Source organism: Argopecten irradians, chromosome 3, assembly GCF_041381155.1.
Source record: "Argopecten irradians isolate NY chromosome 3, Ai_NY, whole genome shotgun sequence".
Lineage (NCBI taxonomy): Eukaryota > Metazoa > Mollusca > Bivalvia > Pectinida > Pectinidae > Argopecten > Argopecten irradians.
In genome coordinates, this window is record NC_091136.1 from 660,771 (window position 1) to 732,859 (window position 72,089).

Below are 72,089 nucleotides of genomic sequence, written 5' to 3' on the forward strand. Positions count from 1 at the left end.
ACGCTCGTACTGTTGATGCACTGCGCTATCTAGAAGATGAAACAGATGAAATGTTCTTTGAAGCGACAGCTGTTGCAGCAGACCACGAAATGCATGAGTCTTTTCCTGGGTAAAAATTCTTAGAAAATGTTAAATACTGCCATTTTGTTAACAGTATTTTGATAAGTACTTCCAATCTATCAACAGTATTTAAATATATTTCTTGATATATTTTATATAGGTGAATGCCCAAAACATTTACTTTTTTCGCGAAATTTGACGTAATAGTATCTAAAACAGTCAGGTCATCTGTTGATTCAACTATGGTTAGAGGAAATTTACAATATTGTAATAAAATGTTTCTTTGCATAATCAGGCACCATGATCATAAAACAATCTTAAGTTTAAAACATTCGTAAATTTAGGCTTAGCCAATCTCTTGTGACGTTACAAAACGTTACGTCATTTTTGATTGGCTGAGCAAAAACGTAAGTCAAAGACTGTTTCATGATCCTGGGGCATGGCTTCAGAGAATAATCATAGTATAATAACAATTTTATCGTTGTGAAACCACACTTTACTTCAGAGAATCGACAACTGATGGGAACGAATAATAGTCAGGACAATCCCAAGCTTCACCACGTCCAGAACCAACTTACCACCCAGTTCCGTAACGACCCTGATTCTCGAGCCATTGTTTACGTGAAGACCATAGACCTGGCCACCTGTCTTGAGATGTGGATGAATGAGAGTGACGAACTTAAGCACCTGAACGCCGTACGCTTCGTAGGAGCACACGCTAAAGTGGGGTGTGGTGGTAAGGATGTTTTCTTCATTTATCATCTTATCTGGTATCTTATCTGGATTTTTAGAGTTATAACATAAATTTTCTACTATATACCGTAAATTGGGATATTTTGGCATCGGGAAATTTTGGCGTTTTTATAAAGATAACCCTTCGAAATATTGGCTTTCAATTGAAGTGATTAATAATCACACATTATATATACATGTACTATGTCATGTACATATTTCCACAAAAAGAAAGACACGCATGTGTAACGGTGATGTTACGGTTGACAGAACACACATGTGCATTTACCTCAAATGATGATATGTTTAAGTAACGTGAGAAATTTACCTGCGAGTATGTGTTCACATAAGTAATAATTAGTGTGTTGATGTGCAAAGTTAATGAAGTTAAATTTTGGTGTATTTAATTCTGGCGCTTTCATACCAAACGCCAAAAAGCCATAATATGACCACCACCAAAATATCTCAATGTACGGTTATTCAATTTTGCTTGTAACGAGCATTTCCATTGGCTTCAGAATTTACTTTATCAGCCCATAAAAGAAACAATGGCACTGTTTCTAACTTCGCTTCAGATTGGCTGAGAGAACGATGTAATGATTTCATAGAAAAAAGAGTCCAACAATGAATTTTGAATTGTGGAAAAAAATCTTTAACAAATTCACATTTTTGCTATTAAGTTATATATTTGTTTGTTTAATGATGACAGAATGTCTTTTGAGAGTTTCTTTTTTTCTTTGTGTTTACTTGATACTTCCGGACTTTTGCAGCCTTCTACCGACCTTCTACCGTTTGAAGCATTTGAAGCGTTTGAAGTGTTGTCGAAATGCTATTCTTACCACGCTATGACACTCATTTGAAAATGAAAGCTAATCTGTGTTTTAGACTTCGGTTTGCCACAGTTCAAAAAGGTTTGCGTTTTCTGTTCGAATTATTGAATTCATATTTGTTTGTTCATTTTGTGGTTTTCATTTGACAACAGGTATAACCAAAATAGAACAGGACACCATCTTGAAAGCATTCAGAAACGGCGACCATAAGGTGGTAATCGGTACGTCCGTCTTGGAGGAAGGATTGGATATCCCCAGATGTAATCTCGTCATCTTATACGATCACGTGACCAACGAGATTCAGAGAGTTCAAACGAGAGGTACGCACTCCATTTAAAAATATGATTTAGAAACTCTATTATCCCTCTGGAATATACAATTCTTCACGTTATGTTAAAGTGGCCCTGCAGGTTGAATGTTGGATTTGTGCCTGCTGCCCCTATTATTTCATGATCATAAAATGCAACTAACTTTATTATCTTTTCTTTTCTCATTTTCCTAACTGACTGACTTTCTTATTCCTTACTCTAGACTTGCCTCACCTCACTTTTGTACTCATTGTATATTTGTTCAAGATATATCTAGGCCTTATTGATGTTGAAAGTATTCGAAATAAACGATTAAATTGATATAGCGCCTGATTGGCTTTATGAAGAGATAAAATGGGAGTCTCTGGCTGTCTTGTCGAAGGTCAAATGTGTACCTCGTTATGCCAACCGACACCATACATCGGATATACATATCCGTGTTACTATATATAACATGTAATATTATAACGTTATTGGTTTTTTTTTTATTATTATTTACAAACATTCATAGAAATTTCGTGTTGGTTTTCGAATTCACGCATAATGTCTTCAGTTTTACACGCAGATTAAAAATGAATCATGTTTTCAGGACGTATAAGAAGAGATGACAGCCATTTCGTTCTCATAGCATCTGTAACCGGAAAAGCTGCCCAGAAAGAGCAGGTCAACGAGGAAAGAGAGGGCATGGCGACTAAAGCTGTTGAGAGGATTCAACAGGAAATGGAAAGGGACCCTCACGGTTTCCGCCAGAGACAACGCCTGGAGCAAGAGAAAGACAAACAAATGCGCGACACGGCTAAGGCAACTGAACGAGAGAAGCTGGCGAATAACCCAATCTACGAAGTGAAATGTAACCATTGTAGAAATCTGATATGTCTGTCATCGGACTTTCGCAAAATTAAAGTTCACCACACGATTGTTGCCAGTGGTCTAAGGAATACATTAAGTTCCGGTCCGCGCGGACGTCCCGCGTTTGAGGACAGAGACATGGAACACGGCGTAGCAGAGCTTCTTTGTAAAAACTGTATGAATCCCATCGGATCTGTAAATAAGTCGATGTGTCTGTATTTCCCGATGCCTAAAATAGACCAAATCGTATTTTGCAGAGGAGATATCATAAAAGCATACAGGAAATGGAAGAAAGTTCAGGGTCTATTTGCTATTAAGCAATTATGTCCCTTAGAAGATATGAGGTTCATCATGAACCTCTCTATTGAAGATAAAGAATTCTATACAATCTAAATGTTGTCTGTGGACGCTTTGTGTCGCGCTATGTCTTAAGTTTGATTTTAAATGATATGGAATGGTTTAGATGAAAAAAAATGTACATGTATAGAAATGTTTATATGAATACTGTATAGCCATTTTTCATGGGAATGATATTTTCTTGATTTCTCGTGACAGTGCAATTATCGCGGAAACTTAATCGTCGGACAATTAAAAAACGGTTGAATCATATAGATAATATTCCTTTAAAGCCAGATAGAGAACATGTTTTTAGGTAAACCACGAAAATTTTGACTCGCGAAAACAACCAGTTACACGGTATATACAGACATATATGTGTATGGATGTATGTATATAGAGCCATTGACGTTTTTATTTTTTGCAAAACATGTTAAAACAAAAATTGTCGTTAAAACAAATCACTTGAGAAAACAAATGATAAATCAAATAATTATTCAATTTATTATAATGAATGAAATTTAAAGTTATTTAAAATTTAAAGTTGTAATGAAGAAGTGAAATTAAAGATATTGTCAAATAAATAAATAAATGATGGATAAAAGATATTTTACTTAATGTTATTTATAATTTATACTTGTAATGAAGAAGTGAAATTAAAAGCTATTATCAAATAAATAAATAAATAAATGATAGATTGAAGATATTTTACTTAATGTTATTTATGATTTATAGTTGTAATGAAGAAGTGAAATTAAAATTTATTGTCAAATAGATAAATAAATAAATGGTGGATTAAAGATATTTTACTTAATGTTATTTATGATTTATACTTGTAATGAATTAAGTGAAATTAAAAGTTAATGTCAAATATATTTTATTTAATGTTGATAATGTACAGTACTGTTGTAATGAAGAAGTGAAATGAAAAGTTATTGTCAAATTCTGCCATTTTTCCTTGAGATATGTATTGAGAACATATCTGGTTTGCTGTGAAACTCTATCACAAGGAATTATGAATATTTCTTAAGATATGTTTTTCATATTTTCGGTAAATATCCACTGTAAGACTGTATATCCGATGTTGACTATTTTGTTATGTTCTGCTGACATTATTCATTGTCACATTTTTTTTTGTTTTGCTGTGATTAACAATTGACTTTATTTTATTTTTGCCACGTAAAGCCATCGTTATACTTTATAAAGTTACTGGAAATATCAATTATGTCATTTGTCGTTAATACCCATTGTCAGATTCTCTAGACAACGCACATTGTACCGCAAAATCGTTTCAAATTGTTATGTTTCATATTTTGCTGAATTCAATTTTTTGTTAACGTTTCACATTTAAAAGGATGATGTATTAAACAGATAACAAATGCATGTATGTACATAATTTTGCACCCTTCAATCCAGTCTATATAAGACTTCACTAGCATACCCATTCTGATCACATAGAGTTACCTCCCCTCCATTAACGAAGGGACGCAACTCTGATAGACCAATAGTATCAACAAATCTGTCAAACGATAGTCGTAATCGTTTGAAAAATTAGACTCGCTATGTATCGTTTTAAGATACTCATGATTTAGGTCCGTGGTGATAGATGGACAAGAGTAGTTGGGGCGATGCATACCCCTCCTACCAAACTCCAACCCCGAGGCCACTCGACCGAATTCAAAACTGTTTACAAATGATCAATCCATACATATGAATCGCAAAACAAAACTTAGAACATTTTAAAATTGCTATCTGATTATCAAAAAGTGTCATTTAATGTTCCAATAAATATCTAGGATCTGGAATGGTAAATGGGCATTAGTGGTTGGAGCGCTCCCTACGGACAATTCACCCACTTCCATCTCGGGGCAAGTCGACAGAGCTCATATCAATATAAATACAAATGGCAGTATGAATCTCAAGCTTTAAAACCTATTATAATTGCACTAGAGGATTTAAAAAAGGTATATGAAATTAAATGTAAATAAAATATACATGTTGTTAAGTATGCTACGATTTTTTTAACTTACAATCTGATGATGATGGGGTATTCAATTCGCCTTTCGTCTGTCCGTCCGTCCGTCCGTTAATAGTTCTCAATTTTCATAAAATATCCCCTTTGGACCCTAGTTGTGCTTTTTTGGATTAATCGGCAATCAACATGGACTACAGGTTTCTTCAAAGGCTGAAGGATTTTTTTAATCTGAAATTGTGATGTTAATAATAGATATCAGGATTTCTTAAAATTTGACAATCAAAGATTATTTACATAATTATGAAGATTTTTATAGGAAAAAGGAGGATTTTTTTTGTTTTCAATTGAAATATATAAAATGTTCAATGTGAAGCGTCAATATTTCTCTGTAATATCTTGTTTAGACCATTATATATATGATAATAAGTCTACATACTCCATTTTGGGATAATCAATATTTCAAACCAGGCGCCATTTCGACAACTTAAGTTTGTTTCTGCTATTTCTCAGAAAATTCCTTTTGGTATTTATTTCTCATTATTGCGTATATAGATTCCCCTGGCTTTGTCCTTATTTATTAACGCTCGATTTTGTGATAGAAAAGCAGAAATTCAGATATATATCCATCTTGAATTTTTTGGCAAAAGTCTTCATTAGTATTTATATCATGTTACTTTAGAAATTACTGCAACATGTTCAGTATATTGTCTATTGTTTTGTTTTTATTTTACCTGAAAATGTGTAATAAGATTTTATGTATTTTTAAATCTTTCTAAGATTAGTGTGAATGGTCGCAAATTGATATGTTATATGATTATATGATTAAACATGGGACCAAGGAAATTATATACAAAATAGATTGTCGAATTTTCGAAACGCTTTGTCCCTTTATCAACACACATATGAAACAAACACGGTCACGTGATATTAAATTAACAATAGAAAATACAGGAAGACAAAGGAAACGAATATTATAATAAAGTTGAACGCAATAAACCCTTCGGCAAGCGGAGGACGAATGCGGAATCTATTGGTGTTTAACTATAAACATCTCACATACAGGCAGATCGCTTCGAAAATTTGATGATGTTTTGTCCATATTGTTTGAATTGCTTCTTTGTTCCATATTAACAAGATATTGATAAGTGTATTAATTTATCGCCATGTACTATTAAAACTTAATATCGCCATAACGATTTAATGGCCCGATTTATAGATATATTTTTTGCTGTGATTATTTATTTACAAATTAATATATTCTCATAAATCTATTTCCAAATGTAGATAAATATTGTTGTTGATATATATACATTGTATTTCAAGATTTTGAATACAGCTTTTCGTGTTTTTCTTTTTGATGTTTTGTTTTACTATTAAAGGCCCACTACCTTTCTAAAAGTCTATAAAAATGTCAGCTTCTGCTCTTACTTAGCGCGCAGCATAACGGGAGTGGGACGACTGGTTTGCCCGTTGTCAGTATAATGTGAACGGGTGGGGTGTGTTGCTTGATGTCTTCGGCGACATGCTGCAGTGATATATCAGTATAAAATGGGCAAGAGTTCTACTGTACAAGAACACATAACATGAATATACCACAGTCTCCCAAAACACGCACCTCGCAGTACACACCACATACATGGGAGGCCGCCCTTACATGACCATAGCTGTTAATAGGACGTTAATTAATCAATCAAACAAACAAACAAACAAACAAATTTCAGAAACGGCTTTTGATTTTTATATTGGGAATGTGAGATTTTTAATTTTGTAGAGTCGCAAAAGTCACGTATAATCACCTTATAAACAATTTATTGAGATAAATAAATAGTAATTTTCAAAACGCAAGTCGTGTAATGTTTTATGCCGTCGTCCTAATATTATATATAGGTGATTATCATTGCGCCAGACGGTAAAACAGCGAAATGAGTCTTCACAGATTACTCAAGACAGCTTTCATTAGTTTGGTGTTGTAACCTTATCTTAATTAGGCCATCGTTAAAAAAAATCTTATGCCATTATTGTTTTTAGAAAGCTTTTATTTTTTTGTTTCGGAAAGGTAGTGATCCTTTAATAAATCTTACATGCAAATCACACACTTTCAAATTCCAGTGTCTATTAACTCAACTACGCTCCATTTATCAGACTTCAGCCTAGTCCGAAATACTCTGGCCCTGATACCAGACTTAGACATTATTACAGATATACAACACGTATGTCTCGGTGGTTATGTATAGATGACTTGACCTGATACCAAACGGTGTCGGCGAATTCCACTTTTTCACATAGCAGTGAGTTCTGGCCCTACACCAGAAAAGTATCTCAGGGCCAGAGTTTCTCAAGCTAACCGCAACTTGAGTAACCATCCTAAGTCTATAGGAGTTACTTCCCTTACTTCTGTGTTTGGTAAGAAATGAATGTTAAAAGTAACGAGTGGGCAAAGGGAGACAACCTTAATTATATGAAATGTGAATCTTATTCCAAGACATCCCATAAAATCGTGAATAAAATTTAATTTTTACGTTAACTATGTAATATTTGATAAAAAATAACTTTAAAAGAGTAATCGAAAAACCACAAAAGTGCATAAAACATATAGTTAAAATATCATGAAAAGAGGAATTGCAATATAACACTAATAATAATAATAATAAATAATAAAATCTTTTATTTAACCAGGGTTACATATTTAGACAAGTCTAATTTACAATATGGCCCTGCATCAATATATACAGTTATCACAGACAACAGTTTAATACAGACAACACCTTAATTAAAAAGGCATATACATTCATATCAACATATAAATATGGTTGCTTTCTAAAAATATTGGTAGAAAGTATAAAACTAAAATTGTGAAAATACATCCTTTAAATATTTTTGTTTAAAAACAGCAACACTGGGAGCATTTCTAATATCATTGTTCAATCCATTTAGTACATTGGAACAAGTGTAAACAAATGAACGCTTAAAATAACTTGTTCTAGCATTAGGAATATAAAACTTATTTGAAATTGAAGATCTTGTATTTCTCATACTAACATCCTTAATATAGGTAAACATGTTACTGAAGACACTAGGAGTATCCCCATGTAAAATTTTGTAAGTAAGAACAGCTTTCCTAAAAATAAAATAGTTTTCTATTGGCAGCCACTTCAACTGAGTAAAAAGTACTTTGGATGGTGTTAAAATATCTCTAACATTTAGTAAAACTCTTGCTGCTCTTTTTTGTAGCTTGCACAATTTATGAATATAAGATTTGTTACTGGCCTCACTCCAAACAACAGAGCAATATATAAATTGTGGAAAAACTATACTTTGGTAGACTTTTTTCAGAACATCATTTGACATAAATGGCCTTAGCCTTTTCAGAACACCAATCTTTTTTGAGACTTTCTTTGATACATAGTCAATATGGTCTTTCCATGAAAGACAACGGTCAACAAAAACTCCAAGGAGTTTTGCACAATGTACAGATTCAATATGAAAATCATTTATATTTAAATTCAACTCTCGGCATTTGGATAACCTCTGTGCTGATCCAATCATCATGCACTGGGTTTTGTTCAAATTCAGACTAAGTTTGTTTTCTCTCATCCACTTGATTGTACAATGTAAATCATCTTTCATTTGTGCCTCTAAAAGATCTACTGACTTATTTCTCACACTTTTATCTATTCATATAATTAGAATGCCCTTCTGGCTTCTTGAGCTTAAACGTATTTTATTGCAAATGATATTGGAACAGGATTGGGCACAAGTTATCACAACTTATAAAAGCCTTCTGGAGGCGTATCTTTCAATCTGATTAATCAAAATACAGATTGCGTATCCTTGTATAGCGATCTATTAATAGATCAGATACATGTAACACAATAACAAAATAACACGATGTCTCGATATCAGTGAAACGGTACATAACATGCTAATTTATTGAAAATCAACGAGAGGAAAATTATACGTTAATTAACCTAGACAAAACATTAAACTGTGAAATGAAAAATAATTTCTGCATTTATCAGAAGCCACGGGGGAATCGAGTTATATAAGGTTATGTGAGTTTGATTGTGAAGATAGATGGAAACTTCAGGAGAAACCTGTGTGTGGGAATTTTATTCCGATCGCACAGGGACAACCTATCGCTTTCAGTTCCGTGGATTACAGATACAGATTACTACTGTCATCAGATTTTGGAACATTGAACACCGATTTTAACAGGTCCTAGCACCTTTTAGGCTCTCAATGAGACACGTGAGAATTTATGACACGCTTGGGTTGGATTTTTGCTTTGATGTTTGACTTGTCTATTTAACACTGGCATGCATATTGCTAGCATTGACGTCTGCGATCTTGATGTATATCCACGGGATATTCTTAATAGTCAGTCGTGGCGCTTGATTCATTTATCGTAATAATTTAACGTACGGGAGCCGGCTGTAAAAAGGGGAAATAAATAATTTGCCATAGCACCGCACATTTTTTACTGTAAAATCGTCGAAAGGTTGTGCATAATGGAAGGGTTGTGCATGATGAATACACTTATGTTGTATTGATAGGCTTTAGTTGCAAATGCGCGGGCGATTTTAAATAACTTTTATCCGCTAAGGATCGAAATCAAGGCCTCTACTGATATAATGTAATTCAACATGATAAACTCATTAATATTGGTTAGACGGTTAAGACATATTTCCACATCAAGTATTATGACGTTTTACAAGAAGAACGTTTTCGCGGTAAATTTTAGGAGCGTCACAATCATTGTTCAAACTCAAATATTGTTGTGCCATATGTAAAGGACTAGGTATGGTAAGGGTTTTTGTGGCCCCCAAATCAGCTATTTTTCAAAGTCTGTTATTTTAAGATTTTAATCTTGCATTTCAAATATTGCTGACATATTAGATAGTGCTATTAGGTTATATAGCAGTTCTAGTTGCCATGACAACCATTTTTATTATACATGAATTATGCAAAATGTGAAAATTTCATCAAAAATGGCCTTTTTTATGCAGTTTTTCATCTAGTTAACATAGAGCGCATTCTAGAACAAACATTATATTTCTCTAAATGATGTATTCTTTGTGTCTGCTAATTCCCTTAAAAAAGAGTTTGTTCTAGGTTGTTGCTCTATTGCTTTTAATAGAAAAACTATCAAAAAATATGCCAAAATTGACCAAATTTTCAAATTTGCATAATTTAAGTTTTTACCAGGGGCGTATTCAATATTTCAAACGCAGCAATGTAATTTCTAAATACTTAATTTGAAATTTAGTAGATTTAGGGGCCAAAAAGAGCCATTACCATATCTGGTCCTTTGTTTTATAGTTAAAATAAATAAAAGCAAGAAAATGAGGATCTCACTGAGGTATTGAAATCATATTAAAGCGAGCGTCTATGAAGAATTTTGATTGTCCATATGACTCCATATGACTTCATAAACCCAAACGATTATGAGAATAATGCTTAAACAGTTTTATTTCTTGTAATTTTTACTGAAACGATATGTCGTTTTAACATTTGATTTTTGAACATGGACATGTATCCCAAAACCATATGTCAGTCTATAAGCAGTGGCGTAGGAAGATGAAATGTAATGGGGGGGGGGGGGGGGGGGGGGGGGGGGGGGGGGGTAGGGGGGTGGCAAAGGTCCTCAATATTTCGTAACCCCCCCCCCCCCCTTCGCGCGCCCACACCCACACCCAGAGGAGATACTTGATCTTGGTATACTTTTTTCATACATATAATCCTTGTACACATATTTAGACAGTGGCGTCGCTAACAGGAAATTAATCAATACGCGAATTAGCGTGCGAGTTTTGGGGGTCCGGGGTATCCCGTTATCCCCGGGAAAAATTGTACGATTTAGACTGGCAGCAATGAGTTTTACGATGCATTTTTGTTGAATTTGATTGCGCCGAAGGCGTGAAATTTTGGTGTTCGGGGGTGCGGTGGTCTCCCCCGGGAAAAAATTTACCTTTTGAATGGCTGTGATGAGTTTTACGGTGCATTTTGTTGAATTCGCGAGCGCCGTAGGCGCGATTTTTTTTTTTTTTTTTGGGGGGGGGGGGGGTCCAGGGGTCTCTCCCCAGAGAAAAAATAATACGATTTTGTATTTTGATGATTTTTTTAAGCGTTCTTAACACGATAATTTTTCGATTTAAAGTTACCTGCATTTAGAAATGATAATTAATAATGAGTGTCGTCTCACCATTATACAACCCAGCTCGTTCTGAACATACCGGATTCACACCATCGGCACATTTGTTGTGTAACTCAAAATAATAATGAATTGATTGTCTTGCTAAGACATATAAACAAAAATTATTTTTAAGAAGCATTTTTTGAATAGTATATATCTCCCTTGATGGACATTTTAAGTCTAGTTCGTGTGTATTGAATTTTCATTATTAAAGGTTTAAACATTACGTGCGTGAACGTTTTAGGAAACGCGTCGCGCAGTGGAAAATTTTCTACAATGAAGTACAAAAATGTGCAGGAGGACCCTTTTTTCTTTTCAAATGTGCAATTTTAGAACATTTCAATCAACGAAAATGGGGGGGGGGGGGCAAAAAAGACATGCAATTGGTCCCCCCTCCCCCCCCCTGCTCCCTACGCCCCTGATAAGAGAGCCGAAATCTAGGGATCAAATTCCTGGTATTGAATAAAATCGCCTTCAATCACCGCCATGTTCAGTACCTTTTTGTTTTGTCGGAGCTCCGAATTGTATCACGTGACTGACGTCACCACACGTTTTACACGTAGTGATCCAGGTGTTTGTTTACGTTTTCCTTCTGGCTAATATGAGCAAACGTGCATGGTATATGTCCACAGATGCGAGTATTTAAACATCTAATTCACAACATTGCCGTAATTCAATATTGTGTGTATCAAAAATATTGTAATGTGCGCGACCACATGTTTTGTTTTACGAAAAATTGTTGACATTTCTCTTGGTTTCACAAACTCATCGTGTGTCTTCGAGATTGTCGCGACGATGTTCGGAAGAGATTGGAATACTTCGGGCCCCCCCTCTCTTCGAGCCTATTATTTCACGTGTACACGTTAAAAGAAACTTTTTTACTTTTATAATTAAAAATACTTCTAAGTAGCTGCAACTTTATAAAAAGTGATGGTGAAATTAGAACAAGTTCAAAACAAAACCCAGCTCCTACTGAACATACCGGATTCCCACATCCATACGCGAGCGCACATTGTATGTGTAACTCAGAAATAATAATGATTGATTTGTCTTCTAAGACATATAAACAAAAATTATTTTTAAAGAAGCATTTTTTTTTGAATAGTTATAATCCCTTTGATGAGGACATTTTAAGTCTAGTTCGTGTGTCATACTGAATTTTCATTATTAAAGGTTATAAATACATTACGTGCGTAGAAACGTATTTAGGAACAGACCGTCCGTCGTGGCAAGTGAAAATATTTTCTACAATGAAGAACAAAAAAGATGCAGGAGGACCCGTAATTTCTTTTCAAAATGAGCAATTTTCTAGAACATTTTACTAATCATACGAAAATGGGGGGCGGGGGGCGCAAAAAAAGGACCATGCAATGGCCCCCTTACACCACCCCCATGTCCCCCCAGCTCCCATACGACCCCCTGAATAAAAGAGAGCCGAAATACTAGGGAAACCAAGATATCCCTGGAATTGAAATAAAAACGCCATTCAATGACCGCCATGTTCCCCCCACCCCACAAAAATGTGTGGTGTGGTAAAAAACAACCAAACAAATTAGTATAATTTTTGTTTGTCGAGCTACGAATTCGTATCCACGTGTCTGACGTCCAACACTAGTTTTATACACGTTAGTGCACCAGGTGTTTGTGTTTATCAGTTTTCCGTCCTGGTCTAATAATAGCAAAACGTGCTGGTATAAGTCCACAGAGCGAGTATTTAAAACATCCAAATTCACTCCCCACCACATAGCCCGTAAGTTCAATATTTTGAGGTATCAAATTATAGTAAATGTGCGCGCGACCCACAAGTTTTTGTTTACGATAAAAACTTGGTGACAATTCCTCTTGGAGTTTTCAAAATTCTGCCTCTCGCTGTGTCTTCGAGAATGCGTCGCGCTACATGAGGATAGTTCGGAAAGAAAGTTTCTCTTAGGAATGATTCTGAGGGAGGACATTTCTTCGAACCTATTATTTTCACGTGTACACGTTTTATAGGTAATTGTGACGTCCAGTATTTTTACTACACTTTTATTAATTTAAAAAAATACAATCCGAACAGTGGCTGCAACACTTTATGGCAAATTTAAAGAATGTGTAAGGGCGCCAATCGGAACACCTCGCCCACTTCTTCGAACATAGGCTCGGACCTAACTGTATGAATACACATGAAAATGATGTATTTTGTGATCCGCCGGACAATGGCCAAATTACCACTACCTGTAGGACTATATCATAGAGGGTTACCTCCCTTGTGAAACATACAGCGTTATTTTTGTCTGCTTCAAAGCTCTATATGTACATGTACCACAAAGAAGAACTTAAAACAAACTCCCTGATTTTTACTATCTAGAGTTGTATTTTACAAGACGTATGAGATATATTTATTGGAATGAACATGAATGCTCGAACAAGAAACTATGAAATGTTTTAGAAAATTTATCCAACGGTAACCTTTTATGAATGGAATATATGACTTAATACATTATTCTTCTTTGAAGAATGTTCACAAATTGTACCTCAGTTCGTGCGTTATTTAAACCATCAAAACCGCTGACCAATGGTATTTTTTTCTATAGTATTAAAAAAACAGGAGCAGACGAATCAGGCCTTTTTTCAGTTTCAAAAGTTACTTACTTTACACCATTACCGTCATTGAAAAGTTTGAGCTTCTTATTTTACTTCAAAATAAAACATGTCAAAAATAATTAATTACTTTCCAAAAAAGTCCATAGCACTATGTCCTATATGAAATAAAGTACTGATCGCGCATGCACCATTTAGCAAAATATACTATTTTACATATATTTGTGTTAATAAGACATACATTTACATGAGTAAACACCATTTTTTTTCAAATGATGAGTATCGTTTATTCTCTCTCGGCGATGGAGCATCTTAAAACACATTTGTACCAAAATATCCATTTATTTGTGTGGTGACTGTTCCAACTTGAAGACCAGATAAGATACATTTTTTTTCATATGAAAACGATATAGACGATCGATCTAATTTGTTTACATGCTTCATCTGTGATTCCGGTAGCGTGGCATTATCAGTCCAATTAATATATCATTAAAAAAATATTTCTCCATAGTTAAAACTTTTATTCCTCGAATAAGAGATACAGAAAATGAGATATAAATACAATGTTTATATATACACACGTGAAATATATATACAATCAAGGATACATTACCGTAATTATTACAAACTCCTCTTCTGATTTTACTTATCAGCTACATGTATTATAATCATACATGTACAAACAAATTTACTTATACTGCAGCTATTAATATACCGCTAATTTCATTAGTTTGTAATCATGGTTTTAAAGAAGTTCATAGAATATGCATAACCTTTTGAATGATATCCTTAATCATCATTTTAAGAATACGTAAAGATAAAACAATTACATGTTACAAGACATTCACTTTTAACAAAATTGATGATGTCCATTAAAAACACATTTTGAGTCCGATATCGCTGTTTGAAGTAGCCATATGTACCGCATTCCTAGCATTAAAGTATCATAAAGACGCTAATTGATTACCACTTCGTGTTTAGTTTTAACTTTGTGTGACTAAGTCATATTAAATCTAGAAATATACCTGTCTCTCATATCCCTACGGCCCAATAGTCCGAAGGCCAGTTAGTCCTAAGGCCCATTAGTCCAAAGGTCCGATAGTCCGAGAACAGATCATGTATCTGGAATTTATGCGTACACGGTACTCAAAATAAGACAAAATACTTTGTAGTAAACTTGCTAATATATAAGAGACACGGAAAATGATATTGAAAAACGAAATGTAGCGAATTTTAAAAATTGCGAAAAAGAGCATAATCTTGAAATACGTAAACGTTTATGATGTTAAAGAGTATATACATGTACATATGTACATTGCAATCACGTTTAACATTTTCCCAGAAATTAACATTATGGAACCATTTTCATCATTTAAATAAGTCAAAGAAAGGGGGAATGAGACGAAAATAAAAGTCGTTAGTCGTTAAATTGAACAATATAGCGACGTACAGTAACTTTCAAGAGCGGGACGCGTGGCAGAACGGACTTGTGTAAGAAAAAACACACACACAAAAAAACACAAAAAAAAACCAAAAAAACATACCGGCCTCTCCTTAAATCAAAAAGGTTATCTATATATGTTGCAATTGATGGTTCAGAAGATCAATTGCATTTAGGATTTAACATTTTTTTTTTCTTATTTTACAATAATTCATCTTCGTTAAATTACCACAAGGAATTTTAAGACATTACAACTATCGGACACTATTTTCAAAGTAGGGATACGTAATGAAAAAACGTTTTATAGCATATTTTCTCTACCATTACTCCTAGGGTAAATTCTTTAAGAGACTGTGATTAATTTGATTAACTTGTTCACTGGATCCCCTCCAATATGCTTAATTATCATTCTACCGCTAGATAAAACTCAATTCTAGACATTTAGTATAACTTTGAAATATTGAACGTAAACTGTTGAAAAATGAATAAACAACAAAGTCGTAATATGTTTCTTGAATTTTAATAAAAGTAGTACCATTGTGTGTAATTATTTTACATTGATGACTCCAAATAACGGAACTTTTTTCACTGGGACTTTTGAATCAAGGCCTGCTGTTTGACCGTACACCGCCCAAAAGCGAGCGACTGAATCATTATCAAAAATGAGGCAATTAATCAAAATCCTAGTTGTAATTTATATACAAAATCGAAGAAACCAACATCTATAACCCATGTACAGTAGATATAGATGCAGTCGAGGAATAAATACCTCTCATAGCCAACTGATTACGTTGAAGCGTGTTACCATGGGCGCCGCCATTTTTTTACCGAAAGTAGTTCAAAATGGTTACTAGAGTACATGGGTAATATTTCGGACACCTTATTCCTTGCGACGATCTCTGTCTATATTTATCTACAATATGCTTCCGGCAAGAACTATCACTGAAACGGCCTCTGTCGGTGATTGTTTAAACTCGTTCAAAATGCTGTTTCATGGGAGATAACTCTCGTAATTGTCGTTATAAAGTGATTAATCTTCATACGTGTAATTTCGGTCAACTTGTGTGTTATTTCGGTCAAATTGAGTAATATTTCGGTCAATCATTTTTAATCGGTTTTCTTTGTATGTATAATGGCTAATAAATTTACGCTAAGTCATTAGTTTAAGCCCATCTATGATTTTTCTTAGATATATAACCAATGCGTGTGAAATATTGGATACAAGTTTGTTAGGTAGGCCTACAAATGTAAGGCCGATTTGTGCAACCAACGATAGCAGGTGATGGCGACGGCTGCGAAATGCGCATGGAATTCATTTAACATGAAGTCCTACGAGCGCGTTGATATTTATCTACATGTTTTTATTTATTTGTGCTACAGGATGATCAGGATGATAATAAGGTAAATTATCGTAACTAAGTATTCACTTACAGGTCGGGGATGTGAGGTAGTGTTTAATGTTCTTAATTTTTCCAAAGTAATCTATAGAATAATATTATAATTAGCCGATACAGAACGGTTCAACATAGTATCGTCTAGTCCGCTAAATCTGCTAAATTCGCGAAAGAAAATCGCACGCGAATAAAAGTTGGTTTACAGTATAGTATTAGGCTTTTTTTTTTTTTGTCGAATATAGAATATAAAGCCTAATGGCATAGGCAGCTTTAGCGGACTAAGTATCGCCATATTCCCTAATGTCTGTAATTTCTTTGTGTTTCAAATTTTAAAGATAAGATACACCTGTAAGATAAGATATCTTTTATTAAAGTGATTCATAACTCAAAGTATATTCATATGCTATAGGCCTACATAGACCAGCATCAACTGGGAACAAACCTTATGCCATCAGTATCATGTCATAATAATGGGTAAGTATTAAATATATATAGAAAAAATATCTATAAGTGTTGTAATTCAGAAAAAGGAAAACTTATCACGAATTACGAAATAAGAAACATCGTCTATCACTCTAATTAAAATTACATAATTATTGTAATTGATCGTCTATGCAATCACTCGGTCTGAGCTAGTTTTAAGATAAGTTTCTGCAGAATCTCTGCCTGTTGCTTTGCTTCTCGCTTCCGTTTCCTTTCCTCTGTTTGTTGTTTTTTCTTCATCTTTAGTTCCTCTTTCCTTTCCTTTTCCCGAATAACTTCATCGCTGGTCAGTATACGACTTTGTGTCACCGTTTGTTTCACTTATTATATTTCTACAGGTTTCAGAGTTATATTTCTGACTTCCCGACAAAGATGCAGTGCCGTTTGATACATTCACGTTCACACAAGCTCCCTCTGGCAATTCAGGAAAAAGAGGAAGATCAATAACAGATATTCCCTTCGAAGGCGATTCAGATGATATGAGATCACCCAAAGAGAGAGGCATCGGCTAACGTCAAAAGGGGGTTGTCATCAAATGGGGTCTCGAGTGATAAAGAAGGCTCTAGAGGTAAAACACCTGACCCAGAAAAAGGAGAATCATCAACGAGAGACGTTGATGCCATGGCAGACAGATTGTCGTGCGATGTTGTTGCTGATTGACATGGAATCGTCGAGGTGGCAGATTGACATGGAATCATTGAGGTGGCGGACGGAGACGGAATCGTTGAGGTGGCGGACGGAGATGGAATCGTGGAGGTGGCGGACGGAGACAGAACCGTTGAGGTGGCGGACGGAGACAGAATGGTTGAGGTGGCGGACGGAGACAGAATGGTTGAGGTGGCGGACGGAGACGGAATCGTGGAGGTGGCGGTTGCGGATGGAAGAGAGCATGAGGTATTAACAGAGAGCACGTTCACAGACTGATCAGACGACGGTGCAAATGCAGTTACAGGTATGGCTTCCCTGCAGAAAGGCCATATCCCTGTTGTTCTGAAGCCACTGAGGATGTTTTCCCGAACAAGGCTCTTCTCCCACGCACATTTAAACAATTTTGGCCATACACATTTAGTAACAACATGGCCAGACTCGCTAGTGTATTCCGTACAAACAGTATTGTACTGCCTTTCCAGGGGGCCAAATACACCTTTATCTAACGGTTGCAACACATGGCTGCTGTGTGATGGTAAGGTTAAGATAATGATATTGTTATCCTTAGCCTTTTTCAAAAGGCCAACTGGCTCGTGGCTTTTGTGTTGGTCCATGATAAGGACTTGGGGACGTTGTTCTCCGCAGTTGGGAAGGAAGACGTTCTCGAACCATAAAACACCTAGAACGTCCTCCATCCAGGCATTGCTTTGAAATGTATAAGCCGCTCCATCTGGACCTTCATCCGTTCCATATGCAAGTAGAGACCTACTTGTTTTGCCTTTCACAATTATAAGAGGAGGTATTCTACCTCCAGCTGCGTTGACAGCCGCTACAATAGTTATATTTTCTCTGTTTGTGCTGACTTTCCCATGTACCTGACGCGTGCCTTTACGTGCGATAACGGAACTTGGTTTATGTTCAAGTGAAACGCCCTTTTCGTCCATGTTCCACACGGTACACGGGTCAGTGATATTGTGTTTGCCATATAGTTCTCCAAGTTTACTAAAATATCCATCGACCGAAGGAGCGTCTAACTTTCGTCGCGAAGAGGATAGTTTTGCCGGTTTTCGCAATCCTATTTCTGGATGTCGATTCTTCAACCCGCGAAACCACTCGCGGCCCGGAACACCGTTCTTGAACGGCGTAGTAATCTTATATCTCTTGCAAACTTGGGCAGCTCTAACCATTAATTGGTGTTTGCTTAGCCCTAGACCCCTCTCTGATGCCAACAAGGCATCATTAACCAGCCCTTTCTCCAATTCTGCAGGAATCACCGCTGGTTTTCCAGCTTTGCCAATGTGCCGTCCAAGAGCTCTATCCGACAATGTGGATCGGGGGACGCCATACTTTTCAGCCGCCTTTCTTAATGTTAATGAACTACTTGTATATTCCTCCAGTGCCTTGTTAATAGCATCTTGGGAATAGGCATTATACACGTTTTTCTTTTTCCGGGGCATGCTTCTAAAGTAAAAATAAAAGCGCTTATCAAATACAGTATATTATCATTGTTTATTATGGTTTGTACGAGTTGATCAGAAGACGTTTCTTTCTATTTAGCGACGATAGCTTGCCTGACGCCATTTTTAAAAGTAGACTTAGATGCAATACCAAAATGGTCAAACTGCGACTGTACGAGTTCCGGAAATAGCGATCGTTGAAGCCAGAGATAAAGATGTTTTCAGGCACTAATATCTGAGGCTACTTTTAAAGATTATAAAGACTTACAAAATTGTGAAATTAGTCAAAATAGATTCAGTGGGTTTGTCTTTGATATTTGTTATAGGTATAATATGATAAATATTTGTATCCTGCTCTTTCTGTTTCACATGGGATGCAGAACAATTATTAAACATAACGTTTATTATTAAATAAGAAATAGAGTGTATCGGAAGAATGTTGGTAGGTGTAAGTATTTCCAGTATTCATACTATATGTGTGTAATGATTAAGGTTTATTTACATCTGATTAAAATACATATCCTTATTATCACCACGTTTGATAAGAGGATCTGAGAAAATCCCATTAGGGGTCATGTCCAGGTGACCTTTAGAAATGGCCAATCAAATTGCTGCCTGCAGAATCTTGACAGTGAATTTCAAGGGACGAAATAGTTTGAAAAAACTGTCAGAATTGTTTTCGTGTACGTATAGTCATCTCGTCCAAAAAGCACAACAAAGCTAATTGTATATGTATACTGGATCGAAATAGCGTTTTTAATTTATGTAGCAATGTGTAGAAAATGATTTGATCTGAAGTACACGTGGTATACTGGTCATCCGAACATGCCCCTTATGGGATGTGATTTTTATCAGATTGGGTTTATATAGATTTAAGAATCTCGCTTTAATTACAGGTATGTTTGTCGATATAATGGTGAATACATCGCCTCTTTTAGAGGGATTAATGACAAAACGAGGCCACACATCTATGGAAAGTGAAGCCGTAAATAATAGTTTTCTTAGTTTCGTTTGATAGTCGTCAGTACAATTAGTTTTAAACCTCTAATATGCAGGAATAGTTTAGCGGATATAAGTGTGAATGCGACAGGATGATACACGTGAGTTAACAACTGAATTTGGAACAATTTGCAGTGTGCTATAAACTACGCTGATTTTGGATTATAAATGTTTGAACATTATCCAGTTGTGTCATAGTTGTTTATCGTTTATCGGAATTAGTTTTCTGGGAATTCCCGCGTTTGAAAGTGATACACGTTGTCAAAAAGGCGGCACCCTTGTATACCTAAGGCCTAATAGTCTTTGAAGACTCGTTAGCCCGAAAGTGAGTAAATATTGCAAGTTATAGAATTGTTATAATTCACGTCATTTTGATAGTTTGGTATTATGCTTTTGATAGATTTTGACCAAGAAATGTTTCGGCGCTGCTCTTAATTGCCAATTTCTATGGACGACAAATCATCATTTCTTCGTGGAGCATTGCACTATCAAAATTACAACCAAATGACAAAAGAAATCATAAAGATAAAGAAAATATCTTACATTTCACAAGATATCCTATAAACATATACGTTCTATGAATTATCTTACAAACATAAAATCTTTATGATGTCCTATGTAAACCTTATGTACACTGTGATTTGATTGCATTAGGAATATTTTGCTCCATGAATGGATAATTTATATCATCAGATCTTACAGACAAAACGCAAATATATATGTACGTGTAAACGTAGGGGCCGCGGTGGCCGAGTAGTTAAGATGTCTCGACATATTACCACAAGCCTCTGGGTCGCGAGTTCGAACCCATGTGGGGCAGTTGCCAGGTACTGACAGCTGGTTGGTGGTTTTTCTCCGGGTACTCTGGCTTTCCTCCACCAACGAATTTGGCACGTCCTTACATGACCCTGGCTGTTAATAGGACGTTAAAACTAATAAAACCCTTCGGACTAACATGTTTCAGTTATAAGACTTACGGACCTTTCGGACTCTTGGGCCATAGGGATATAAGGCGGTCACCACCAAAGAGAATATAAATAGGAACTGTACATTTCAAAAGTTAGGAGTGCGGGTGTATCTTTATTTTTCAAATAACAGAGGACGCGTATTATATTGTATATCGGTTAATGAAGACAAAAACTCCAAGCTCTAAGCATTATCTTTGTCTTTATCTAAACTTGCTTTATTTCGTACACAAAACTGTGCAAATCTAAAATGTTTGTGAGTGGTTTTAAATCCACCGTGTCGGGAGCTTTACAACCTATACCACATTGCTGCTGAGGTCCAATACGTCTGGATTTAACCTCTGGTTCCTCTTTTGGCTTCAGTAACCAAATATTAGTTACATGCAAATCTAAAAGTTTAGAGATAACGAGAGCATGGTCTCTTTTTAAGTATGCTGCTTTCCTCCCGTCCCGTGCAATTGCTACAGCACACGAATCATACTGGTTATTCGGTTCTCTTATCAACTTGTACCCCTCCCCAATTTCAAGGGATCGTCCTCCCCAATGGTGCATCCCAACACACAAAATGTTAGGTATTATTAGGTACTTCATCTGAAAAATAAAAACTGATGTGATATAGCGGTGTAAAATATACGATGTAAAAAGTGTTTGGTATACACAAAAGTGTTTGATATACCCAATCTCACCAATAGCGGAATGCTTATAAATGAATGTATACATACGTTATTGAACGTGTAAGTGGATTTCAATCTTGTTGTTATTACGATATTAATGGATAAATATTATTTACATGAATATTATTTGAGTAAGTATTTAATAACTTCTGATCAACTCGCACTCAAATCAACACATACTCTATCGGTTAGGAATTGATGTAAAATTAAATTTTTTGAGTGACCGAATTATTACGTACATGTAGTTAAATAGGGGTTGTAATTTCGGTCAAAACATATTTGTTTATTATCTAAATGATTTTAACAAAATAATCGCAAAACTTGCACTGCATTTATCAAATTGGTCCCTATTTTATACGCTTACAATTCATTCGTAACCTATAACTTGTCTTAGTACTTACGATCTGACTTGATGGAGAGGTGGGCGTAGGCGCTTGGTACTTCCTTTCAAGGTTAAATTTCCCGCTATGAAACTTAGAATCTGACGTCACGGTTTTAAGCGCTGTTGTGATTGAGATTTCTTTTATTTTAAAATGTTGTCAACTATCATACTTGTTATCTCATATGTAGTTAAATTAAAAAATAATGCATATGATGAAGGATTGAATTTGTTTATTGATTTATTTAAATAATAGTTATTTTGACCGAAATATCACACTGACCGAAATATTAACCTTGTACTCTACTTAGGTCCGAGTCTAGTTTCGGAGAAAATGACGAGGTGATCCGATTGATATCTGATATTGACTGAAATATCGACCCCAATTTATCGACTACATGTTCCTGATTACCGTGTCAAATCTAATAAACATTGAAACGTGCTCCTCGACTCAAAACCTCTACCTCACCTAGCGTTAGCGGCTAAAAAATCACATTTTCATCACTTCTTCATAAAATGGTTACTATCGTTGGAAAGAGCAATAATTTTCCTTTCAAAATCATCCTACACAAGATACCGTCACAAAACAAGAGGGCCTGTATCGCTCACCAAGTACTGTTCAGAATACAGGTTCACTGCTTCTTTTCTAAAGGAATTTAAATAGTTACCACTATTTCCCCTATTAGATCCTGCCCCTCTTGCCCCAGGGTGTCACCATTTGGTCACAATCCATGCAGAACTCTAATGACTAACAGCAATTTATAGGATTTACCTTTATTTCCCCTATTGGGCCCCGCCCCTCATGCCCCCGAGGGGTCAGAGACAAAAAGTTGCCTTTTGTAGGTTGAATATTTCTGTGACAGGAGTGAATTTATATGGGTATACTTACGTAATTGTGGGGTCATTGTTATTGCTATACATGTGTATTTATGTTGTTACATACGGGTATCAAGTCAATACTACTTCCGTTGAAGCAGTTACGTCTGGAGATGTAACCTGATTTGATGCCGTTAATCTTTTGTTACTATTACGGGTATATAAGGGCGTGCGCTGGCCATATCTGTCTCGTGCCCCGAAACGTTATATTTAGCGTCACGGCACGTAAAACTCTTCATTCATTCATTCTGGCTATCTCTCTCACTTTGGCATCTAGACAACATATTGTCAGCCGGGTCACCTCCTGAATGGAGTAGGTAACTCCTTATTTTTTAGGACATCGGGCCTCGTAGCCATATCATCATATATATTAAGTTAGAAAGATAAATATATATGGGAAAGGTATAAATTATAACTAGCGGGAATGGAGGGTGGAATTTAGATTAAATATATTGTAAATTAACGTTCTCCGGCATTTAAAAGCTGTTATTTGTTAACTGTGCCGATATTGTTTGTATCTTGAATAAATTATATTACGTTTATATCTTAGCGTTTTTGTCGTATTTGCAAGGTATGTAAACCAACACGGAACCTCAGATCCGGAAACTACTTAACGTGACGAGATAACTCTCCGTCCTATTACAAATTGGAGACGAGGATGGGATCTGAGTAATCCGTTTCGTTGTTTTACCTTTCTAATTCGACTACTGTACACAATTATAATGGCAACGCTTGATAATTGGTCTAATGATGGGTGGGAGAGTGAAGATGAGCCCTCAGTCAGAATTTAGGGATGTATTAACAAGTCTGGCAGATAACAGCATGTATGATACTAATCCTTCTGGTGACTTACTTGCTAATACGAATAATTCCCAAGCACATTACTCCGGTGAACAAAAACACAACACGAACCCTCTACTATTGATGCAAAATATATTTCACAGTGGTCAAAACACACACAATCTCCAAGTCAGCATTTCGGACAAGGATTTGTCAGTCAAACACATGCCCCGACAAATATGTCAGCTAAATCCAAACGACATGAGAGTGTACAGACAGATCCAAGCTACACCGGTTTTGAAAATACACACCGAGACGCGGGGTCTCGCGCACGTGCTGTACCGGAAGTGAACGAGGCGAGTCTAAGCGTAAGCGGCAGCCATCTAGACTGGTTCCCGCCTCAGTTACCTCCCTTGCGTACGCTTCACTGAGGACCGGTAGCGAGTAGCCATCTTGAGTGAGAATTCCAACTCCAGAGTAGTGCGCATCATTTCTGCGCATGATATGTCATCATGGAGACGGCTACTTCCGTTAAGAGAAAATAACGTCATTAAAGGTGATAAAAACAGATTTTAAATATGCTATTTTTGTGTTGATATTTGTTTATTGTTGTGCACTTTATGATTTCCAACAAAAAATACAGGTTGTATTTGACGTAATTTCCATAAAATGTGCTTGAAACGAAGTCCACAACGACCCTTGTCTAGAACGATCGCATCGCTTATCGCCCCTGATATCACCAGGTGGCCGTAGATTCGTGACGTCATCTGAGACCAACAGCTGTGACAAGAGCCGGGAAACTCAATGGGGCAGTGTTGCGGTATTGGCGATTATAGATATTTAAAACAGTCGCGCTACGTGTAGTTGCTATATTGAATAGTGGAAATGAATCCGTATATAATATATAATCTATAACATACAATGATATAATAAAAACGATAGCTTACTCATTCTTATCGTCATATTCTGGGCTATAAATGCTCCGCCGCTGACAAATGGTAAATTTTAACTATCAAAAACAGGAGCAGACGATTTAGTATTTTTCTTCAGTTACAAAAGTTACTTACTTTACACCATTACCACCATTGAACAGTTTGTTAGCTTCTAATTTTACTTCAAGTTAAAAACATGAAATATAATTAATTGCATCCCGAAAAAAATCCGTGTTACTATATCCTATATGGAATGAAGTACTGATTGCGCATGCACCAAAGGCGAAATAAATTATTCTATATTATTGTTTGTGTTAATAAGACATATATATACACGATTAAACACCAATTATTGTTCAAATGGTGAATATCATTTATGTTCTGTCGGCGGTGGAGCATCTTTAAAAGCCATTTGACACCGTGTACGTGTGTGCCACTGACTCAGGTTCAAGGGGGTTGCGCTTGACTTTTGTCTGTAACTTAAAACTCAAAACATAGACTTTAAAGTTAAACCAACAAGAAGAAATATAACTTTACAAGAAAATGGTCCCAAATTACAATGAGACTACATGCTACATGCACATACATGTACATATAATGCATATTTAAAAAAAAAACCGCCATCCTTCATACCCTATCCAAAACCCTATCATACCGCGATAAACGTGCCCCTTTCCCGCCTTATGTACGTACTGCACACCTCTATATTTCCTATTTGAAGCTTAATCCTTCAGAACACCGCACAGAAAGGGCTAGACTTATTTATTTTCTTAAAGTTCTATAATGAGTTTTACGGATGTGTACGAAATAGAATAACATGTACAGTAGTAACAATACACGCACGGCCGATAAAAAAGACGGGACACAAAACACAGAAACTAGATACAATGACCTAATATGGATGACATGTACTCGTGGACAAGATACACATGTAATAGTTCAACTAACACAGGACCATGAAACAAGATATATTTCTTATAAAACACAAATCATTTACAAGACCGCTTCATTCAGAAACCTGTCGATCTTAGTAAATTTTAAAAGTATACGCACAGACCACAGCACACTCGATAGCCTATTGACCATTATGAGACGATCTAGGGGTCTAAATAAAACAAAATCGGTAAAATTCGCATTCTACATATATATACGCAAGTGTACTATGTAGAATATAACAGGAAATTAATGAGTACTAAAATTGGCCAAATTTGCGAGCATTGTGGTGTTTTGGGGGTTCGGGGGAGACCCTGATAAAGATATTACAATTTAGAATGACTGAGATATGAGTTTCACGATGTATTTTGATGATTTTGCGAGGGCTTAAGGCGAGAGATTTTGTTTTTTGGGGGTCCTAAGGTCTCCCCCGAGAAGGAAAAATATTACTAAATGTATTTACGATTGCTGAGATGAGTTTTACGATGTATTTTGATGACTTTAGAGCGTTCTTAACATGGTAATTTTTCGAATTTAAATTCCTGCAATTAAATAATGATAACTGTGAATGTCGTCATATCATTATGCAACCCTGCTCGATCTGAACTAGTCCGCTAAACCTGCCTATATTATTAGGCTTTTCCCCCCCTATATATTAGGCAAAAAAATTAATTAAAAAAGTCTAATAATATGAGCAGGTTTAGCGGACTAGATCTGAACATACCGGTTTCACACCACCGGCACATTGTTGTGTAACCCAAAATAAATATGAAAATCCCTAAAATGAAGTATGAAAAATGTGCAGAAGGACCTCTTATTTCTAATGCGCATTTTGAGAACATTTCAGTCGACGAAAATGGGGGGCAAAAAGACACAACTTATAAATTATTGATTTTTTTTCCTTTTAATCTGCATGTATTTTCATGTCTCCGTATGTTTGTAACAAATGATTTTTCTATTAAAACGTAGGTCTAAAGAGGTGGGCCCCAATAATTGTCCATTTTCGCTACGATCTTATTTCGCACATAAAATTACCAGTAGATCCTATGTATATCAAAACTCCTCTGTTAATTTTATGTGTAAACTATAAATTACATACATGCACAGTCGTATTACTCTAGGGTGGACTGAATAGGAAAGAACTACTTATTCATTTGTGGTTTAACCCCTGGCACACCATAAGCCACATGACATATGTACCCGCGACATTAATGACATCATTATTTACATGTAGTGACGTCATTTCATAGGTTATGACGTCAATAATGTGTCATTATGTAGGGGATAAATCACGCTACCCAATAAGTCGAAATATAACATATTTTTCTCCGTGTGTATTTCCGTAAGTACTAAGACATGTGGCTAAAATACACATGCATGTTGACAGTTCCGCGATCGGCACACCGGCTTCCGGTAGTTGATTGTCTCAGATGACGTCACAACTCATCGGAACTCAAGGGAGGTAAGTCATAGAAAAAAATCTGTCGTCGAAAAGATGTGAAGATTGCTTTCATTAATTTTACTATTTAGAGACAAAATATAAGTAAATATCAAACTGGTATATGTTTAGATAGGCATTACAAATGTACCTAGCGTATTATCTCATTTTCCATGTCCGTTCTGTTTTTATCACCTTTAACTCACAGAGAAAGACTAGTACACCTATCCCTGATAACAAATCACACAGAGTTCATTTTTTCTACAGTCAGAAATCTTACACCTATTATAGTGGTCCCAATATAAATGTGGTTGGTGGGGATCCAGGCATGGTAATGCCGGAGATGTCCAGTTCACAAGTTACCGATAGTGAAAATCACAATGCAAGGGAAAGGGGTGGCGATTCTAGGGAAAGTACTAGTTTTCTTATTGGTGGGTCCGATGGTAGCTATAATAGGACTAGTAGAAGAAAAGAGAAAGAACCCCAGGTGTTTGATGGCAGGTCAGATTTTCATGATTATATTATACATTTTGAGCAGGTTGCTCAATGGAATAGGTGGAATAGTTGTGAAAAAGCCCAACAATTGCTGATGAGTTTAAGAGGGGAGGCTCAAAAAGTGTTAAGTGATCTTACCTTAGGTCAGTTAGGGGAATATACATCTATGAAAGAAACCCTTATGCAGAAATTTCAACCCCCTGGGCGTGAGGCTGCACACCGGTGTGAATTTAAACACAGACATAGGCAAAGCAATGAAAAATTGTCAGACTATGGCTATGGTCTTAGGAGGCTCGCTACCCTGGCGTATCCAAATATCACGAGATCCTCTAGAGAGACGTACGTAATAGATCAGTTCGTAGATGGATTGGAGTCCCGCGAAATGAAGAAACATGTTCAGTTTGCTCATCCTCAGTCCTTTGAACAAGCAATAACATTGGCGCTAGAGTACGAAGCTTTTGATGGGCCACAAGGGATGTTGAGGAAACGATATATGGAGGATGATAGGGTTTCAGTGTCAGCGGTTAGGAAAGCCAGTTCCCCTGGCTCTCCAACTTTAGAGAATGAATCAGTTGTCACTCTGTCTAAGGAAATAGAAAAGCTACAACAAACAGTATCTGAATTGTCCACTCAAGTACAAAAAGCGGGTAAATTAATAAAAAATCCTATAAATCATGTTTTAATTGTGGTAGGAAAGGGCACCCTGCTAATAGATGTCCAGAGGCTGTCTCAGGTCAAGGTCAAGGGCAAGCTAATACTTCTTTCAATAAGAATCAAACTAAACCTAATCAGGAAAACTAGGTAGGGCTGATCTCGAGGCCAGAGGTTCAGCCCCTCAAAATAATCTGGTGGGGGACACTAGTGATAATGAAGGGCCAAAAGTTTGTATACATTCAATCCGTTATAGTTCTTTGTGGTTGACAGGCTATTTGGGGGAAAATAAAACTCAGTTCTTAGTAGATTCTGGGTCTTCCGTGACTCTTTTGAATGAAGAGGTATACAATAGGTTACCAGAGCAATGTAAGCCAGTGCTTGGTGAAGCACGACTTAAGTTGTTGTCGGCTACAGGAGAAAGCATTCCTATTAAGGGTAGGGCTATGTTTGACCTGAAATTTGGGAAGTCTAGTTATAGGCATGAAGTCATAATAGCCAAAACGGAGGGAACCTTTTGCTTCTTAGGACTAGATTTCCTAACTAAGTTTGATGGGGAAATAAACTTCGGTAAAAATGTCCTTAAGTTGGGAAGGGAGTCTCTCAAGCTAAGCCTTAAGCCGGCGACACAATGTGCTCGTGTAAGAGTTACAGAATCGGTGACTGTTCCCCCATATTCCGAATTCTTCTTTAAAGGATATCAAGAGGGTTTCCTAAATTCTCTTGATGGAATTGTAGAACCCTACAATATAGTCAAGAATAAAGGCCTGTTAATGGCAAAGTCTATGGTGGATTCTAACACCTCGGAGCTCACACTCTCTGTATTGAATTTATCCCCTAGGAGGGTCCGATTAAACGAGGGTACTATAGTTGCAGGTATTCAGGCTGTTGACAGGGTGCAGGCTACTGATAGCTCGGAAGAGCTACACCATCCTCCACGCCATCTAGAACCTTTGCTGGCCAGTGTTTCCCCGAGGTTGTCTGAAACAGAGAAGGGAGAAGTTAGCAGGTTGTTAACGGAATTTGTAGACATCTTTCAGGGCCCCGATGGTAAATTAGGGCACAGTGACAAGGTACAACACTCCATAGACACTGGAAATTCCAATCCTATAAAGCAACCCCCTCGAAGGCTGGGCTCCGCACAGAAAGAAATCGTGGAGACTGAATTGGGACGTATGCTAGAAGACAATGTCGTAAAACCAGTAATAGTCCTTGGGCTTCTCCAGTGGTACTCGTTAAGAAAAAGGACGGCTCCATCCGGTTTTGTATCGATTATTGTAAACTTAATGCTGTGACCAAAAAGGATGCATATCCACTTCCAGTGATCGACGACGCCCTCAACTCTCTCAATGGAGCCTGTTGGTTCTCTACCCTCGACCTAGTCAGTGGCTATTGGCAGTGTGGTAGGAGACAAACTCAAAACGGCTTTCACCACCCATAAAGGCTTATACGAATTCAACGTTATGCCATTTGGGTTGTGTAACGCACCTGCGACGTTTTCTCGACTCATGCAGATGGTTTTAGGTGGTCTCACTTGGACCAAATGCTTATGCTACCTAGACGATGTAATCGTTTTCGGCAGTACTTTCACAATGGCTTTGGACAATTTGCGAGCAGTGTTCCAATGCTTTCGAGATGCCAATCTGAAATTGAAACCGAAGAAATGCAGTCTGTTCCAACATGAAGTCAACTATCTGGGCCATGTGGTGTCCGAAGAAGGAGTGAGTTGTGATCCCCAGAAAGTCCAAGCTGTACGTGAATGGCCTACTTCCTGCGTGGGTGATGTTAGATCATTCCTGGGCTTAGCCAGCTATTATCGGAAATTCATCCCAGATTTCTCCACTATTTCTGCACCATTAACACATCTTACCCGAAAAGGCAAACGGTTTTGCTGGGGTCATGAATGTGAGACAGCATTTGAGAAGCTTAAAGATCTCCTTTGCAGTGCTCCAGTTCTATCATACCCAACAGAGGAAGATCCATTTGTTCTGGATACGGGTGCCAGCAGCATAGGTCTAGGCGCCGTTTTAGCACAAATACAAGGAGGAGAGGAGCATGTCATTGCGTATATGCTAGCCGCACTCTTACTCAGTCACAGCGAAACTATTGCACTACCTACCGAGAGCTATTAGCAATCGTCACGTTTCTGAAGTTCTTCAAGCATTATCTCTGGGGAAGGAAGTTCCTTATTAGGACAGATCATGCTTCGCTTCTGTGGTTGAAGACTTTCAAAGGTCCAGAAGGGATGCTGGCCAGATGGCTCAGCGTTATCGACATGTTCGATTTTGAAATTCGCCACCGCAAAGGAAATTTACACCAGAATGCAGATGGGTTATCTCGACGGACACCTAGGAAATGTAAGCGGGATGAGTGTATGGACTGTCAAGCTAAGGAACCCCCTGTAACCGAAAGGAATGAGTGTGACGGAGACGGATGTGCCTGTGTGAAGTCCGTGATCCATACCACCACAGAGGATGATAATCTTTCAAATTGGGTACATTCTTGGGGTCCAAATCGGAACATGGCAGAAAAATGACCTAGACATCGGCAAATTCATGAAACTGAAATCCCAGACCACAGGCAAACCAAGCCGAGCAGCACAAAAAGGTTTTCCGGCAGCTGTGCGGGTAATGTGTCAGCTGTGGGAAAGTTTATCTATAGATGACAGTGGGATACTGTACCATTGCAGTGGAACTGACCTCCAGGGGCAGAGCAGCCGAAGAATTGTTGCACCACAATCATCAGGGATAAAATACTACACGCTCTTCACAATGATAGAACATCTGGACATCTCGGGCGTGACAAAACTTCTGAAGCTGTCAGGCAAAGGTTCTACTGGCCCGGTATGTCAGGAGATATCCGGCAGTGGTGTCGTACTTGCGACCAGTGCGCCAAAAGGAAACCTGGACCAAGTCTTGGGAAATCTCCTCTCTGTAGCTCCTTGCAGGAAGTCAATCAACCAATGGATCGCATTGCACTAGATATTCTTGGTGGATTATCTGAAACAAGAAAAGGAAACAAAGTTATCATTGTCCTAGGGGACTATTTCTCGAAATGGAAGGAAGCCTATCCCGTACCGAATCAATACAGCCGCTGTTGTCGTCGATACATTGATTGTAGAATTCATCAGTAGGTTTGGAGTACCCAAGCAGATCCATACAGATCAAGGTCCAGAGTTTGAGGGGGAGGTTTTCACCCAGCTCTGTGGAAAATTAGGGATTGAAAAGACCCGAACAGCACCGTATCGTCCACAATCTGATGGTATGGTCGAACGCTTCAATCGTACGCTAGTTGCCATGCGGTCCGCTTTTGTTAACGAGAATCAAGATGACTGGGACGACCATCTGCCATATCTAATGATGGCATACCGAGCGTCCACTCACAGTAGCACCAACTGTTCTCCAAACTTGTTGATGCTAGGGAGAGAGACATCGTGTCCATTGGATATTATGGTAGGGTTGCCAAAGGAAAAAACACCAGGTCTCTGTCCGAACCTCTACGTAAATTGGATTCAAAAACGCCATGAGAAATTCTTTTGAATTCGCACACAAGTCCCTTGGGGTAGCAGCATCCAGACAGAAAAACTACTACGACCGTGGTCTACGGCCGAGAAGCTTTGTAGAAGGCGATTGGGTATGGAGATGGTATCTACCTGCTGTCCGGGGTAAACTAGGACAAGGATGGACAGGGCCATACTTGATCCTTAAGCGCATCACCGATGTTACATATCGGATACAGAAACAACAGGATACGAAGCCGATCAATGTCCATGTGGATCACCTCAAACCATACCAGGGTTGCAATTCACCAGAAGACTGGACGCGTAGACCACTTTCTGTTTCTCCTCGGTCTTCTACTCCACTTCCTGTCTTATCTCCACAAACTTCCCTTCCTGTTACACCGCCTTCTCCAGCTTTATCTCCTGTAAAAACTAGAACAGGAAGAACTGTCAAACCTCCACTAATCTACTCACCATAGTTTTCAATTTATGGAAGATAATGTCTTGTCATGGCACAATATTGCTTAAAGACAAGAGGGGAACGATAGAACCATGTCAAGTCTATGCCAAAATAGAAAACGTAAACCATGTATACATGTACAGAGATAATCTGTTTCATTCGGCAGCATCTTTGGACTGGGGTAATATAGATTTCTGACCTGGTTTATTTGATTTCCCAAGAATTATGGACGTGCTCGATGTTTGGGTGGACATGGAAGAGGCCAAATCATTAGACAGTGATGTAAACAATAAGTGGGAGGAAGGAATGTCGTGTCCGGTTGCGAGCTGTAGGGGACCACTTTATACTCGCTATGCGGCCCTCCAGACCCATTGGTGGAAGGTGCATCATCCCACCTTTCGAAAGCACCTATGTTACCAAACGGGATGTACAGCTTCCTTCGTCAGATGTGCAAAGCTTAGACAGCACCTCTTCCGTGTACATGGAACTTCGGACAACGGAGAAGATTTGGCAAACAGGACTGGAAAGGTGGAGGAGCCAAACACAAATTACATAAACCCCATCGGGGCAAGGATGCCACCTGCTCCTGGATTCGTTGATGTTGCCCGGAGGAAGAGGATGGAGGAACAGAGGAGAAGGGGAGAGGCCCAGGAAAGTCAACCAAGGACAAGTATTCTGGTAAAGGACATTTTTCAGTGTCGCGATGTGTATATCCAGTTTCGCGAGGACGGAGGAGCTACTGAAATGCTGAGGCCAATCTCAGGAAGCGGGAAATCCCCTGAGTGCCAACCTTTCGTGTTAGAGGAACGTACATTTGAAGATTTCTAATAGGGAGTATACCGTTCTATATATTCAGGTAAGTATTATAAGACTCTTTCATATGTGGATATGAAGGATAGGGATATTCTACCCGAGGGTCACAAAATGTAGTAAAACCCGAGGCTTGCCGAGGGTTTTGCAACATTTTGTGATCCCGAGGGTAGAATATCCCTATCCTTCATATCCACATATGAAAGAGTATTTTTCTTTCATACTTCGACGTTTTATTCCAATTTTACAACTAATATATCCCGCCATTTTGAAATAAATTCGAAGAAATCCACGACTGGAAATCAATTTTCCATACATGAAATTTTATGTGATATTTTCAACACAAATTTCATCGTGTGCATCTTTTATAGTAAAACCAGTCATATTTGTGAAAAAATGTTTAAATTTTACCGAAGAAATAGAGATTTTGTTGACGCCGTGACGTCACGAGGCTTTATTGCATGGGTAGACATGCAATACAGCCGCAGGCGACATGAGTGTATTGCCCTGGACCAGCCAGTATTGCACCTGTAGGTATGAAAGAAATAAAATATCTTTATTTTAAATATACGCGGGACGCGATTATGAACAAAGACAGTTGTGATATTATTGGTGCTTTCTACAAATTATTGACATTTAGTTGTTATTGATTCAACACTGTTTGGTTGATAAGCCTGATAATGGTACAACTTTATTATTTGTTACTCAAGTTTTTCCACATTTTTTTGGAACTATTTACCATTTTGGTTTTGTTGTTATCTGATATAACTTATTTTTTAGACAATGTTTTACAATTGTTAAGCCATTGATCTTGTTAGTGTTATGCTTATTTTTTTTCTCGAATCTGGTCAGTATTTTGTATATATGTTAAGAGTATAATGCTGTTATGGAATTCATTTACCAACCTTTAATATTTAGCCAGGGTACACACTCCAGTCAGATAGTTATTGTTTTACTTTTTAAACAAATACTCAAGACTATTTGTTTTTAAGAGGGGAGGAGTGTGACAGGAGTGAATTTATATGGTTATACTTACGTAATTGTGAGGTCATTGTTATTGCTATACATGTGTTATTTATGTTGTTACATAAGGGAAGCAGTTACGTCTGGAGATGTAACCTGATTTGATGCCGTTAATCTTTTGTGTTACTATTACGGGTATATAAGGGCGTGCGCTGGCCATATCTGTCACTTTGGCATCTAGACAACATATTGTCAGCCGGGTCACCTCCTGAATGGAGTAGGTAACTCCTTATTTTTTAGGACATCGGGCCTCGTAGCCATATCATCATATATATTAAGTTAGAAAGATAAATATATATGGGAAAGGTATAAATTATAACTAGCGGGAATGGAGGGTGGAATTTAGATTAAATATATTGTAAATTAACGTTCTCCGGCATTTAAAAGCTGTTATTTGTTAACTGTGCCGATATTGTTTGTATCTTGAATAAATTATATTACGTTTATATCTTAGCGTTTTTGTCGTATTTGCAAGGTATGTAAACCAACACGGAACCTCAGATCCGGAAACTACTTAACGTGACGAGATAACTCTCCGTCCTATTACACTTCTTTGTTTGTTTAGTTTTACATCCTATTAACAGCCAGATTCATGTCAGGACGTGCCAGCTTTGTTGGTGGAGGAAAGCCGGAGTTCCCGGGGAAAAACCACCGACCAGCAGTCAGTACCTGGCAACTGCCCCACATGGGATTCGAACTCGCATCCCAGAGGTGGAGGGTTTGTGGTAATATGTCCGGATATCTTAACCACTCGACCACCGCGGCCCCTTAGATTGAATACAATTATATAAATTTCTGATCAAATATGCGATTATGCTTATCTGTGTCTATAACACAGGGATCTGAGAATTAGTTACAATTTATAGCAATATTACAAAGCCGGAGTTCCATGGGAAAAAGCACCGACCAGCAGTCAGTACCTGGCAATTGCCCCACATGGGATTCGATCTCGCATCCCAGAGGTGGAGGGTTTGTGGTAATATGTCGGGATATCTTAACCACTCGACCACCGCGGCCCCTTAGATTGAATACATTTATATAAATCTCTGATCAAATATGCGATTATGCTTATCTGTGTCTATAACACAGGGATCTGAGAATTAGTTACAATTTATAGCAATATTAGATGTTTTAGGTGGTCTAAGATAAAAAAAATGGTAACAATTATATTCTACATAGTACTATGTGCATACATATGTACCTAGCTCGTTTAAAAAAAAAGATAAAAAAATGTTGTAATACGTAATCTCGTATATTTTTTGTGTCGCCTGCCACGCGATGGCGGCCGGAAAAAGATTTCCGTGCGATAACTTACAGATAAATGCATGGTTTCCGCTCGATAACTTAAGTATTTCAACCAAATTTGGTATATTGCTGTATATCCATGATATCTTGGATTAGTTTGATACTGGTCAAAATCCGTTAATATTTACACGAGTTACAGGACTTTAAAATCGCCAAAACAAATAATCTCGTTTCGTGCGATAACTTTAATATTTATTATCAGATTTTAACCGAATGTTGTATACTGCTTGATAGCAATGAGATCTAGGATGGGTTTGATACTGGTCAAAATCCGTCAATATTTGCAAGAGTTCTGGGACTTGATAACTTCACCTAATTATTAACAATATTTTCAACTATAAATCAATATTTTTTGTGATGTTTTAAACTGCTGTGCAGGCGACACATCCACTTTCGTGGAATTCTTGTTTATTAAAAAACAATCCCGTTATCTATGGAACAGGTTTGACTGTATACACAAAGTAGAATACAAATTTTATCGATATTTGATCTTAGACTCCTTAAAATAACATTAAACTGTTCTCGATCGGGTAATGGAAAATCATCATGCAATTTTGTCATACATTATAAATAAGAGAGGCCTTCGCTGCGGTGGCCGAGTTGTTAAGGTGTCCCGATATAATACCACAAGCCCTCCAACTCCAATCCCATTGGCTGACTGAAATTTAAAGTTGATATGCTTTTGCGTAACCCACACACCAGAGATACCCAAAGAGAAAATGGAATGATGAATTTTCATGAGCCCGATCGCTACTGTAGTCCTAGAGTTCTGCATGGATTGAAACCAAATTTGGGCCAGAAACATCTTTGGGGGAAAGTGAACAAAGTTTGTATAAATTTTGGCTCTAACCCCCCCCCCCCCCAGGGCCGAATAGGGGAAATAGAGGTAAATCCTATAAATCGCTACTGGTCCTAGAATTCTGCATGGATTGAAACCAAATTTGGCCAGAAAGATCCTTGGGGATTGAGGAACATGGTTTGTATACATTTTTGCTCTGACCCCATAGGGGCAGGAGGGGCGGGGCCTAATAGGGGAAATAGAGGTAAATCCTATAAATCGCTACTAGTCCTAGAATTCTGCATGGATTGAAACCAAATTTGGCCAGAAACATCCTTGGGGAAAGAGGAACAAAGTTTGCATAAATTTTGGCTCTGGTCCCCTGGAGGCAGGAGGGGTGGTTCCCAATAGGGGAAGCAGAGGTAAATATTCAATTTTCCTTCAGGAAAAACAATGAACCTGTATTCAGAACATTACTTGACATTACAAACCAGGTGAGTGATACAGGCCCTCTGGGCCTCTTGTTGACTTAAGTTTGTTTCGAGAAATTACGGGGCCAACTCAATGAAAATGGATGTTGTCATACATTTTTTGTATTTGGAGGATGGACTGATGAGTATATATGATAGTCATGTGATTTTTTTTTCAAAAAATACGAGATTTGAAAAAATTATTAAAAATTCGGGATATTTACCTGTTTTATAGTAAATATCCGATTTTTTAATAATTTTTCAAATCTCGTATTTTTTTGAAAAAAAATCACATGACTGTCATACATACTCATCAGTCCATCCACCATTTACAAAAATGAATGACAACGGCCATTTTCATTGAGTTGGCCCCCTGTGCGAGAAATCGGGGCCTGGCCCGAAGGTGCTGTGTCCGTCCGTCCGTCAACATTTCCTTTAAATCGCTATACTAGTCATTGAGTTCTGCATGGATTGTACCTAAATTTGGCCTGAAACATCCTTGGAGGAAGGTTAATAGAGTTTGTGTAAATTTCCTAACATCTCTCTTGACACCCATCACTTTTGGCCTTAATTCAGTTGAACACTCACCCCTGTCCCTTTGTCTAATGTATAGTTTACAAAAAGTGGTATTAAGTTCTGATCCTGTTTACATAAACTAACTAAGGCAAAGTGAAGTATATGACGGCATAACTGACACCCAAAATGTATGAAGATCATCTTCAAAGCTCTGGAATATATATATATAGACCATAGATGACATAAGAAGCTAGTTAAATTCTCAAATAATTAGATTTGAAGATTATAGCACACCATATATAGTCAAACAGTTATCTGTCCTTGTGTGTTGACACCAGTCGCTTATTTCTAGTTTGTACATCAGAGTGAATACTAAAATCAATACATATACTTACAGGGCAGATAACTGTTAAAACGAATTACATTGTACATAATGCTGTATATAAATAATGAAAGAACACATTTTTGTTTTCACATAATTTAATATTTACGGTTTATAGATACAATAAGACAGTTTGTGACCAAGATGTTTCTGGGGATGACATAGTGTCATCAACCATCAGAAGGTCATTCAAGGATGTATCTAAACCAATATCACAGATAGGGTTGTCAGATTATTTACATATATACATCAACATGACGGGTATTTCTTGCTTGCAGACTATCATTTCATAACTGAAAATGCAGATAAAGTAATTTGTATGGCCCATATATAAATTGACATTGAAAAAAACCAACAACATGATATAAGGTAGATATTAAATGATTCAATAAATACTAAATCAGTTTTTTGAGTCATAAATATAATGGACGGATTCTCCAGATTCACCAGTATATAAAAGATATGGACGGAATATGGTAATACTTTTGAGATAGAGCCCATGAAGCCTGAAGCCTGTTTATCTAGATAAGTTGAAATAGTTTATTTTGCGAACACACTCTATGACAAATAGACATGGATATGTATACTCCAAAAATTCAATATTAAACGAAAAATTCCTCTGGTCATCCCTTCACCATCACAAATGGTTTATCTACTTCATTCACTCTAGTTTTTCCATATATTTTTCATTTTTTATTTTTGTTGAACTAAAAATAAAAACGTAAAACTTCCTAAGAATGACACAAGAAATATGTACCGAATGGACACAAACCATAACGTTATTTTAGAGAAATCAGCAGTTTGTATTTTAATCTTTAATTCATAAAGGGATTCAATAATTCAGTAACACTTCAAGGCCATCAAAAGTAATAATGAAACAAAGTCTTCAATCTAATGACATGTGCTGTATGACCTTTACAAGTGCTCCATACCTACAGTATGTACAATTACATCAAATAACGTCAGCAAGCAAGGCAAAAGGGGAGATAATCCGGCTGTCTCCATCATTACCTTGCACTTGGAATAAAGCCTACTTTTGTAACATCATGATTGGATGGATTGACAGTTCATACAATAATACATTTTACTTCTGTTCCTCTTGTGACGGAGTTTCAGAAACACTCGGGGCAGTTTTTGATGGTTTGGCATTCATGTCGATAATTTCCTCTCCATTCTTGACGATTTCCTTGTGTGCGGCTACCAGGTACCGTCTTTGATCACGTCTCACTATAACACATGTAACAAATGTTTAGCAGTGCTACTAGATTTTCATTTATTCAGTTTACAATTTTATTTCGAGCTTTGCTATATGAAAATACCCAGTAAACCAACTTAATTTGGCATTTTTATGTATAATGACTTTTTCCCTGATTTCATTTTGCAATCTTTAATTTGAATTTTTATTATGTCTGTACATTTTTCGCCGCCATTTCTTTCTGGGATTTCCTATTGACGATAAAATCCATTGATTTTATAGTATACACTTATTATGCCACTCCAAACCCAACATAATGAACTTATGATGTGATAATGTGATTGCCACTCCAAACCCAACATAATGAACTTATGATGTGATAATGTGATTGCCTTTTTCACTATGTTATGCTTTTTAAGTTTACCTATAAAGTGCATCCATATCTCTTTCTGTTTGAGTTTAGTACAGTGTCTATCTAAGGAGGTGTACCTACACTTTTGAGTTTAGTAGTGTCTAAGGAGGTGTACCTACACTTTTGAGTTTAGTAGTGTCTAAGGAGGTGTACCTACACTTTTGAGTTTAGTACAGTGTCTATCTAAGGAGTTGTACTGACCCTTTTGAGTTTAGTACAGTGTCTAAGGAGTTGTACCTACCCTTTTGAGTTTAGTACAGTGTCTAAGGAGGTATAACCTACCCTTTTCCCTCATGTCCTGTTTCTGGACCTCCGGGATGAGGAAGCAGTGGACGAGGTCAGCCACGATCTCCTCAGACTGGAGCTGGGTACGTCTGTACAAACATCCGGATAATTCAGAAGTGAAAACGTAGCATAATATCAAGGTTACACAAAATATCTAGCATCATATAGATAATTATATAACAATCCACTGCCATGGATGTAATATCTAAATTTGGTTTATAAATCATGTGGTGGAACTTATAATTGTGTGTTAGCAAGATATACCCGTATTTGAATCATATGGCCAATTATCAACGTTGACTGATAATTATTGTAGAATTTTTCACATTTAATAACATACATGTATAACCAATATCCAGGGCAACTTACTTGTCTTCCATCTCGTAAGCAATGTCATTAATTATAGTGGCCTTCTCGCTGATTTCACTACGAGCCTGAATATCAGCGGTGTTGTCAATCGATCCTAGGATGATATCCTCCAGATAGGTGTCCACACAATTCTGGTGAACTTTGACAGCCTACAATCAAAACGGATCTTATTCTTAATTCCAAAAAAAAAATGAATTATATATCACTTCTTATATATTTCAAAACTTGATTTAAAACACAAACAAACAACTGTACAAATAATATTTGATTGGCTTTAAGTATGTATGCTTGATAATTGTATTACTATGGAAATAAGGACTCCACACCTTACACCTGTAGGTAGGAATGATTTTGAGGAGGCCAGGATATCTCAAAGTGTAATAATGTTTTTTAATTTTGATATGAGTTAAGTGTTTTTGTCTAATTGAAAATATTTTTTTTGAATATAATCTCATGATGCTGCACACCATTACAAGAGATAATATTGATATTTATAAAATATTCTCTGACTGACCTGTTTGAAGATTTCATCTTCCTCTCTCCTTCGTCTCTCCTCCACTTGCCGTCGTCCACTTTCCTCAGCCTCTCTGATTCTGCGCTGACGCTCGGCCAGCATAGAGAAGGCGTGAATCCTCCTCTCTTCCTGAAGACGAATCAGTTCCTTGCTGAGGAAGTCATACGTATCTCCCATACTTGACCCTTCTAGCTGACTCATGGCTTCATCCACCAAGAACTCCTGAGGAATACAAAATTCAAACATGTGTCACCATAAAATTTCTACAAAAAATCATAACAAAGTTCAAATCCATATAAAATTTACTACACAGATGGACCCAAGACCACAAAAATCATTGTGAATATATTTTCCTAATATTTCTGACTTAGAAAATTGTAATGCAAATAATTTATTAAAGTTTCAATAACAATTAACTTAAATTATTGACCACTAAGAATATATTAACACTCTGATCCATTCCTTCGCCCTGGAAACTAAATTATTACATGTTGACACAATAACATGTATTTTCCAATTTAAAAATTTACACACTAGAACTCTTTGAAACATTTTTACTTGGTACATTAAATGTCCATACTGATATTAACCTTGTGTTCGTGTAGTCTCCTCTGTCGCTGTAGGGCCAGTGTTGCCTGTTTCTCCTGGTGTTTCACAGTCTGTTCAGCTTCCTGAAGTGCATGTGTGCTTCTCAGCTCCTTTATTAGTTCTGTCCTCTTCTCCTTTCCTTCGAATATCTAATCAACAAAAATAAACTTCAGACATTTACACAAGCACAGCATATATAGCATTGTAGACATGTTTACTTGGACAATATTTTTTTTTTGTATTTATTTTATTTTTCCTTGGACAATTTAAACAGGACGATGTTTTATAATAAAGTGGAACCTCCCGACCAATCATGGTTGGTGCATAGAATTTTGGCCGGTTTAGAGAGGGTTCGTTTTGGAGAAGTGAACCAAATATCGATCATTACGATCCAGATTTAATTGATCGGAAGTCGTTTTCTACACTATACTGTACTGCCTGTATGCCTAGTTTTCGTTATAACCGTCCGATATTGATTGTTAATGTAAATGTTATCACAAAAGAGAGAATCATACGTTCAAAAGGAATGGATTACAGCAATCTCGACTTTTTTACAGCTTATAAACGTAGTTAGTTGCGTGATTGTTCTTGGGGATGTTCTCGTCTGCATTAGGCCTAACCTACATACAGCCCATCGCTTCCGGTTACGTCAAGAACCAAATTAAGTAAATGTGGTCTAATTACGCGATGATGAGTTGATGTCGGTCATTATATGACATGGTCATCGTCTAAAACAATGCATGGCTTCGACTTCTTCATACAGATTATTTATATCATCTGACAACTTCATATGTAAATAAATAACCCGTGAGACTATCAAGATTGAATATGAAACTGTTTTCCTACAGTAAACAAACCGCCAGTGCACGTGGTAGACCTTCATGAAATATCTAAACAATTGACATATTTAAATAATTACACCACCATCACCGGTATAATTACCGTGTACATATACCTATAGCTTTAACACCTGTATACATGCCCCAGGACATGGACTGCGACAACGATGGATACAGGTACGTGTGTATTTCACGGTCTGTTGATCAGACCTCAATGCAAGCTATCGGTGTCGCTCAGGTAAGGCCGGTTTTCAGAAGTGTATTTTAGTTACATTCGACTATTCCGATCTTAAAATCGGTACGGTATTCGGAATTGGGAAGGATTGGTTTTGGGAAGTTTTATTTACTAAATAAACAAGAGGCCCAAAGGGCCTTAACGGTCATCTGACTACCTTGGCAATAGTAAAACTAATTATATATGGTGTCACTTTGTCAGGACCATGTCAGGATCATTTTCAATTTCTTTCAACAAATTTTATTTCAAACAAGAGGCCCAAGGGCCTTAACATATAGGAAATTAATTAGATATAGTGTCATGGTAGCCATCTTCGATTTGTGATCAACCAGAGATGTAACAATACTTTGTCGGGACCATGTCAGGATCATTTCATGCAAGTTTCAGCCAAATCGCACCGGTAGAACTTGAGAAGAAGTTCAAAATGTGTTTTCAAGATGGCGGCTGTGGCGGCCATCTTGGATTTCGCATCAACCCGAAAAATAACAACACTTTGTTAGGACCATATCAGGATCATTTCATGCAAGCTTCAGCCAAATCACACCGGTAGAACTTGAGAAGAAGTTCAAAATGTGTTTTCAAGATGGCGGCTGTGGCGGCCATCTTGGGTTTCGGATCAACCTTAAAAAATAACAACACTTTGTCAGGACCATCTCAGGATCATTTCATGCAAGTTTCAGCCAAATCGCACCGGTAGAACTTGAGAAGAAGTTCAAAATGTGTTTTCAAGATGGCGGCTGTGGCGGCCATCTTGGATTTCGGATCGACCCGAAAAATAACAACACTTTGTCAGGACCATGTCAGGATCATTTCATGCAAGTTTCAGTCAAATCGCACCGGTAGAACTTGAGAAGAAGTTCAAAATGTGTTTTCAAGATGGCGGCTGTGGCGGCCATCTTGGATTTCGGATCAACCCGAAAAATAACAACACTTTGTCAGGACCATGTCAGGATCATTTCATGCAAGTTTCAGTCAAATCGCACCAGTAGAACTTGAGAAGAAGTTCAAAATGTGTTTTCAAGATGGCGGCTGTGGAGGCCATCTTGGATTTCGCATCAATCTGAAAAATAACAACACTTTGTTAGGACCATATCAGGATCATTTCATGCAAGCTTCAGCCAAATCACACCGGTAGAACTTGAGAAGAAGTTCAAAATGTGTTTTCAAGATGGCGGCTGTGGCGGCCATCTTGGGTTTCGGATCAACCCGAAAAATAACAACACTTTGTCGGGACCATGTCAGGATCATTTCATGCAAGTTTCAGTCAAATCGCACCAGTAGAACTTGAGAAGAAGTTCAAAATGTGTTTTCAAGATGGCGGCTGTGGCGGCCATCTTGGATTTCGGATCGACCCGAAAAATAACAACACTTTGTCAGGACCATGTCAGGATCATTTCATGCAAGTTTCAGTCAAATCACACCGGTAGAACTTGAGAAGAAGTTCAAAATGTGTTTTCAAGATGGCGGCTGTGGAGGCCATCTTGGATTTCGCATCAACCCGAAAAATAACAACACTTTGTTAGGACCATGTCAGGATCATTTCATGCAAGTTTCAGTCAAATCGCACCGGTAGAACTTGAGAAGAAGTTCAAAATGTGTTTTCAAGATGGCGGCTGTGGCGGCCATCTTGCATTTCGGATCGACCCAAAAAATAACAACACTTTGTTGGGACCATGTCAGGATCATTTCATGCAAGTTTCAGTCAAATCGCACCAGTAGAACTTGAGAAGAAGTTCAAAATGTGTTTTCAAGATGGCGGCCATCTTGGGTTTCGGATCAACCCGAAAAATAACAACACTTTGTTTGGACCATGTCAGGATCATTTCATGCAAGTTTCAGTCAAATCGCACCAGTAGAACTTGAGAAGAAGTTCAAAATGTGTTTTCAAGATGGCGGCTGTGGCGGCCATCTTGCATTTCGGATCGACCCGAAAAATAACAACACTTTGTCGGGACCATGTCAGGATCATTTCATGCAAGTTTCAGTCAAATCGCACCGGTAGAACTTGAGAAGAAGTTCAAAATGTGTTTTCAAGATGGCGGCTGTGGCGGCCATCTTGGATTTCGGATCGACCCGAAAAATAACAACACTTTGCTTGGACCATGTCAGGATCATTTCATGCAAGTTTCAGCCAAATCGCACTGGTAGAACTTGAGAAGAAGTTCAAAATGTGTTTTCAAGATGGCGGCTGTAGCGGCCATCTTGGATTATGGATCGACCCGAAAAATAACAACACTTTGTCGGGACCATGTCAGGATCATTTCATGCAAGTTTCAGCCAAATCGCACTAGTAGAACTTGAGAAGAAGTTCAAAATGTGTTTTCAAGATGGCGGCTGTGGCGGCCATCTTGGATTTCGGATCGACCCGAAAAATAACAACACTTTGTCAGGACCATGTCAGGATCATTTCATGCAAGTTTCAGTCAAATCGCACTGGTAGAACTTGAGAAGAAGTTCAAAATGTGTTTTCAAGATGGCGGCTGTGGCGGCCATCTTGGATTTCGGATCGACCCGAAAAATAACAACACTTTTTCGGGACCATGTCAGGATCATTTCATGCAAGTTTCAGTCAAATTGCACCGGTGGAACTTGAGAAGAAGTTCAAAATGTGTTTTCAAGATGGCGGCTGTGGCGGCCATCTTGGATTTCGGATCGACCCGAAAAATAACAACACTTTGTCTGGACCATGTCAGGATCATTTCATGCAAGTTTCAGCCAAATCGCACTGGTAGAACTTGAGAAGAAGTTCAAAATGTGAAAAGTTAACGCACGGCGCACGGCGGACGGCGCACGGCGCACGGCGGACGGCGCGGACGCACGGCGACGACGACGGACGAAACATGATGACTATAGGTCATCCTGACCCTTCGGGTTTTATTTACTATTAATAAAGAGGAATTAATTCTGTACATGACATCCATGTTCGGTTTGTAGAGGTGATCGGTTTTAAGAAGGTTCGGTTTCGGGAAGTTACACTGTAACTGATGTGATCTAAGCTACAAATACGTTAGTTCTCCTATGAAATAGTTGCTATGCGTGCAAACCAATTTGAATATGGATTAAAAAAATTGCGAATCATCTAAATGAAATGATTTATCATAAATTTGATAAAAAATTGAATGTCAAGCAAAGTGATTTCACTCCTCAAATTATCTCAAATTAAAAATTAAATGGTATTAAATTAATATTTCAACATATAGTTGTATCCTGGACAACATCGGTCTTGTTTGACCTACCATGTTTTGTATAGCACGACCCCGGATGACCTTCTGTAGATAGATAATAGCCAGCTCCTTTTCTTCTTCCTCCTTGAATACAAAATAACCAATAAATATTTGTAAAATAATATGGTACTGATCAAACTATAATGAAGGATGTTCCACCAATGACAAGTGGTATTTTTTCACTATCAAAAACAGAAGCAGACGATTTAGTAATTTTCTTCAGTTACAAAAGTTACTTACTTTACACCATTACCACCATTGAAAAGTTTGAGCTTCTAATTTTACTTCAAGTTGAAAATATAAAAAATCATTAATTGCATCCCGAAAAAATACGTGGCACTATATCCTATATTGAATGAAGTACTGTTTGTGCATGCACCAAAGGCAAAATAAATTATCTTAAATTATTTTTTGTGTTAATTATTACAAGATTAAACACCAATTATTGTTCTAATGATGAATGCCATTTATGCTCTGTCGGTGGTGGAGCATCTTTAATGATTGAGTTTTAAATCTATTGGTTCTTCCATAATGATACATCCTTTCCATTCTCCATCGTAATTATTTGTTGATCTTCAAGACAAATCTGATTCCAGCACTTCCTCATTACATTTACATCAGATATTTTCCTTATGATGTACTCCTATGTAGAGTGCTTTTTGTTTCCTCAAAACATGAAGCACATATATGAACAATTATGTTCTAAGTATAATTAATTTTCTGCATTTTAAAACACAACGTGATGTAGGTATAATATACTGTATATTAGTTTCTTTTCACAGATATGATATTTTCGCGACTTTGTGAGCTATCACTTTGGCAGCAAAATTTTGATACATGAAATATTAAGAATCTGTTAAATTATATATATACACTTAAATCTAACTTAGGTCCAAATTACGAAAATGTTGGCCTGCAAAAATAACTGACTATAATGTGTAAGCTATACATAGGCATAAAAACAGAAAACCCTCAGGAAATTATATTTCTTCTGTTAATATTGATCTATATATGATCATTCGTTAAAAAGTATTTATTCTTTGATATGAATATAAATACTGTTATTCTATTATGGCCCTTTCCAGAGGGAACTGTTCTCCTATAGTGTTGTCTGGCGAGGAATAGTCCCCTCGTCTTCGACTCGCCAGACAACACTCTAGGAGAACTGTTCCCGAGGGAAAGGGCCATAATAGATTTAGTATGTCACATGACATTCATTATGACGTCATATATTTGGTCTCGTGCTCATTCCCGGGGAATATACTTTGGTATAGTTCCCGTAGTCAGGTATAGTCTCCTGTAGTCAAGAAGGACAGGGAACTGTCACAAAATAGACCATGGCTGTTATCCAATCGCATTCCTAGAAATTATCATGTGATGTAAGTAATAAATATTAACTTGCAAAACGCCACTCACAGTGTAAGAAAGAAAAAAAAACTGTATGTACTGTCAACTTTGTAAGAATGTGTATCTTAAAACATAACTGAATTCAAACACTTTGTAAAACCCTGAACATGCAATACTTCTCTTCGGGCAATAAATAAAATAACAACCTGATAATCAGTTACAGACAAACCGAATCAGATGATATATATTGGAATGGCTTTAGTAATAGCTGTATGAAACATGGATTTTTGTAACAAATGTTAAGATGGATCAATCAAATCCTCATGCATATTTTTACGATGAATATATTTTGTTTTGTTGAAGTCAAACTTTTAGATATTTTAAGATGAATAAATCATGATGTTGATAATGAGGATATGTTACCAAAAACGGAAAAACAACACAATTAGTAAATACCTCCACCATCTTTTGTTGCTGAGAACAAATTAAAGTCAATGTTTAAAGCAGCTACTTGTTTAAAAACGAATTAATTTGACAAATTTTCCTTTATGAGATTTTTTCAATCCTATGCTAATCACAAAAAGGAATGAAACAAAATGAAATATATTATTGACATATTATATTATAACATTTTCAAATTTGTACAATTATCCATATTTTTATAATTTAAATTTTGAATAAGTTCCTCCAATGTTTGATCTAGTTGTCTTTCTATAATATGTATTTGTTAGGGGGTAAAGAATGCAGATATCTTTGTGTCAAATACAGGCATCTCCTAGCTGGTTGTACACAGTGGTGCAATCTTACCTCTGGTGGCACCTCCACGGCTGGGGTCGGGGGTCGAGGGATGGGTTTCTCTATTTTCTGTAGGAAGCGGAGTGGCTTGACTTCCTCTTCTCCTTTAGCCTTTTCTGCTTTGATGGACTGGAAATGGAGAAATCTTAGATCGCTGATTCAAAGTATCCATTATATTTGTTTTAAAACTGTCATAGTAAATTATAAACATAAATAAATTTGAAACATGTTTTTTGAGAGATTTGTTGCTAATGCATTTTTTAAAAGAAGAAAACTCAAAATTTTCTCACAAAAATCGGATTAAATATTTCAGTCATTTTTCTCATAGGACAAATGTATTCACTATATTAATAATGAACTGATTTAAATGAAATGAGATAAGTTGATCCTACCTCATGCATGTCCATGAGTTCGCGCTGTTTCCTGTACTTGCGTTTGATGAAGCCAGCCTTGGTGACAGTTTTGGGTTTAGGTGCCTTTATCCTTGGGTTGAGAACGAAGTCCGGGAGGGACTGTTCTAGTTCCATCAAACCTAGGGAAAAACGAAGATATGGGTGATAATCTAAAAGACATTCTCATTTCATTAACTCAGTCTCACTATTTAGAAAAATTGTATCAAAGATGTATATGATAATCTTATTGTTCTTGTGGCCAAGATCAAAATTTTGGAAGGTCATATATACAAATAACCCCATATCATACCATACTTGTTCCAACCCTCCATACAAACCTTGGTATGTATTGATGTGCCGGCTCCTCACAACATACTGCTCCGATCCTCGGTCCAGAAACATCCCGATGCGCGTTAGAGGAGCATAAGTTTGAGATCCATAGTTGGAGAAATCCTGGATAACATCTCGACGCTCCAACTTTCCTTCAACCTTCTTCCTCTTACCAGTTAGCTTTCTTATTGCTGCAATGATGAAATTAGAGTTAAGCATTGAAAACATTTTCATCACATAATCAGCCTGTTATCCATAGATTTTGCCCGTGTAATATTTTTGGGTCTGTCACTAGTGTAATATGACCTGGAGTGATTTTCATTGGGTGGAAATTCATTGTGGCGCCAAGACAGAAAAATAAAATGACATCAGGAAAAACTAGAAATTGTCATAGACAATTTGGCGGGCTTTTCACTATATTTACTTTACAATACCGTCATTGCCAGGTAAGTTAAAAACTAGGTAATGCATGGGTTTTGACGTTGAAACCAATAAATGACCTTGACTTTCAGCCCTGAATAAAAGTGTTTTAGTGAAGATCTGCATGAAATTTATGATATGTGTATTTGACCCCTGTGAACTTGAATATGGGTCAAGGTCATTCCTAGTATCTGACTTTATAGCCCATCCCCTGGACATCTTATATACGAAATATGAATATCCTAGACCTTACAGAACTTCAGGAGAAAAGTTTTCAAGTTTATTGTTAAAAACAGGACCTTTAACATTTGACCCTTACCGAAAACCGGAAGTTGCCATTTTTTGTAATAACATGTAGAGAGAAAAAGTTTACGCTTAAGATTATCTGCAAAAAATATTACTGGATGAAATCTGTGAAAAGAACTGTTAGTGAGTTATAAGCATTTTTAAATTTCAAGATATGACGTCATAGCGGCCATTTTGTTTTTTTTGATGAAGATGAAAATCATATCAAATGTTAGAGAACATTAGCAGACTATATTAGTCATTCAGTTCGACAATATATAATGTTAAACATTTTGGCGGGAATTTAGCAAAGATCAAAGGATTTTTCAAAATGGCATACAGCATTAACTGGAAGTGCTACCGAAAAATAAAAGACACCAAATTCATCAGAATGACATTCTGCATCGATATGTAAAAAGAAATTTTGCAAAATCAAAAAAATAAAAATTCGTGAACTTTGACCCAATAGCGAACTTTTTTGTTTGACCTTTGACCTAATTGCTGTATTTGAATAAAAGTTAGTCTTTTATTCCATCTACATAAAACATCAAATATATTTGCTGTATCTTAAACGATTTTTGAGTTATGGCTGTTTTAGACTTTTTAGGTATGACGTCATGGCGGCCATCTTGGATTTTTGACCTACTTAAAAATGTTGCGGTCACCCCTTCAACTCATGCCATACAATATAACAATAAGGCCATTGGCATACCTCTTACCATTTTGAAGATCTTTTGGACACAAAAAAAAGTGTAGAAGAATAATAATAATAATAATAAAAAACAGAACAAAAACAATAGGTCTTTTCACCACATGGTGAAAAGCCCTAATGACATGATTTCGAGAATGACAGGGCAAATTGGCAGACACCGCTGGATTTTCGCGATACATTTTAACGTGAGATTCTTTGAAATGTATTGATTTGTGATAAAAAGTATCTTAAATTTGTGTTAATTTCATATGAGATATTATGCAACTTGTCTCGAAGTTTTAATTTTTGCTCATTTCTTAAAATCTCATATGAAATGAACATTCATTTAAGATGCTATATTTATGATTTGTTCTGTAAATTGATATGTACTGGACTTTATACCGTACCTTATTATCATCACTGACAACAAGATGCCCAGAGGATGCAACTGTATAGCACAAGCTCACCTTAGTTCTTTGGACCAGGTGAATTAACAATCAGTTACATGAGTAAATCCTGAATCATAAATTGTGACTTAATTTATCTAAACAAGTTTATTGCTCTGATGATTAATCTAAAATATCTAAAACTGTTTCTATTGTAACGTTGACTCACTTTTTATGTGTTCATTCCTTATTTTCTTGATCTTGGACTCTTTTTCTTTCTGTTTCTTTGACCTGAAATTTAAGAAACATGATCAGACATTAAAAGTAATATGTTGTTTTATATTTTTGCTGAATTGATATTCAAATAGATTTGTTCAGATGTTATAAGATATTGCAAGATAAACATTTTTTCCCATTTCCTTTGTATACCTTAATGCATAATATACAATTCCGTCACAGAATTATAAATCCATCATATTGTCTAAATTATTTTTAGAAGCAATTAAAGATCTATCAGCAGCATACATTTAATATTTAAATTCATTGAAATAAAAGACAAAGCAAACACAAATAAAATTTTTCCTTTGAAATATCTCGCATATCAAAGTGCATTTAGTAAAATACTTACCAGATTTTGTCCAGACGTTTGATATTCAGTTCCTGATGATTTTCTTCGCGCTTCTTTAAAAGCTCCTTTAAAACCTCAAGTCTAGCTTCTTGTAACCTAGAGTTAAAAATTAAGTTTCAACGAGTTGATTATAATATGATAAAATGTTTAGCAAACAAGAGTTCTGATGGTCAAATACAAAATTTTATAATTTTACCAAAAAATAAAATTTTGAGGCTGGAAATAGGTAACATCTCAAGACAAGAATGCTAACAGCAGAAAGACAAATGGAACATTTATTCCATTTGAAAATTTTTGAAATTTTAAGAAAATCAGTGATAACTTCCTTGACCTACTTTTCAATTTCCTGTTCTCTTAGTGCCCATTCCTTCCTTTCCATCTCGTCCATCATACGGCGACGTTTGTCCAGCTGAGACACATCATTTAGTGGTGGCAGAGTCGCCTCCCATGCCCGCTTAGCTCGGGCGCGCTCAATCATTTCCACCTCAGCTAAACCTGCTGGCAGTCCTCGCCCTGAAGTATGGTCAACAGGATGGTAACAACTTATCACTCAAATATAATTTTATATCATGATTTAATGCTGTTAATGTTTTGCTTTAGAAGGTCATGTTCAATCCTTGAAATCTTTGTAAAATTTGCAATTAAAATCCTAATATAACTGACACTGAATGAATTGTTTAATCTGAATCTCTATATTACCTGCTACCCGTTAACATTATTGTTTGTTTTTTTTTAAAGATTTTTATTATCATTAGCAATTTTCAAAATTCAACATTAAAGTCAAAGTTGTAAATTTCACGAACAGATAACACGTACCGAAGGAGAGTGTAGCCAGTGTGAGGAGCTCCGGAGCAGAGCCCGGTCTGACCACATACTCGGGTGTATATGGGTCTGTCTGGGCCTCCGAGTCTCGGTAGTCTGTCTGAATCTCCACCGTCTTAGTAAGTGGTGTCGGCGGTCTCTCTACCTGTAGCTGATCAGGACCAGCTAGCGGGTCTTGTCTGTTAACGGCATATAATTTATTTACAAACAAACCTGTCTTATTGATTCTGATTTTTTTTTATTTGGCCGAACTTTAATGGTTAATGGGTTTGAGATGACCCTTCCAAGTCCAAATAATATTCATAGAAACATGCACAGTTAATGAAATTTCCTATGTATATTATTTCATAACAAGAGGCCCATGGGCCTTAACGGTCACCTGAGTTAGAATATATTAACAAATAATGAAACAAATTAAAGACATATAAACACTATATGCTGGGCCTTGAAGTTGGTCAGTGATTTATAAATTTGACTTTTTAGACTATGAAGAGTATTTGCTTCAATCAAACCTGTGAACTTAGAGGTATTTTTTGAAATTTTAATCATTTTGACCCTGTTTGGTCCTGCCCCTCTGGTCCCCCAGGGGGTCATTGAGGACGGATATGGATGTTAAAATGCTATATCTTAGGCTAATAATTATAATCAAGTTTGACTAATTTCTTATGAAAATTGGGCAAATAATGTTCACAAATATGTTTTTCCTATACAAACTAAAGTAAACTTGACCCTTCCCCAGGGGATAACGTGTGACCCCAAGGTCATATAATTCACAATTTTTATAAAACAACTTAAGACCTTTCCATCTATAATTATTTGATTCTACTATATCCAGAATTTTAGAAGATTTTTGAAGTTTTAGCCTATTTGACCCTTTTTTTGCCCCGCCCCTCTGCCCCCAGGGGGTCGGCCAGGACCAATATGGATATGATATTAAAATGCTATCTCAGGCTAATAATTCTAACTAAGTTTGACTCATTTCCTATGAAAATTGAGCAAAAAATGCTCATTAATATGTTTTTCCTATATAAACTATAGTAAACTTGACCCCCTCCCCAAGGGGAAACAGGAGACCCCAGGGTCATTAATTTACAATTTTTATAAACAAACTTTAAGACCTTTTCACCTATAAAGTGTATTTGATTATACCATTCCAGAATTTTAAAAGAATATTTTTGAAGTTTTAGCCTATTTGACCTTTTTTGGCCCCGCCCCTCTGCCCCCAGGGATCCGGCCTAGACCAATATGGATATGATATTAAAATTATCTCAGGCTAATAATTCTAACCAAGTTTGACTCATTTCCTATGAAAATTAAGCAAAAAATGCTCATAAATGTGTTTTCCCTATATAAAGTATAGTAAACTTGACCCCCTCCCCAGGGGGAAACGTGAGACCCCAGGGTCATATAATTCACAATTTTTGTAAAGGACCTTAAGACCTTTCTATTTATGAAAAGTATTTGATTCTACCATTTCCAGAATTTCAGAAGAAGATTTTTGAAGTTTTAGCCTATTTGACCCCTTTTGACCCCGCCCCTAAGGCCCCTGGGGGTCAGTCATAGAAAATTTGTTAATAGGATTAAATGGCCATCTCATACTGATAATTCTGACAACATTTGACTCATTTCCTATTACAAATGACCAAATAATGCGCAAAAATGTGTTTTCCCAATATAAACTATAGTAAACTTAACCCCCTCCCCAGGGGGAAACTAGAGACCCCAGGGTCATATAATTCACAATTTTTGTAAAGGACCTTAAGACCTTTCTATCTATGAAGAGTATTTGATTCTACCACATCTGTGAGTAGAGAAGAAGATTTTTGAAATTTTACTCAATTTTACCCCTTTTGGCCCCTCCCACAGCCCCATGGGGGGGTAGGGACCATATAATTCACAATTTTGATTGGCCTTGTGCCTTAGAAGGTTTGTGCAAAATTTCATTGAAATTGCTTCAGCAGTTTTGGAGAAGAAGTCGAAAATGTAAATTGTTTACGGACATACGATGCACGACGACGGACAAAAGGCGATTAGAATAGGTCACTTGAGACTTCGTCTCAGGTGACCTAATAAAAGCTTGACTCGTAATATTCGAATTCAGATTATTTTCAATTGAATGCTTAATAGCTAATCAGAATTGATGTTATATGCTCAGTGTGTACACAGCCAATATCATATGAGATGTGCCGAGACATCATTATTTGGGGTAGTGTATTCATTTCTTTTTCTTACCTAGCAGTAGCCAGCATCACCTCTGGAGGAATCTGCTGCATGAATGGAATCATAGGTCTGTCGAGAGTAAAATAAAATACAAAATAAAACTCACATCTTTGGTCAGTCAATTGCAACATAAAGTAAAAGTAATAAAACTTTTACAATGACATTTAAGAGGAACTATATATTTTGCTAAATTGTCTACAAATGTTTAAGATTTATTTTTAAATGTGAAGTACAGTGTAAATTCTCATCAAAATCAAAATACTAAATAAAAGTGAATGTTGAATAAATCCCTGTATGTGAACAAATAAATTACAAACCTTTTAAAGAATTTGTATCGATTTTGTCCCGCTACTTGTGCATCTGCAAAGTGTTTTGGTGGAACAACAACAGAAGGATCGTAATTAAACCTGAAAGTCAAAAATGTAAAAAAAAAAAATGTGAAAAAAACCCAACTAAAAAGTGAAATAAGTAAACACATATGATGTACAGTGAAAAATATATTAGTATTTTTTTTTATAATTTATGAAAGGGTTATGAGTCAAATATTAAATCAATCAAAAACAAACTTCAGGGTTTGCATTTATGCTGTCCCATATTAGTAATTATAAGCCCAAAAAATGAAAAGGACCCTACTTTTTTCCTGAAAGTCATTTCCAATTATACAAAGGGACCCCATTTTATCTGAAAAGGATTTATCTGCAGGTATACCAACCTTTTATTTTAACACATACAAATTTTACATACAAAACTCATTAAAGGTATATTTCTCTGTCAATACGATTTCTTAAATGTCTACCTCATTTTTTACATTTTATTAAAAAAAAAATATATATATATATATACACACATTATTTTAAACGAATAGAAGAATACAGTTGTGTGGTTACTTTTCTACAAAGGACAATATATGTTTGGTTTGGGCCCTTTTTTTGGCCCCTAAAATCTGTCAAATTTTCAAAACTTTTTTTAGTATTTAAATAATTTGATTTGACATATTTAGTACATTCCTAATTTAATTGTAAATATGGTTCTCTAATTTTGCAGTTTCAGTTGCCATGGTAAACACTCGAAATATGCATAAATTATGAAATGAGGAAATTTGGCAATTTTGGCTGTTCTTTGCTAATTAGTTACTGTTTTAGAAATCATAAAGCACATTCTTGAACAAACTTTATATTTCTCCTGCATACATATTCTCAGTAAATATAAATTTTGTTCAAGGACACGCTCTATGGTTTCATAGACAAGAACTTAGCAAAAATGGCAAAAATTGTTCAAATTTCCACATTTTCATAATTTAGGTATATTTTGAATGGATACCATGGCAACTACAGCTGCAAAATTAGAAAACAGCCATTACTATTGAAACAGAGATCATATTTAAAAGACATCAAATTAATTACTAAATAACAGTTTTGAAAATTTCTTGGATTTGGGGGCAAAAAAGGACCCAAGCGATACATAGTCCTTTGATTAATGTCGTTTATAGTATCTTAATTTGATTAAACAATGACTAATGCCCTACGTTGCGTATCGGATCATAGCCTCACGTTGCTGCTCCCCATACCCTCTCCATTGCCGGGAAATGAATTTCGGTACAGGGTCAGTGACATCAAGTCGCATTTGAAAACGTGGATGATGACGTAGTTCACTGAACATAGTGTTGTATATTGGTACACGTTTCTTAAAAATAAAGCATAGATCAGTTAGCATCATTTACATGAATATCTTTATTATTATTCATCAACATCATTATATAAATGCAGTATTTAAAATACATTTTACGAATGTTATAGGAGATGATTTTGGGATTACCAAAACCGTTACAATAGTTGTATACTTACGACCCTATCCGTACTGGTGTGGGCTTTGAAAGTAGCACGAGCATGATCCCTTTCGCTGGACACAACAAAGTGATTATCTGTAACAAAACAATAGTTAAAAGACAGTATATAAAAGTGGTTTTGTGGACAATTTCCGACATTCAGGTATCTCAATCAGTAGAGCATCCAACTACCTTCCAAAAGGTCCAGGGTTTGAACCCCATGCATTTTTTTGCTCCTACTAGATTTAGTGCCTGTTACCAAAACCTGTAATTGGTTAAAAAATTGGTAAAAGCATTGGTGTTACTTTTAATAGGGGGGGATAAACAAGGGCCCAATGTGCCCAAAACGCTCACCTGCAATCTGGTAATCATGCGTGATTCATACTTAACAAATAGAGTAAATAAGAATTTATATCATCCCTAAGCACATTAGAGGCCCCTTTGCCTCTTGGTTATTAAAAAGAGTCGTTTAAAGATTTTAGCCTATTTGACCCCTGTGACCTTGAAAGAAGGTCAAGGTCATTTTTTTTAACAAACTTGGTAGCCCTTGATCCCAGCATGCCACAGGCCCAATATCAGGTTCCTATGCCTTTTGGTTTTTAAGAAGAAGTCTTTTAAAGATTTTAGTCTATTTGACCCCTGTGACCTTAAATGAAGGTCAAGGTCATTCATTTGAACAAACTTAGTAAAGATTTTAGTCTATTTGACCCCTGTGACCTTAAATGAAGGTCAAGGTCATTCATTTGAACAAACTTAGTAGCCCTTCATCCCAACATGTCACAGGCCCAATATCAGGTCTCTAGGCCTCTTGGTTATCAAGAAGAAGTCTTTTAAAGATTTAAGCCTATTTGACTCCTGTGACATTGAATGAAGGTCAAGGTCACTCATTTGAACAAACTTGGTAGCCCTTCATCCCAGCATGCCACAGGCCTAATATCAGGTCCCTAGGCTATTTGGTTATCAAAAAGAAGTTGTTTAAAGATTTTAGCCTATTTGACCCCTGTGACCTTGAATGAAAGTCAAGGTCATTCATTTGAACAAACTTGGTAGCCGTTGATCCCAGCATGTCACAGGCCCAATATCAGGTCCCTAGGCCTCTTGGTTATTAAGAAGAAGTTGTTTAAAGATTTTAGCCTTTTTGACCCCTGTGACCTTGAATGAAGGTCAAGGTCATTCATTTGAACAAACTTGGTAGCCATTGATCCCAGCATGTCACAGGCCCAATTTCAGGTCTCTAGGCCTCTTGGTTATATAGAAGAAGCCTGTTGTAGATTTTCACCTATTTGACCCCTGTGACCTTGAATGAAGGTCAAGGTCATTCATTTGAACAAACTTGGTAACCCTTCATCCCAGCATGCTACAACTCAAATTTCAGGACTGTAGGTCTCCAAGTTTTGGAGAAGAAGTTGTTTAAATGGAAAAGTTGATGCCAGACGGCCGGACGACGGACGCTGCACCATAGCATAAGCTCACTTGGCCTTCGGGCAGGTGAGCTAAAAATGTACCTGAACATGAGTTTTGTGGTTATTTTTCGCAATTGGTACTATACACTATACTAAGGTATAGTATCTGGCTACTGGTCAGCAACAAGTTTTCACAATAGTACCAGTACAATTAACATGACACTACCCAATGGAATTCATTCTGGTACCATGTGATACCCTATAACGTTTGTGCGGGACTATTGTTTATATTGGTGATCGAATGACGTCAAATGACGTTATCTCGATATAACGTCATTTCAGCGGGAATTCCAAAGAGTTACATTCCATCACCATTGGAGATACTTGTCCCGCACAAACGTTATCGGGTATCATGTACGTGGTACGTGAATTAGTCCCATTTGGAACGCTACCTAAAATGGAACACTTATAAAATATGTTATACAGTTTTTTCAGTTTACAATCTAAAAAAAAAAAATTCATTTTCTTTCCAGTTGCTTATTAACAATGAAATTTTGAAAATCTCCGGGAAACGACTTCATGCAAAGTTTTCATTTTTTTTTTTTGTCGTTCGTGTTAGATATATGTAACATCCGTGCAATATATAGGACTAATAGTTATTAGGCCTACTGTACAGTAAGATATTATTGTAACGGAAAAGAAAATCATCAGGCGTGTAGAGAGGCTTAATATCTTTTCGCTACACAATAAGAACAAAACAGCAATCGGATTGAACAAAACACATGTCAACATCGATAAGATTGATGGGTCAGGGAAAATTACTCTTTCGGCGTTAGAAATCCTTTATTTACTTGGCATATTTCTATTTAGTAACAGTTAAAAAACCCACGAAAGAATGGATTAACGGCTGTACTCTAAGATAGGCTTTGCCTCAAATTCTATCATTTATCTTGCTGCAGTTCACATGATTTTTTACTAATATTTATCCTGCTGCAGTTCACATGTTTTTTACTAATATTCATCCTGCTGCAGTTCACATGTTTTTCACTCACTTGTCAAATCGTTTGCAATCATTTCGATTTAAAAAATAGTCACTGCAATTATTTACATACCATAAAGATAATCGTGTGTCCTAGCGGCTTGGCGCTTAATTGTTTGTGTCTGTGTTGCCATTTTGACTCCTGTTTGAGGATCTCGATCTTTGTATTATGTCGTGTTTTGTCCCATTCAACCAAGTTTGTGTTTCCAGTCCTCCATTACTAAAAACAAAATGGCGTCTCCATTTACAATGTCGCCATGGTAACAGCAAGAGCAAATCGGTTCATTAATGATCATTGAAATAAAGTAAACTCATATTTGTCATTATTTTCAATTACAATGCACTATAACGAATATCTATTTCAATCTTCAAAGCAATTAAACAAAATTAAAAAATCAAAACTGAGAGTATAAACTAAACCAAAGGCGGAAAACGGATAAATAAATCCGGTAACACAATTTATTGCTAATCTCACAAGTGTGCCTCGGTGAAAAGAAGTTTCGTCAAAGCTTATTTTTTTAATTTTTATTTTTTTTATGCTACCAGAAAATTGTCAGTACTATACTGTCATCTACTATTTGAAATAAAATTGTTAGAGTATAAATAAGGGAGGCTACTCTTAACGCCTTAAAGTGTTTACGAGGAACTGATTTCCCGCCATCTATCCAAATCGATTCGTCCAAAATAACGCCCAGTTACAAAAGTGAGTTTATTTCTCGTCACCTACTCGCAAGAATGTCTGTTACAGTACTTAACTTCAACGAAAGAAACTGTTTAATAAGTAGCCTATTTCTGGTAAGTTTCAGTCGTTGAGATAACCGTTAATATTTATGAAGTTGGTCAGCCATGATCAGGTCGATCTGCTCCTTTTAAAATTTGAAAAAAAAGGGTGACCTGTTGTGATATTAGGCCTATATCACAATAGGTGACTCTTTTTTTCAAATTTTAAAAGGTATTTAATTCAGAACATACAGTATCTTTGATAGCGTTTTTCACTTGATTTACCAATGAGATACGCTGACGAATGGTAGCATAACAGGAGCAGATGAATTAGAATTTTTCCTCAGTAACACAAGTTAAATACTTTACACTATACAGTTGTTGAGTAAACTATTGAAAAGTTTGAACTTCTTATTTCACTTCAATATAAAAGTATACCTATAATTTATGAATTGAAAATAATTAATTGCATCCCGAAAAAAAAATCCATGACACTATGCCATACATGCAATGAGATACTGATTGTGCAGACAACAAAAGCAAAATAAATGATTTTTTTCTGTATTTTTATATTACTTAGACATATAATATGTATTTAAATGATTAAAAATCACTTCACTTATTGTCCAAATGATTGATATAGTTTTGGATCAAAAAGGGAACCCTGGTGTACACCTCGGAATGGCAATATCAAATTATCCATAATAAATTCTCTTTTTAAAATGTACCTTACAGGTTCTCTGTCATAAAGGGTGTCTTTGGGCAACATGTTCTTGATACAAGAACAATGTTCTCTGGTGATATTTTCGCCCAAATGCAATGAACATGAAACGAGAACATTGTTTTCGGAACAAAATCTCACACTACCTCCAAAGCGGGAGCAAGAAGAACAAACATGGCGGCAAAGTAAAGGTTAGCCTTTCGCTTCAATTTGAATTTCTTATTTGTGGCTGTGAAAACGCTATCAAAGATACTGTATGTTTTGAATTAAATGCCTTTTAAAATTTGAAAAAAAAAAGAGTCACATATTGTGATATAGACCTAATATCACAACATGTGACTCTTATTTTTCAAATTTTAAAAGGTGTTTAATTCAAAACATACAGTATCTTTGATAGCGTTTTTCACTTGATTTACCAATGAGATACGCTGACGAATGGTAATTGCTAATTTTTATCTATTATAACAGGAGCAGATGAATTAGAATTTTTCCTCAGTAACACAAGTTAAATACTTTACACTATACAGTTGTTGAGTAAACTATTGAAAAGTTTGAACTACCTCCAAAGCGGGAGCAAGAAGAACAAACATGGAGGCAAAGTAAAGGTTAGCCTTTCGCTTCAATTTGAATTTCTTATTTGTGGCCGTGAAATGTGATTGTAAGATTAAAAATACTGATGAAACGGTTTAATAGATTTTGACAAATTTCCAATGATCTCTTTCATATTGATGTAACGTTACTGTACACAAGTTATATGTTTAGAAATGCCAGAAATGCTGGCACGAGTGTCACTTATGTATTAGGCATAACAATATTGACTGAAATTTATTTTATTGAATCTGAATTATTTTTAAACAATTAACGTTCAATATCAAAAGGTGTGTGTTTTTTCACGATTGTTATATATATAAAAGTTATCTCCAATTCGGTTTCATCTTAAGAAAATCATCTATAAATTGATAAACTGCTAATGTTTCCAATCGTTCCCTACTTCGGCCATAGCCATATTTGTTCTTAGGTTTTGTTCATGTTGTTTGGGCGAGAATTCATGAGAACATGTTCTCATTCGACCCTCGGGTAGGAAAAAAGTTGTCGCCCAAAGACACCCATAGTGTACTACAAACGGTACCTGGGTTTACTTCCCTTTAATCAAGAAATTTGCATTTTAAATTTAAATTTATTTTGGCTCAGTGAATAAAGAATGACACCACAACATAAAAAACATGGATTTTTACATCTCTTCATTAAGGAAAGGTGTACACATGCATCTTAATGAATTTATTTAAAAAATATGTTTAGCAATATTTTAAACATAATCTGTAAGCCAAAAGTATGAAAGTACAGCATATAGTTGTAGATCATAATATGTTTATTGTTCAAATATTGGTCATGTGATTCTATAGTTTCATTTTTTCATCACAAGTTGATAACAGAATCTTTGGATTGTCTACAATTTGTAGTGATGTCATTTGGGATATTTAGGCCTGAAAGATTTAGATTTTTTTAATCAAAAGTTCTGAACGTAAAAACTTGCATCAAATATTTTTCATCGATGTCTAAAATTCAAGAAATTCTTCCTCAATGTTAATTTGAAAATGCCAATATACTGTGTATAATATATAAATCATCCAAGAAAATATCTTTTTAATTGCAGATTTAAAACACATTATGAAACTTCTCAATAAAAATGTGGCCAAGTTTATTGATGGTTGATTTCCTGGATTGTGAGATAAAGGAGAATTTATGTTGTATGGATATGGATGGGACATTCCTTGGTAAACAGATTTATTAACAGATCTCAAAAAACACATCATCGTTAACAATAAATCGCTGTAGTACACATTAGTTTTATATTTATGAATTTTATGACATTTTTAACCAATGAGTGAAGCCCTGACTATTAAGATATGATAATCAATATGGTTTGATCCCTGAAAGGCTTCAGTATATATATAACTATGTAGAATTATGTTGTAGTGTGAGTAAGTAAAATGTTCAAATATTAAAAATTATGTAAAAGTTAATAAATCTGCCATTTTACCATTGGTATCAAAACCTATTTTATATAAGCTGTAACTCTACAGAGAATTTGACATAAGAAAGCCAATAGAGGGACAACAAGATCACAAAAACTGATAATGGTGAAGTTATAGGGTGATGTGTCACCGTAAAGATAAAAATCAGGGTTCATAAAAACTTCAGAATGTCATGACATCCTTTTATAACACTTCACAGATCAAACAAATTTAGAATTCATCGTAACGTTGTCTCAAATGTTGCTTCAAGTTTCTTCATCATTAAGTTTACTGAAGTTTTGAAAGTTTTATACTATTAGTTCTGATGGAGGAAAGGTTTTGGTATAATTCAAGTCATTAAAAGGGTTTTAAATTTAAAACGGAAACTGTAGATTTTATCAAAACTTATGACCGTGAATAGTAATGTAATAAAAAAAGGTAACTATGATTTATATCCATTATAAATCTAATAATATATATACCTTTACATTGTGGAAGTAATCTCATATTGATGACAGCGTGTCTCTACAGGTATTGATCTATTGCACATATATTATAAATATAAATGTAATTAGAAATAAGGCATTTTCTGCATTTAATACTTGTTGACGTAGTCCCATTTCAAATGACAATTACCTCTAGATATTATAAAACTTTTCTTTTTTTTTCCCTGTGTCTACTCTATAAGTTTTCCATGAAGTTGGTTATTAATATTAAAGACATTTTCACAAAATTCAAAAAGAAGCTTGTCATCTGATGCTGAACAACTTTTAAAGCCATACATGTACTGCTATTTTTCTGTGTTTTTCTTGCATTGTGCTGTTCTTGAAAAGTATGATTTGATTGGTGTAGGTAGAGTATTTGCAAACTAAAGTTATGGTAACGTATTACTGAAATGAAAGTTTGAATTGCGTGTTTTAACTTGGAATCCATTAAAATGTTTGAATAGATTACCTGAGACAAAGATTTTGAGGTTAAATATGGATACCTGGTATATTTAATCTGTTGGAGGAGACAGAATTGTTTTCATTGTTATCATTAGAGTAAAGTTTAATTTGTTGTGCCATTTGATTTTAAAATCCATCAAAGTTGAAGAGTCTTTTATGTGAGTTTCCAAAAGGACTGAACATATTGAGTGCTCACTTAGTCGCGGAGACAATCATAATAATACTTACTTTTTTTATAGCAAAAGTGAATGGAGCTCTCCATGTGTTCTGGTGCCAAAGCCAGACAAGACATACCGATTCTGTACTGACTTCAGAAAAGTAAACTCTGTCAGTAAAACAGACTTTTATCCAATTCCAAGGATTGACTCATGTATTGACAAAGTTGGCAAAGCCAAGTACGTAAGCAAGTTTGACCTGTTGAAAGGATATTGGCAGGTGCCATTAACAGAAAGAGCTAAAGAAGTGTCGGCATTTTGTAACCTCGCAAGGTTTGTACCAGTACAAAGTTATGCCATTTGGTATGAAGAATGCCCCGGCAACATTTCAACGTCTTCTTAAACAGCGTGATATCAGACCTGGAAGGCTGTGATGGATACATTGATGACGTCATCAACTACCACGACACGTGGGAAGACCATCTACGCGGGATTCGTGAATTCTTCGAAAGACTCAGTACCATGAAATTGACTGTAAACTTATTTAAAATGTGAATTTTGTCATGCAACTGTTGAATTTTTTAGGCCATGTTGTAGGACAGGGGCAGGTTAAACCTGTTTAGGCCAAAGTAGAATCAATTATAGATTTTCCAACTCCTGGAAGCAAGAGAGAGCTGATGAGGTTTCTTGGTATGGCTGGATACTACAGAAAATTTTGTCAAAATTTCTCTGTTATAGCAGCTCCACTTACTGCTTTGTTAAAGAAAAATGTCAAATTTGTCTGGTCAGACGAATGTAAGTCTGCCTTTGAGAAATTGAAAGCCATACTATCAAACTCACCAGTTCTGACTGCTCCAGATTTTAATAAACAGTTTAAACTGTTTGTTGACGCCAGCGATGTAGGTGTTGGTGCTGTTTTGATGCAAGAAGGTACTGAACAAATTGACCATCCAATTTGTTATTTCTCGAAAAAGTTTGACAAACACCAGAGAAATTATTCCACCATTGAGAAAGAATGTTTGGCATTGATTTTGGCCTTAAACCAATTTGATGTGTATCTATGCACTACAGTTGTGCCTGTGTTGGTCTTCACCGACCACAACCCTTTGACATTCATTGGGGAAAATGAAAAACAAAAACCAAAGAATTCTCAGGTGGAGTTTGACTTTGCAAGAGTACAATCTTGACATCAAACATATCAAAGGGAAAGACAATATTCTAGCTGATGCTTTATCAAGGATTTAAATATTACTTGATATGTCAAGAAAGTTTCCTTTTCAAGAAAACTTTCTTTTCTTTAAGGAGGGGTGTGTTATGTATGACACTAAATACATGTAGTTATGAGATAAGGGAGATAACTCCTATAGCTTTTTTTATCAATACATCCTATGAAGGTCATATCATTGATTTAGGTTATAGAACTTTCTAGAATTTAATCATGTATAAACAAATATGTTTGTAAACATGTTGATTTTAAGTAGAGATCTAGAATGATCTATTTCCAGAAAGTTATGTGTGTTTACTTGTTTACTGTTTTTGGTTAGATATTTCTAGAAGTAGAAGTTCTCAAGTATTCTTGAATTTAAGGTGTATAAAAGACCTATATATACAGTGCCCAGGCCAGAACTGTAATGAGACCAAAGCTAATTGTCAGAACTGTAATGAGACCTGTTATTCAATTAGACATATACAAGAATTGTACTACAGTTTTACAACAACGTACCAGATTTAGACAACCACAAGATTGGTACCAGATTATTTAACTGCTTACTATGTTTTACAACAACAGATTAGATTACCAGATTTTACAAACCAACAGTTAGTTCCAGATTTTATTGCCTACTACAGTTTTACAACCACAAGAGAGATACCCAAGATTTCTCATCTACAGTTAGGTAACCTGAATTATTTAAACTGCCAACCTAAAGATTTAAAACCTACCCAGTTAGGTACTGATTTATATAACCTGCCCAACTAAGTTTTACATCCACAAGATTTGCGTACCTGATTTTTTTAACCTGCCAACTACAGTTTTTACAAAGCACTAGATAGGTACCAGATTTTGCCTACAACAGTTTTACAACCAAGATAGGTACCAGATTTATTTAACCTGCCTACTACAGTTTTACAACCACAAGATAGGTACCAGATTTACAACCACAAGATAGGTACCAGATTAACCTGCCTATAGGTACAGATTTATTTAACCTGCCAGTTTTAACCATTTATACTACAGTTTTACAAACCACAGATTTACCTGCCTACTACAGTTTTTATACCAGATTTACAACCACAAGATAGGTACCAGATTTATTTAACCTGCCTACTACAGTTTTACAACCACAAGATAGGTACCAGATTTATTAACCTGCCTACTACAGTTTTACAACCACAAGATAGGTACCAGATTTATTTAACCTGCCTACTACAGTTTTACAACCACACAACCACAAGATAGGTACCAGATTTTATTTAACCTGCCACAGTTTTTACAACCACAAGATAGGTACCAGATTTATTTAACCTGCTACTACAACAACCACATAGGATTTAGATAGGTACCAGACAGTTTTACAACCACAAAGATAGGTACCAGATTTATTTAACCTGCCTACTACAGTTTTACAACCACAAGATAGGTACCAGATTTACAACCAACAGATAGGTACCAGATTTATTTAACCTGCCTACTACAGTTTTACAACCACAAGATAGGTACCAGATTTACAACCACAAGATAGGTACCAGATTTATTTAACCTGCCTACTACAGTTTTACAACCACAAGATAGGTACCAGATTTATTTAACCTGCCTACAACAGTTTTACAACCACAAGATAGGTACCAGATTTATTTAACCTGCCTACTACAGTTTTACAACCACAAGATAGGTACCAGATTTATTAACCTGCCTACAGTTTTACAACCACAGATTTACAACCACCAAGATAGGTACCAGATTTATTTAACCCTACTACATACAGATTTATTTTTTACAACCACAAGATAGGTACCAGATTTACAACAACAAGACAAGATAGGTACCAGATTTATTTAACCTGCCTACTACAGTTTTACAACCACAAGATAGGTACCAGATTTACAACCAAATATTAGATAACCTGCTACTACAGTTTTACAACCACAAGATAGGTACCAGATTTTTAACCTGCCTAACAAGATTAGGTACCAAGGTTTTACAAGATAGGTACAACAGTTTTACAACCACCCCAGATAGGTACCAGATTTATTAACCTGCCTACAACAGTTTTACAATTTACAACCAACAGATAGGTACCAGATTTATTTAACCTGCCTACTACAGTTTTACAACCACAAGATAGGTACCAGATTTATTAACCTGCCTACTACAGTTTTACAACCAACAGATAGGTACCAGATTTATTTAACCTACATACAACAGTACCAGATTTTTACAACCACAAGATAGGTACCAGATTTATTTATAACCTACTACTACAGTTTACAACCAACCACAAGATAGTACCACGCATAGGTACCAGATTTATTAACCTGCCTACTACAGTTTTACTACAGTTTTACAACCACAAGATAGGTACCAGATTTATTTAACCTGCCTACTACAGTTTTACAACCACACAGATAGGTACCAGATTTATTTAACCTTTATTTAACCTAGGTACCAGATTTACAACTGCCTACAACAGTTTTACAACACCAAAGATAGGTACCAGATTTATTTAACCTGCCTACTACAGTTTTACAACCACAAGATAGGTACCAGATTTATTTAACCTGCCTACTACAGTTTTACAACCACAAGATAGGTACCAGATTTATTTAACCTGCCTACTACAGTTTTACAACCACAAGATAGGTACCAGATTTACGATAGGTACCAGATTTATTTAACCTGCTAACCTACAAGATACAGTTTTTACAACCACAAGATAGGTACCAGATTTATTAACCTGCATACTACTACAGTTTTTACAACCACAAGATAGGTACCAGATTTATTGAACCTGCCTAATACAGATTTTTACATTATAAGGTAAGATCAAGATTAATTACTGACTAGATTTACAACCAACAGATAGGTACCAGATTTATTTAACCTACATACAACAGTTTTACAACCAACAGATAGGTACCAGATTTATTAACCTGCCTACTACAGTTTTACAACCACAAGATAGGTACCAGATTTATTTAACCTGCCTACTACAGTTTTACAACCACAAGATAGGTACCAGATATTTATTTAAAACCAACAGATAGGTACAGATTTACAACCAACAGATAGGTACCAGATTTATTTAACCACCAGATAGGTACAGTTTTACAACCACCAGATAGGTACCAGATTTATTTAACCTATAACCACCAGATAGGGTACTAGATTTACAACCACCAGATAGGTACCAGATATACAACCAAAAAGATGGTACCAGATTTATACCAAGCCTATACAGTTTTACAACCACAAGATAGGTACCAGATACACAACCACCAGATAGGTACCAGATCTTCAACCACCAGATAGGTACCAAATTTACAACCACCAGATAGGTATCAGATTTACAACCATCAGATAGGTATTAGATATAAAACCACCAGATACGTACCAGATTTACAACCACCAGATAGGTACCAGATATACAACCATCAGATAGGTACCAGATATACAACCACCAGATAGGTACCAGATTTACAACCATCAGATAGATACCAGATCTACAACCACCAGATAGGTGCCAGATCTACAACCACCAGATAGGTACCAGATATACAACCACCAGATAGTTACTAGATACACAATCACCAGATAGGCATCAGATCTACAGCCACCAAATAGTTACCAGATCTACAAACATCAGATAGGTACCAGATCTACAACCACCAGTTAGGTACCAGATATACAACCACTAGATAGTTACCAGATACACAACCACCAGATAGGTATCAGATCTACAGCCACCAGATAGGTACCAGATATACAACCACCAGATAGGTATCAGATCTACAACCACCTGATAGATACCAGATACACAACCACCAGATAGGTACCAGATCTACAACCACCAGATAGCTACCAGATACCAGATACACAACCACCAGATAGGTACCAGATCTACAACCACCAGATAGATACCAGATATACAACCACCAGATAGGTACCAGATCTACAACCACCAGATAGGTACCAGATACACAACCACCAGATAGGTACCAGATCTTCAACCACCAGATAGGTACCAGATATACAACCACCAGATAGGTACCAGATCTACAACCACCAGATAGTTACCAGATCTACAACCACCAGATAGGTACCATATTTATTTATCCATTATTTATCACGTGCATATGATCCCGTTGAAACAAAACAAATGTTCAATCATTAAAACAAGAAGAAATTTATTACCGTTATTTGCCAAAGTTTTCTTACAAATCACACGCCTCGATTTGTTCGTATGTATCCTCCCGCAAATAAGGTTGTCTTCGTATGAATTTTATCATATAACAGTTTGTTGATATATTTGCGTTAATACGTGAACATTTTGTGTTGCGTTGCCTTTTTTCTGGGGGCTGAGTTGGTTGCGAGTTTCTAGTTCCTAATTCCGTTTAATAAACGGAACAAGGAACAAGACCCGAATTCCGTTTATCTTATACGGAAGTAGGAACCAGACCCGAGTTCTGTTAAAGCTTAAACGGAACTCGGGTCTGAGTGTCAGATCTGATCCGTTTAAGGAAATCTGTGTTATAGAGATTTTTCCGTGTTTTATTGTTCGTAAAATCCTCATGGTAAAGAGTTTAAAAGTTAGTAAAGTACATTACGTTAATAGACATCTTATTATAAATAGGAATCATAATGAACTGAACTCCGTGCGTTGGCCAGTATTTGGGTTGAACGGAACTCGGGTCTGGCTCTTTGTTCCGTTTAAGTTAAACGGAACTAGGGTCTGGTTCGTAGTTCCGTTTACGGAACTAGGAACTAGTAACCCACAGCCATCTTTAGCCCTCCTGATAAAGTGGCATTGTTGTCGTGTCCAAGGAGGTATGTGGCCATTGGCCTCTTGTTTATTAGTTGTGCACGCATTGTTAATTTAATCGAGCATGATGCACTGTTGATCCTCAGGAAAAAAAACAAGTTGTACTTTGTTCTAAGATGGGTAGGGGAAATTGCTATTTTTAGGCCTCTTTAAAGATTGTCTGCAGCACAAGTAAGTGATAATCGTCCATTCCTATTTTCCTATTCCTATCTCAAGTCGGTGTACTTGAGTAATATGCAGGTATAACGGACATGGTTGTTAGCGATCTCGGGTCACGTTTTGGTGATACAGCCTTCAAAAAGCATAAAAGGATAGTTTCTGATGTGGAAACCCAATTTAAAATAAACAATTTTGAACCGCACAGAGTTTTTATAGGTTTAGGAGATTTGATTCAGGAAAAGCGGAAGTAGCGCATGTAGTATCTGAGTGCGAGGTAAACATATACCTCTACAATCAGCAAAATGATGTGTATAAGCGATCAATAGCACATCCTCAGGTGACGATGATATAATTAAAAGATATCTAGAACAAAACAAAAGCGCTCGACATGGCAAAGAAAAAGGTTTAAAGCATACGAATTGTGACAACGGTGATATAATAGTGTTTGTCGAAAACCCAAATAATGATTTACCAAAAATATTGCCTACAGAGTTGTGATATACATGTATGCCTACAACAGGAGACCATTATACTGAAGACATGATTGAAAATTAAACGATGAGATAAAATACTTTGCCCAACATATACAGGAACACTATATGCACAACTAACTAAAAAGTAAATATATATAAAATGTAATTTGTAAGAATCCAACTTATGAAGCATAGAAACACATATATCAAAAAGTATATCAAACAGACCGACAGTGAGGACATACGAAACATCATTACACAACACAAACATGGTGTGGCTTACAAAAGTTATTTTGTTATGGCATACAAGAGATATTGTTATGGCTTACAAGAGTTATTGTTATGGCTTACAAGAGTTATTGTTATGGCTTACAAGAGTTATATTGTTATGGCTTACAAGAGTTATTGTTATGGCTTACAAGAGATATTGTTATGGCTTACAAGAGTTATTGTTATGGCTTACAAGAGATATTGTTATGGCTTACAAGAGTTATTGTTATGGCTTACAAGAGATATTGTTATGACTTACAAGAGATATTGTTATGGCTTACAAGAGTTATTGTTATGGCTTACAAGAGTTATTGTTATGACTTACAAGAGATATTGTTATGGCTTACAAGAGTTATTGTTATGGCTTACAAGAGTTATTGTTATGGCTTACAAGAGTTATTGTTATGGCTTACAAGAGTTATTGTTATGGCTTACAAGAGTTATTGTTATGGCTTACAAGAGTTATTGTTATGGCTTACAAGTGTTATTGTTATGGCTTACAAGAGTTATTGTTACGGCTTACAAGAGTTATTGTTATGAACCTTACAAGAGCTTTTGTTATGGCATTTACAATGAGTTATTGTTATGGCTTACAAGAGATATTGGTATGGACTTACAAGACGATTTTGTTTTTGGCCTACAAGGTGTTATTGTTATGGCTTTCAAAGAGATATTGTTTATGGCTTAAAAGAGTTATTGTTATGGGCTTTACAAGAGTTATTGTTATGACTTACAATGAGGATATTGTTATGGATTAAAAGAAGTTATTGTTTATGGCTTATCAAGTGTTATTGTTATGTCTTACAAGAGATTATTGTTATGGCTGACAAGAGCTTATTGTTATGTGCTTACAAGAGATATTGTTATGGGCTTACAAAATGATTATTGTTATGGCTTACAAGGTTATAGTTATGATTACAAGGCGTTATTGTTTTGGCCTTACAAGAGTTATTGTTATGGGCTTAACAAAGAGTTATTGTTATTATGGCTTACAAGAGTTATAGTTAAGGCATTACAAGAGTTACTTGTTATAGCTTTACAAGAAGATGATTGTTATGGCTTACAAGAGTATATTGTTATATGGCTTCCAAAGTAGTAAAATGTTATGAACTTTTACAAGAGTTTATTTGTTATGACATACAAGAGTTATTTTTTATGGCTTTTTACAAGAGATATATGTTATGGCTTTACAAGAGATATTGTTATGGCTTTACAAGAGATATTGGTATATGGCTAACAAAAGATATTTGTTATGGTGTCTTTACAAGAGTTATTGTTATGACTTACCAAAGAGAATATTTATAAGGCTTTACAAAGAGTTATTGTTATGGGCTTATACAAGATATATTAGTTTATGGCTTACAAGAGTTTATTTTATGGCTTACAAGAGATAAGAGAGTGATATGCTTGACAAGAGATTATTGATTATGGATTACAAGAGTATTATTGTTATGGCTTACAAGAGTTAATGTATATGGCTTTACACGAGATATTTGTTTTTTGGCTAACAAGATGATATTTTATAGCTTACAAGAGATTTTGTTTATGGCTTACAAGAGTTATAGTTTATGGCTTACAAGAGATTTTGTTAATGGCTATACAAGAGATATTATGTTATGGCTTACAAGAGTTTATTTGTTTATGGCTTACAAGAGTTTAGTGTTATGGCTTACCAAGAGTTATTGTTATGGAGGGGGGTCTAACAAGAGATAAATGTTATGGCTTACAAGTTGTTATTGTTAAGGCTTAACAAGTGTAATTGTTATGGCTTCGACAATAGTTATATTGTACTTGCTTACAAGAGTTATTGTTAAGGCTTTACAGAGAGATATTGTTATGGCTTTACAAGAGTTTTTGTTATGGCTTTACAAAGTTTTTGAGTTATTGTTAATTGTAATGACTTTACAAGAGTTATTGGTAATGGAATTAACAAGATATATTTGTATATGGTCTTACAAGAGTATATTGTTATGGCTTTGACAAGAGATTATTGTTATGGGGGTAAACTTACAAGAGATATTGTTATGGACTTACAAGCAGTTATTGTGTATGGCTTAACAAGAGTTATGGTAGTTATGGCTTTCAAGAGTTATATGCTATGGTTTACATGAGTTTAATACAAATCCTAAGTTTTAAGTGGAAAAATAAGGGACTGAAAATATATAACAGTAGAACCTAATTCAAAATTGGGACTTAAACTGACTACATGCCTGCTTCGTATGCATCCCTGAAAAAGGTAAGCATATGAAACATTGTGGCAAAAACCGTCGCATAGACCGAAACATCAAGTAGATCCTATATAACCTCTTTGTGACGACTTTCCGGCTTACGGACATTGAAAAAGATATCGGAGTATCTATTGACTCCACTCTAACTTTTGATTATAACATAACTGAAAAAAGATTCAAAAAGGCCAAATAAGTATATTAGGTATGTTATGGAGAACTATTTAATTTAATGAATAGAAAAAATCCCATTCAACCCCCTGCATTAAAAGTCAGTGTGATAATCACAAATTAGACTGATGCAAGCTCGGTATTGGGCTCCATACCATATCAAGGACATAATAGATCGACTCAGAAGCTGGTACAGCGGTTTATTAGAATCTATGATGAAGAGGCATGCTTATTTTTAAAATTGGTGGGACCAAATGTTTCAACAAGACATAGTAGAAGAGGGGAATAACAAAAATGATA

The 72,089-nt window shown here is 36.1% G+C and overlaps 2 protein-coding genes across 3 annotated transcripts; one reads left to right on the top strand and one right to left on the bottom strand.

The window, feature by feature from the left end:
• The first annotated feature begins 451 nt into the window (after positions 1 to 451).
• Positions 452 to 6,386, top strand: LOC138317234 (antiviral innate immune response receptor RIG-I-like). The gene is made up of 3 exons (XM_069258786.1): positions 452 to 796; positions 1,775 to 1,942; positions 2,520 to 6,386. Exons 1-3 carry the CDS (start codon positions 580 to 582, stop codon positions 3,170 to 3,172), a joined length of 1,038 nt encoding a protein of 345 aa, XP_069114887.1. The 5' UTR covers positions 452 to 579; the 3' UTR covers positions 3,173 to 6,386.
• Positions 6,387 to 37,731: 31,345 nt separating this feature from the next.
• On the bottom strand, positions 37,732 to 58,141 carry LOC138317237 (cilia- and flagella-associated protein 91-like). Of its 2 annotated transcripts, XM_069258790.1 has the most exons (19): positions 57,969 to 58,141; positions 55,473 to 55,549; positions 55,154 to 55,311; positions 53,946 to 54,035; positions 53,641 to 53,697; positions 51,403 to 51,587; positions 50,922 to 51,099; positions 50,587 to 50,682; positions 50,188 to 50,249; positions 48,185 to 48,367; positions 47,847 to 47,986; positions 47,467 to 47,583; positions 47,116 to 47,133; positions 45,325 to 45,396; positions 41,017 to 41,163; positions 40,427 to 40,648; positions 39,913 to 40,061; positions 39,541 to 39,632; positions 37,732 to 38,878 (listed from the first exon to the last, which is right to left on the bottom strand). In XM_069258790.1, the coding sequence occupies exons 1-19, from the start codon at positions 58,027 to 58,029 to the stop codon at positions 38,736 to 38,738; spliced, it is 2,247 nt and encodes a 748-aa protein (XP_069114891.1). In that variant the 5' UTR covers positions 58,030 to 58,141; the 3' UTR covers positions 37,732 to 38,735. The 2 variants fall into 2 exon arrangements, with proteins under 2 accessions (XP_069114891.1, XP_069114892.1); XM_069258791.1 differs by lacking the exon at positions 47,116 to 47,133.
• Positions 58,142 to 72,089: the final 13,948 nt, after the last annotated feature.

What these genes read in the sequence shown, in the direction of transcription:
- LOC138317237 (XM_069258790.1), bottom strand. Translation starts at nt 58,029, where the DNA reads ATGGCAACACAGACACAAACAATTAAGCGCCAAGCCGCTAGGACACAC. An exon ending in GTGATGCTGGCTACTGCTAG is followed by an intron (nt 51,588 to 53,640) that starts GTAAGAAAAAGA and finishes TGCCGTTAACAG; the next exon opens with ACAAGACCCGCTAGCTGGTC. An exon ending in GCACATCAATACATACCAAG is followed by an intron (nt 47,987 to 48,184) that starts GTTTGTATGGAG and finishes GTTTTTCCCTAG; the next exon opens with GTTTGATGGAACTAGAACAG.
- LOC138317234 (XM_069258786.1), top strand. Translation starts at nt 580, where the DNA reads ATGGGAACGAATAATAGTCAGGACAATCCCAAGCTTCACCACGTCCAG. An exon ending in CGCTAAAGTGGGGTGTGGTG is followed by an intron (nt 797 to 1,774) that starts GTAAGGATGTTT and finishes ATTTGACAACAG; the next exon opens with GTATAACCAAAATAGAACAG. An exon ending in TCAGAGAGTTCAAACGAGAG is followed by an intron (nt 1,943 to 2,519) that starts GTACGCACTCCA and finishes TCATGTTTTCAG; the next exon opens with GACGTATAAGAAGAGATGAC.